The sequence below is a fragment of the Adiantum capillus-veneris genome, chromosome 26, assembly GCF_014529385.1.
Source record: "Adiantum capillus-veneris isolate H3 chromosome 26, ASM1452938v2, whole genome shotgun sequence".
NCBI lineage: Eukaryota > Viridiplantae > Streptophyta > Polypodiopsida > Polypodiales > Pteridaceae > Adiantum > Adiantum capillus-veneris.
In genome coordinates this window covers 34,140,991-34,213,079 of record NC_140956.1, presented here as the reverse complement: position 1 = coordinate 34,213,079, position 72,089 = coordinate 34,140,991, and the positions used below count along the sequence as shown (strand labels likewise).

General features: G+C 41.8%; 1 protein-coding gene and 1 pseudogene across 1 annotated transcript; one reads left to right on the top strand and one right to left on the bottom strand.

The window, feature by feature from the left end:
- Nucleotides 1-314: 314 nt before the first annotated feature.
- LOC147423233 (calmodulin-like protein 2) lies at nt 315-1,560 on the bottom strand. The gene is made up of 3 exons (XM_086501461.1): nt 1,495-1,560; nt 797-1,290; nt 315-572 (listed from the first exon to the last, which is right to left on the bottom strand). The coding sequence occupies exons 1-3, from the start codon at nt 1,558-1,560 to the stop codon at nt 410-412; spliced, it is 723 nt and encodes a 240-aa protein (XP_086357587.1). The 3' UTR covers nt 315-409.
- A 44,570-nt stretch (nt 1,561-46,130) lies between these two features.
- Nucleotides 46,131-48,356, top strand: LOC147423232 (uncharacterized; annotated as a pseudogene).
- The last annotated feature ends 23,733 nt before the right edge of the window (nt 48,357-72,089 follow it).

Here is a 72,089-nt window from a genome sequence, read left to right as displayed (position 1 = left end):
TTGTTCATAATTTGCTACAAGAAGATTGGTTCACGTAATAGTACAAGAATTGGATGTCTCAAGTGATCCAATAAATTTGACATAGCTTTACAATAGGAAAACATTAATTTTCTGGGGAAGAATTTTCAAATTGATGTCTCCAAGTATGAAAATTCTCCTTTAAGGGGGAATGATGTTAGGACAAGGTCTTAGGCAAGGTCGAGTGGTGTGTTAAGTATATGGGTCTCCTAAAGATAGCGTAAGGAGTCTATTAAAGGAAAGGAGGTGGCTGGCTAGAGAATAGACATGTTAGTTAAAAAGCCCTTCTAATGGCTTTTTAAGATTGGGGAGACCTAATCTCGAGAGAATATAGAAATATTGTCATTTCTGCATGGTACATTTTTGTATGATGAGGTCACTAATTATAGAGTCAAAAACCAGAAACTGGGAACAGAGAAGCGTTCTCCAGGTCGAACAGCTTCTTGAAATCAAGGAAGTCCACCTGGCAATCACCATTCTCGTCCACCCTGGCAATCATCTCAACGCAAGCGTCCAGCTCGCGGCCGGTTTTAGTAAGATATCGGAGTGCTTGCCTTCGTAGCAAGCCGCTCCTTCCCGATTCCCAATCACATCAGGTGGGCCACAGCCGATTGACCAAAAAAGTAGTCAACGCGTTGCATACGCGGAGACGAACTCGCCACATGCGCCCTCAGAGCGTAGTATCCCCCAAAAAAACTGCGTGACCGGTTGTGCCGGTCACCTCCACCTACACGGGGGCAAGCACCCTGAAAGTTAACCATTGCCCTCGCGGCCCTACGGGAAGCCCAGAGAGCAGAGCACACACTGCAGTTCGCTGGGCGAGATGAAGCCGTTGCCATCCTTGTCGAACACGTGGAAGGCAGCCAGGAGATCTTGGTCCACTTCAGCATTGGCAGAGGTGGACGAGTTTTCCCCCACTCTAGAATTGCTGCTGCAAACGGAGTCGAAGAGCAGACAGAACTCCTGCTGGTCGACGTGGCCTTCGCATTTAATGGTGGCAAGGCGTGCCAGTAGGGATTGAATAGAGTCTTCGGTTTGGGGGGTTATCCCCAGTCTGCGGAAGATTCCAGAGATTTCCTGGGTGCTGACGCGCCTGTCGCGGTTTCGGTCGAAGGTGCTGAACACACGAGGGAGGACGTCGTATCGCTGAAAATGATTCCTCTGATCATCGAGAGACGAAAGAGGACGATGAGAAGCGGCGGCTTGCATCCATGTCGCGACATCAGAGACCGCTTTCTTGTTTGCCTTGCTGCTCAAGCGGGCCAACAGTACCTGCTCTAAGAAGTCATGACATGGCAAGGCACTTCGGTAGCTTTAGAAGAACCCGCAAAGTGTTGCGCAGGCTAATCTGCGTCTCGCCTCATTCTCCATCTTCACAAGATTCTACCTATTCGCTGTTTTCTGAAATCGTTAGCACAATATACCTACGTGAAAAGAAATTCACCAATTAGTGAGATCCCCCCCCCCCCCCCAAACCAGACCTACAGAAAGTCTCCCTTCACTCTGCGATCGATCACTTGCTCCGGGGACAATGACCACCATCTGTTGTCCCCATCGGGCTCCTCCACACTGCACGTCGCCTAGCCCTCTACCTAAAGATAAAGAGAGCCCTCTACGTAGAGATAGAGAGAGCTCATGTGCGCGCACACACACATCTTTGAGAGCCCTTTGGAGTGTGCACACACACATAGAGAGAGAGAGAGAGAGAGAGGTGCCCTGTCCCGATCTCTAATTGAGGAGAAGAAGAAGAAGAGGAGAATTTTAAAGTAGTAGGAAACTATCTCTTGAGATCTATCCGACGAGGAGAGTTGAAGTCAAGACTCGTTATTCAAGAGGGAAATGGCATAACCAATCTCCCACACTACACTTGGGTGATAGAAAGGTTATACCATTTTTCTCTTCTTATTATCACACACGCACACAGACACACCACAAGTTTAGAATTTTAACGTCCTAGGAAACTATCCCAGGAGACTTTAAGATCTATCCGAAGAGAGAGAGAGAGAGAGAGAGAGAGAGAATCTCCGAAGGCTTCGACCTTCAAACCTTAGAACTGACTCCTTGCAAATTCTTTTGACCCCATGTAGCGATGAAGGGTTAGCGATGGCAAAGGGGTAGCAATGGTGCAGTGGTGCTGCTGAGGAAAAGAGCTGCGTTTGAGTAGGAGCAGTTGTGGGGTTGTAGTAGGGTGGGTGGACTCGGAGTTGTTTGGTCATGGGAGTCGAGTGCCACTCTGGTTTCAGTGGAAGACAAGCCTACATTGTCAGCAGGTCTTGATGGATCTCGGGGTCCAGAGTCTGCTGCGACAACGAACTGGGTGTGCATTCGGATCTAGCACTGAACGGGCTTGGTAGGGCACCTTGGGCAGTTCCAAAGTGCATTGGAGGTGGTAGCATAGTTGTGCTAATTAGTGAGCCTTGGAAGCGGGCTATTTATTAGAGATGATAAGAGGACCTGGATTAGAAGCGTAGTTTGTAGGTGCTCTCTTTGGGAGGATTCTGCACTCATTAAGCCTCTCTCCCTAAGAAAAGTGACCTTGGGGTGGGAGAAGCTTCCGGGACTTCTGGCTCGGGTTGCACTCGCTAGGTAGGATCGCAAGATGGAGAATTTGGTAAAACCATCGTATGCAGAGGCAGTGGCCGGAGGTGAAGGACCCACCAAGGGGCAACAACTCGAGGCCTGACCGTTGGGTGCTAATGGAGGTGAAAAGGAAAGCGGAAAAGCTCAGCAGGACAGCCACCTCAAGAGGTCTCTTGAGGAGGCCAGGAGAGGCTCGTCTAACTTCGTCCCATCAATAGGAGAGATGGCCTTTCAAGCTTTGAAGAAAAGCCTTCCATAGGTGGTCAAAGTGGATAATGTGTGCATGGTGTCGGTCCCACCGGCGCTAATTAAGAAACGGCTTGTTGTGGTGGCCACTTCGTCATTGGTTTTTGGCTTTATGGGCAGAGTGCCATCCGAGATCGAGCTCATTAGATGGATCTCAAGCCCAACGACTCTCAACCATGGTGGAATGATCGACTGTTCAATATCTGACCAAAGGGTTTTTCACTGTTCGATTCAACGTAGGACACGTGCTCGATGTGGGTTGACTTTGTCAATCTACCAATCTTGCTTTGCGATAATCTCAGAGACCTTGCGAGCACTATGTATGAAAAGATTTTGGCACCCCTCTGGACGTTCCTAAGCTTGGCAGAAGCGGTATAGGGGAAATAGCGCGAAAGTGCAACAAAGCGTCTCTTGCCATGGAATGGGGGGAGAAGTTCAAGTATTAAAAAGGTTCCTCTCACCAATGGTCCCCCTGGCTTTCTAAATTGGGAAGGGGCTCTCTAAATTCTTTGTGGAGGGAAGTTGCTCGACAGGTCAACAACAAAGGAATTTCTAAATTTTCTCACCTTTAGGATGACAAAAACCTTTTCTAGAAGGAAGTGAATTTATTAGTGCAACATCATAATTTGGCCCTCTATGAAAGACTTCTGATTAATGAACTCTTGGAAGTACAGTCAACATCACCATCTCCCATCTTTAGGGTGGAGCTAGACTCGAAAGCCTGGCATTGGCCGAAAGAGTGTTTTCGCTCCCCAAGACCCACGATACATATTGTGACTAACTTACAAAGCAGACTAGTTTGCCCCTCAACAAAATATGGAAGAAAAATTGGTCAGAAAAGTGATGGATAAGAAGCGTTAATGCTATATGGGAGACCAAATGGCTAGATTACATGAAGCATTTTGTCTGGAAGGTGTTGTGGGAAGCCATCTCAATTGGGATTGAGGTTCGCGATAGAGGGATTGGCACTGACACTTGCTCTGGTTGCATGGCCACTTTTGAGCTATGACCCTCTACATTTGTTTAGCAATGCCGGACCTTGATAAGATTGCTCACCAAAGTATGAAAATTGGTACGGAAGACTTGGAAGATTAGTTTTTTTATCGATGACCTGATTCTGGGATGGCGAAGATATCATAGCCAAGTTGTTCTGGTGTGCACCCAAATCACCAAATTTTGCTACCTCAATCAAGTTTGAAAATCAAGAAACCTTTAATTATTTGAAGAAAAATTGGTGATGTCCCAATTTGATGATATAGTGCATCGTACCACCGAGCTCATCCATGTTGTGGGAGCTAAAAGAGGGGCAGTTGGTAGAGATAAAGAATGGCATCATGCACTAAGCTATTTAGGTTTACCATAGCATGTTTTGGATTTTGTTGGGGTTGGACTCATACACTACGGAATTGTTGACACCGCAAGGCACATGCTATGCTTGAGGGCAATTGTATTCTTTTCAAGATAATATAATTTCTCCTCTCACAATTGTGAGTATGACAGGAAAAAAAAAGACATTCACAGAATAGAAAAATACCTTGACAAGGGTAACTGGATGCCATTTTTTTTTCCATACTCACAATTGTGAGTTGAGAGAATCTATATTAACTCAAAAAGAATACAATTTCCCTCAAGCACTACATGTGCCTTGAGGGGGCTTGGGTTCCAGTAGAGGCTTGCACAGAAAAAAACAGGATACCAAAATAGAGATGATACACCTACCCTTGTGAGTGTTCTAAGCAGCACAATGCATGAATCCATTCTTCATCCTTATCAGCTGGCCCTCTTCTTGCTCCTACAACATGTATATCATCAAAATGAGCTACAACCAGCTTGTCCTAAAAAACTCAAAGGTTCCTAGACTTCCAGACCTGGTTCAGGTAACAAAATCTCATAATTTTTTTTCACAACAAAAAGTCATGGCTATGGAATCCACGCCCTCCCAAGATCATGTCATCCGTAAAGAAGATGATCTTCCAAGTCTTTCGAACCCATTTGCAAACCCTAATGGCCAGTCCCAGCGAAGTAGGGCACTTGCTGAATGTATGAAGGGGTCTTAAGAGGCTAACCTGCAACCATATCAAGTGTCATAGACGATCCCTCTAGCATGCACCTTAATCCTAGTAGGCAAGGGTCCTCAAAGCACCAACATTGGAAATCTGCTGCTTTCCATGATAAAGAAGCTTGTAGACTACCTATGCATCCCAGTACAGTTCAGCTGTTGGAACGAGTTCCGGAATGGATACTCAATGCTGATGAGAAAGTGGTAAACCTGCACTGGCAAAGACAGTCTACTGCAGATTGTCAGTCTTTAGCTCTAGAACTGGAACTTCTGCTGGGTAACAAACCAACTTACCGCTACATGAAGGACGTTAGGATCCAACTTAAGGATGTTATGGTACAACTGCAAAGTGCCAGAGGTGTTCTGGACCAGAGAGTGAAAGCCATCCTGGAGGACCAGACAGCCACTACAGAGGACCTCAAACGTGAATGTCAATGGGAGCACAGGCAACTGCTCTCCGAACTCTATTCCAGTTAGTAAGAATTACTAGAAAGATGATGCAACAAGAAAACTAGGCAGTCCTGAATTTCCTGGAATTTGTGCCCGATTCTCCAATTCTCTTGTATGCTGTTCCAACAAGAGAAACTGAGTTGCCAAGATTCTTTCCAGCGCTGTATCCTCAACATCAAGAACCAGTTGATCGACTCACATATTTCAAAATAACTGATGAGCTTCGGGATTGGTATGAGCGATCAACTGTGGAATGGAAAACTTGGCAGACATTGCTCAATGATGCTCTTCAAATCAATGACATCCAGGCAATGAAGGAAGAGCTACACCGGATTCAGCTGTGTATGGGCCAGTGGAAGATTCAGGTCAGAGGATTGACTAGGATTACTAATCAGTTACTACAGCTCACTGTCAAATCTTCCAAACTACCTGAGAAAGACATTGTAGCAAAGCCGGGTCTGGCACCGCAGTACAAGGAGATGGCTGAGATTCTTTTCGAAGCTCGCATCAAAACAAATCAGCCTCTTCCAGAAGGATGGATCCATACTGCTTCGCATTGTCATAAACTGGCCAGAACCAGACTGAGCAAGGGCAGGCGTACACTCTATGATTCTGACACAAAAACCTATCATTCTCTCACACCTTATGAGGTAGAGATGACCACAGACCGGCGGGATCAGCTTGAGCAGGAGGCCATTTACCGACTGATTCAGAAGGAGAATGCTGATGCTGGAACTTCTCAGGCACCAACCCGGTCAAAGAGCAAAGGCAAAAGGAAGACGGTCCAATGGAAGGATACTGGGTAGTTCTATCTCAGAATTCAGGGGTGAATTTTCTTCTCAGCAGGCAGGGAGAGGTGACAGCTCCACCTTGGCCTTTTCAGCTGCCTCTTGCAATCTGTGATCTTTCTAGAGCTCTGCATCCTTCACCATCTTCTCAATGTCAGACTCTGACAATACATCAGAACCAGACAATGGATTTTTCAGTCTCACATCAGAATCAGACAGGAGAATTTTTCAAAAATTTTAGAATCTTGCCAAAATTCAAGAAAGAAGGGAAGGATGTAGACGGTTGGATACCCACCATGTGGGAACGTGTTCTTAGAAGATGGGCAGCGAATCACTTAGTAATTACTAGAGTAATTACTACAGTAAACCCAAAGTATATAAATAGGGCCCATTACATTGATATCGGGTTGGCAATTGTAATCACTTGTATTAGCGCTTTGGGCTATAATTGCACTTGAGCATCAGTGGCAATATTATTGGCTATACTTTTTCTCTGTAATCATATTCGTTGTAATCTCAATCATGGTATATATTTCAGTGATACTTACTTCTCAACAGTCTTCTGAATCTGAATCTGAATCTGAACTTTATTCCAGTCTACAAGTCTGACTCTTATTTCAGTATCCACAATTCAGTCTAGTCTCTGATTTCTGTCTAGTCTGCTGTCTGAAATCTTTCCACACTAGTAGCTGAAATCCTTCAACACTAGAATTAGCTGTCTCAAGAGATCAGCTCCAATTCCAAAGGTGCTTGAGAAGCTTCCCATGCATGGGGGGGTAAGGTGCTTGAGTCAAAAAGAGACCCTACAAACTTAATGAGGAAGGTGGTTGAGAAGCTTCGTATGCATGAAAGCCCCAAAGTTAGGGGAATCTTTGACTTAACCTTCCACTCACCCAAAGGGCACCCCTTTTCTCAAAGGGCACATGGGACACATGTCAGACTCTCCCTATGCTTAACCACATGGTGTCCTTGAATGCTATTGGCTGGGCTAAAGAGGGTTCCAATGAGCTTCTAGTTCCATCCAAAAAATATCTAGATATTTTCAAGCTCTCTCTATCTCTCTCTAAGGGGTAAGGAGAAAACTTGTTCAAACACTACCCATGTACTTGAATGCATGCTGCATGTGATTGGCTAGGGGGGAGAGGGGTCCAAGGAGCTTGAAACATGTGTAAAATCTACAACTCGCCCCAAGCAAGCAAGGGGGGTGCTAGGGGAATATTCTCACTTGGTGAAAGTTGAGGAACTCCACGTCCTCCAAGCTTGTGAGAAGTGAGAGCCTACACCAACACTCTTGGCTATGGAATGCAAATCCGACCAAAAGCCATGATTTAATGCTTAAGCTTGCCATCTTCTCCATCTTCATTACTATGCTACTATGTATGCTAGCAAGAAGAGTGATGATAAGTGAGAAACTATTCCTTTCTCATCTGGAATGTTTCTTCTTCCTCTTCCCTATCCTCATTCCCTGCTAGATCTCTCCACTTTCGAAGGTGTTTGAGGCCTTAGGACTGAGGCTTGGGATAGTTAATTCTTTCTACAAAGTGTACGTTATGCTTGTGATGCATGAAGCTTTCCATCTTCATTGCATCACCAAGAAACACAAAGATTGTATTGTACCAAGTCTCTCTTGATGGGAGAAACATAATACAAATGCCTATTGGGGGGGGACCGGCTTCGTATGAATCCAGTCCTCAATTGTTGTCATGTTCTCTAAACTCTCTCTCTTGCAAAATTATTATTCATGCCAAGTTAACTAAGTACCATGTTTATGTTGCTACCATCAATTAAGCTCACCCGCTATGCTCACAAAAGTAATCTCACAAAAGTGCTTTATCTAATTTCCTAATTCCGCTACTCTCAAAGTTCATAGGCCATTTCCATTACATTGGTATGAGAGCATTTGGTTTCTCTTTTCTTGATTGAGAAGAGAGGTCCTTAAGTAGCCTATTAATGGTTGCTTTTGTTAATTATATTAGGGTAGGTGGGAGTTGGATCTATTATCAATTTTGTTGAGCGCACTATGTGGGATATGGTGCACACCTCAGGAGATTTGGTCTTAATAATGGAGTCTTTTTAGACTTGCATATGGCTTTACCATTATTGAGCCATAAGAAGTCCAAAAGGAGCTATCCCTCGGCAACTTCGCCGTGGGTGTAGATACTAAGTGCCTATTTTCAAAGGCTAAGAGAAGTAGCAACTAAGGTTTTGAATTGACAAAGAATAAACTAAGTAAAAACTTAAGTTTAATTTACATGGCTGACAATAACCAAGAGAGTAGAATGAACATTGATAACTTTGATTTTGCACATGAAGGTGCTAATGATGATGCCCCCATGTTTGTTAATTATCTTGTCACTAGGTTGCAACAAGCTATGGGCAACCCCTGTTTGCAAGCCTAAGATACTCAACAACTTTGTGCTTATTGGATTTGGTTTCCTCTCCAAGAGGAGAGAGAGCTTAGGAGGCCTCTTGATGAGACCCCCAAAAGAAGACTCTCTCCCATACGAGAGAAGGAATTCAAAGATCAAGAAAGTACTGAATCACTAAGTTCCTCCGAAGATGTGGCTCCACGAAGAAGGCAGAATAAACGATCGCCAACTCCTCCCAAGAGGAAATGGTTAACCCATAGTCCTTCTCCTCGTCACTTCAAAAATGAAGAGAGGAAGCAAAGGAAGAAAAGGGCAAGAAAGAGGTCACCCTCTTCTCCTTCCTCTTCACCTTCCTCCTCTTCTGACAAAAGCAATAGTTATTCTCCTAGAGAATACAAGAGGGGAGGACATTGCAAATCTTACCCTGCACGGCGAAGGTCACCAAAGCTAAAGAAGTTTAAAGAGGGAGGAAAGAGTATCTCTTTTCTCACTTATGATGGCACCTTTGGTGCTACCGACAAAGTATTGGACTTCATCCAACAATTTCATGCGACCTTTGGAGACGAGGGCTTCACAGACTCCTCCAAGCTACGCCATGTAGCTATGCACTTCCAAAAATTGGCTTGGCATTGGTGGGCTAGCCTTCGTGGCAATGGCAAAACCCCAAAGACATGGAAAACTCTACGAGTTTCCATCATGAAGCAATTCCTTGCAAGTGATGCAAAGGTCAAAGTGCTTACCAAATGGTGAATTTTAAAGCTTCTCTCTCATGAGTCTATCCACAAATATGTGGACAAGTTTTGGGATTTACATCTCAAGGCTACTATCTTCAAAAGATAGACTTTGCTAAGTAAAAGCAACAATTCTGTGCGGGATTACCCAAAGAGATGTCCGAGTATGTCAACTCTCAACGGCCTGGTTTTATCACCAAAGTAATCCACCACACCATGGTTGCTTCGTGCATCAATTTCCAACAAGGGGCTAGACAGAATGTCAAGCCCATGGAAAATAAAGACAAAAGTGATGCCAAGGGGAAAACCAATGCCCAAAATTATTACCAAGGCTATTCCAACAACAACAGCAGGGGGTCCAAGGAGAAGGGAGTTTACTAAGGTAAATATAAACTCTCTCCTAAAAAGCTAGAATATTTTCATAAGGACCACAAATGTTTTAAGTGTGGGGAGCAAGGCCATGGTTATAGTCCTTGCCCCAAGAGAATTGCCCGGAATGAGACTCCTAGAGCCTCTATGTTTGAAGCTCTAAAAGAGGATGCTCATTGCCAAGGATTTCTCCTTTCCTATGCTTGGGGAAATATGCAAGAGCATGATGCCTTTATTTTGTTTGACCCTGTTTCAACTCACAACTTCATATCCACAGAGTTGACCACCAAGCTAGGCATACAAGCCCACAAGATGGGAGATACATTGAAATCTGATGGAGATATCAAGGGACAAGACCTCTCAATTACTCCCTTAATTGGAAAATTGAGGCTTCATGTCCAAAGCTATGTGGACAAAAAGGATTTCTTCATCTCCCCTCTCAAACATGAGAATGTTAATACTTGGGGCACCATGGTTTAACTGCATGGCTTCCAACATGAATTTCCTTGAAAGGATAATCTACTTCACCTACAGGGAAAAGAGCATGTACATAGATGCTAATGAGTTGGAGAACACCATATCCTTGCAATAAAGGGAATCAAGAGGAATTAGAGTTGTCTAATTTCCTAAATGGATCCCAAGATGTTTTCATTGATGACATCCCTAGTGAGATACCTCTAAAATGAGGGATGATGACCATGCAATTGAGCTCCTACCAGGAAGCTCACTACCTAACAAGCCTCCTTATTGATTTTCAAAAGCTCAACAAGAGGAGATCATGAGGAAAGTGCATGAATTGGTGGAAAAAGGGATGGTGAGGTCTAGCTCCTCTCCATTTTGTTCACCATTTCTTTTAGTGCAAAAGAAAGACGACACATATCACATGTGTGTCGACTATAGAGCACTAAATAAGATTACTATCAAAAATAGATTTCCCGTGCCGTGGATAGAAGATCTATTTGATAATTTACAAAATTTTGGCCTGACAAATGCTCCATACGCATCTCTAAGGATGGCATCCGTATGGACCCAACAAAGTTAGAGATAATAAGACGATGGCCTAACCCAAGGAATCTACCGGGGGTACGAAGCTTTATAGGTATGTGTGCATACTATAGATGCTTCATTAAAAAACAAATCTCGCTAATTGCAGGTCTATTACATGACTTAACAAAACAAGAACGTTAAGTATTCATGGACTGCAAAAGTGCAAGAAGCTTTTGAGAAGCTTAAGGAGAAGTTTATCTCTCAATGTGTGCTCACACTATTAGATCTCTCAATGACATTTGAGGTCCAATGTGATGCTTGTGGTGATTGCCTCAAATGAGGTGGAAAATTTTTCTTTTGTAATTTAAATTTCATATTACTCACGTTGTTGGCAAGCACAATCAAGTGGTTGGTGAACTTTCACAATGACCAAGGGTAAATGTGGTGTCTATAACACCTCACAATGATCTATCTTTTATGATAGATGAGTATGCTACTGACCAAAACTTTAAGTATGTAATTACAGCCTTTGCATTAAGATAAAAAAAACCATTCACCTTGAAGGATGGTTATCTTCCAAACGGCAATAGGCTATGTGTTACTCACCCATACAATAAGAAAGTTATGTATGAATCGCATACTTCTCCTTATGCAGGGAAAAAAGGGAATCCATAATCTACTCTTCAAGGAGTAGAAATGTATATCTGTTGGTCTACCATGAAAAGTAAACATAGAAGAGTATGTTTCAAAATGCGTGGTATACCAAAAGTTGAGATTTGATCGAGGGAAGCAACTTGGATTGTTTCAGTCGCCGACAAGCTTAACAAGAAAACACACTCTATGCCTATCAAAGAGACTATCAACGCACATCAAAATGGCAACCCTCTCTAGATCTCAAATTTTCAAGCCTCGTGGATTTCCAACACCCATAGTGTCATACAGAGTGCTTGAGAAGCTTCCCATGCATGGGGGGTAAGGTGCTTGAATAAAAAAGAGACCCTACAAACTTAATGAGGACAGTGCTTGAGAAGTTTCCCATGCATGGGGGGGGTAAGGTACTTGAGTCAAAAGAAGACCCTACAAATTTAATGAGGAAGGTGCTTGAGAAGCTTCTTATGCATGAAAGTCCCAAAGTTAGGGGAATCTTTGACTTAACCTTCCACTCACCCAAAGGGCACCCCTTTTCTCAAAGGGCACATGGGACACATGTCAGACTCTCCCTATGCTTAACCACATGGTGTCCTTGAATGCTATTGGTTGGGCTAAAGAGGGGTCCAATGAGCTTCTAGTTCCATCCAATAAATATCTAGATATTTTCAAGCTCTCTCTCTCTAAGGGGTAAGGAGGACACTTGTCCAAATACTACCCATGTACTTGAATGCATGTTGCACGTGATTCGCTAGGGGGGAGAGGGGTCCAAGGAGCTTGAAACATGTGTAGAAGCTACAAATTGCCCCAAGCAAGCAAGGGGGGTGCTGGGGGGATATACACCACACACACACACACACACACACACACACACACACACACACTCATTTTGAGGATTCATTCTCACTTGGTGAAGTTGAGGAACTCCAGCTCCTTCTCCAAGCTTGTGAGAAGTGAGAGCCTACACCAACACTCTTGGCTATGGAATGCAAATCCAACCAAGAGCCATGCTTCAATGCTTAAGCTTGCCATATTCTCCATCTTCAGTACTATGCTATTATGTATGCTAGCAAGAAGAGTGATGATAAGTGAAGAACTATTTCTTTTTCCTATGGAATGTTTCTTCTTTTTCCCTATCCTCATTGCTTGCTAGCTCTCTCCACCTTCGAAGGTGTTTGAGGCCTTGGGACCGAGGCTTGGGATAGTTAATGCTTTCTACAAAGTTTATGTTATGCTTGTGATGCATGAATCTTTCCATATTCATTGCATCACCAAGGTCACAAGGAACACAAAGATTGTATTGTACCAAGTCTCCCTTGATGGGAGAAACTATAATACAAATGCCTATTGGAGGGGGGACCAGCTCCGTATGAATCCGGTCCTCAATTGTTGTCATGTTCTCTAAACTCTCTCTCTTGCAAAAGTATTGTTCATGCCAAGTTAACTAAGTACCATGTTTATGTTGCTACCATCAATTAAGTTCACCCGCTATGTTCACAAAAATAATCTCACAAAAGTTCTTTATCTTATTTCCTAATTCCACTACTCGCAAAGTTCATAGGCCATTTCCATTACATTGGTATGAGAGCATTTGGTTTCTCTTTTCTTGCTTAAGAAGAGAGGTCCTTAAGTAGCCTATTAATGGTTGTTGTTAATTATATTAGGGTAAGTGGGACTGGGATCTATTATCGGTTTTGTTGAGCGCACTATGTGGGATATGGTGCACACCTCGAGAGATTTGGTCTTAATAATTTCACCCGCTATGCTCACAAAAGTGTTTTATCTAATTTCCTAATTCCGCTACTCTCAAAGTTCATAGGCCATTCCCATTACAGTTTGTGTCGCTACTTATCAATTTCCACGAGGTGCTATTAAACCCTCAATATTGCTCTTGGATTGTGATCCTTCATCCTTACCATCGATCACAATCCATCTATTCTCATAAGGATATTACATTCCCTTTAAATCTTAGGTGTTTTGGCTAAGGTTGAGTCACATAGGTTACCTCCTTGGGTTGTATGGCCATGGTCAATGTGCATAAGCCTTTGTACGCAGAGGCATTGATGGGGGCTCAAGGAAAATTAAAAGACTCATCTTCCAATGAGGCAGATAAAGGCCATGAAGTAATCTTAGCCCAACATAATGGGGACAACCCGAGTAGCTTATCGGAACAAAGTAAGGAGGAACTTAAAGGCAAAAAGGTATAGATCGAAAAAGAATTGGCCTACATTATGAAGGTGCTATCGTTGGAGGAAGCACAAGCCCCCTCAGGACCTATGGATGATGTTGAGGGAGATAGGGCATATCAAGCTTTTAAGAAATCTCTCCCGCAAAGAGTAGAGGATGTCTCGAGGGAGTCACTAAAAAATATGTACAATAGCACATGATTTCAACAGAAGGGTTAATTTTTGTTACAAAATTACAAAAAATATGCATACATAAGGGTGTTTGAAATTAAAAATTTTCATATACATAAAAAAATGTAAAATAAGGGGTTTTACAAATACCTCTTGAATACACGTGCTATACAAAATATCTATCTAGTGATCTCCCCCCCCCCCCCCGAGGAGGATGTTATCACTGTTGTGCGTCCCTCCTACACTGATCAAGAGACAACTTGTTGAGACAGCTAAGCCTGGTATTTGGATTCATGGGTAGAGTGCTTGCTAAAGTCAAGCTTGTCAATTGGTGTCCAACGTGCTCAATCACGATGGCTCTCTTTTGAAAACTCAATATTTAGCAAAAGGTTTCTTTTTAATGCAATTTAAGGACGAGTTTGTAGTGGCAAAAGTTTTGGTCAAGAGCCCATTGTTTCTCAACCAAGCATCGATTTTTGTGCTCCCATGGGACCCCTCTTTTGAATTCCTTGCTCCTTTCCATGATATGTGCCTGGTGGAGTCTTGGTGTCGGTGGGATTTTTCAACCTCCCATTGTGGTTGAGGAGTAACTGGAAAGACCTAGTAGTAGTCCTTGGTACACCCTTGTTTGTACCGTCAAGCAAGATAGCAGGTATCGTTGCGAACAAGGTGGGTATTTGGTGGGATCTTAGAAAGCCTCAGCCCAAGAATCTAGTTGTAAATGTGAGGGTAGTTCTTAAGGCCATTCTGTTGAACTTTGACACCTTCTTTGGTGCTTCCTTTAAGTGTAACAAATTTGGGCACTTAGCTAGGTTGTGTCTTTCTATCTTGGCCTCGGCTCCAAACCCGATAATCGATGAAAAAGTAATATGCCAACAATGCTCCATATGGGATAATGAAAAGGAAGTAGAAGAAGTGAGTTAGAAACGAGCAAGAAAACCTTATAGAATGCGAAGTAATTCACCAAATAAAATCAAAGCAATGAAAATGCCACCCCTATGTATCACTTTTCACCCGCTGCCAAAAAAAAATTGCCTTCTCAGTGGTTAAAAAGATCCTCTTGTCACCTACATTTGATAAGAAAGACGAAGGATGGCATCAAATCTTCAACATATCATGCAAATGGTTCAAGTTCTAGGCATGGACAGCTAGGCAAACAAAAGTAGTCTTGACAGATATACTCAAAACCCCCTTCCTCTATGATAATATCATTGAGACCTTTTGGATGCCAACCCGGAAAACCTCATGGTAATAGAAAGGGAAAGTACTGATGGAGGAGGATGGCAAGAAAGAGGGCACAAAGGAAGAGTTCCTTGAGGTGGAAGAGTTCGTACCCCTCTCTCAATAATGGAAGATTTTATCCTCCATTCCTGGAACGTGAAAGGGTCTTAAAAACGACAAGAAGATCTCATTCTTTTAGGAGGAGGTCAGAAAAGGTAAGGAAGTCAACTTTTGGGCAATTCAAGAGCATTGCATTGATACTACAAGCAAAAGAAAGCAATCAGTTGGAAAGGAGCTTGTCTTTTACAGAGAAGGTGATGACGCGTATAGTGGTGTCCTATCTATTGTGGAAATGGATATGGAGCCAAAGGTGCTGTTCAATCATCCGTCTAGGATAGCTTTAGGAGTAAAGATCAAGTGGGCTCTTTAGTATTTTACAGTCATCAACATTTATGGTCCTTTCTTGGTGATGGAAAGAGAAAAGCTATGGGAAAACCTGAAAGGTATCCAAGTTGAAGAGGACTAGTTCTCGATGGGAGACTTTAATATGGTGGAAAAGAGAAAGGACAGAATAGGATCATCAAACATGTTGGTTGGATCCTAAAAATCTAATCGGCTAACCCTATGCAAGAAATTGGTGCTAAAGGACATGTGGGAGGTGGGCCCTTGAAGTAGCAAACCAGGATTCACGTACACCATAAGTTTTTAATATGCCTGCCTGACTCTTAGTTGGATTAGTGATGTTGCTCTGATCAAGCCAATTGGTTGCCCTCATGGTTTGATATGAAGGTGGTGACTGCACAGTGTGTGTCAGATCACCTACCATTAAGCTTAAAATTAATAAAAAAACAAAGAAGAAGGTCATTGCCCCTGAGGGTATAAGAAGTTGCTAACAACAGGGTTTCATCTCTTTAAAGACCCGCTATTCAAAAGCCTGAACTTGAAAGTGATGAACCAGCTCCGCAAAGATGTGGATGCATTGAGCCCAAGGGCCTAGGATATGTTTGCCAAGAATATTCAAAAAGCAATCAAAATAGTTGGTCCTAGAAGTAAGAAATACCACAAGGAGCGCTTGAAGCATCAAGTGCTAAAGAAGTGGAGCTTCTAACCATTAAAAAGAACAAAGGGTCGGCATCTAAAGAACATCATAGAAGGTGGTTAGAAGCTCAGTATGAACTGACTGAGCATCAACTTAAGGAGGTGAGGAACGCCAAAATATTGTCCAAAGAAACTTTCCTCCTTTCGGAAGAGGCTAATCAAGCTTACTTCTTAGGACCCGCAAAGTCAAGAGAAATCGGGGCCTTATCCATTCAGTTACCAACGGGGGAGGAGGTGTGATGAATGACCCTAATGAGATGGACTAATGCTAGACCAATTAAGATAGATCATAGGTCAGATGGACTGATGAGATGGACTAATGCTAGACCAATTAAGATAGATCACAGGTCAGCCTAAGACCCGCTCTTTGGATGTGAATGAAGCCACAACTACTATCCTAGGAATTAAAAAAAAAAGGTTTCTAGAACGGACGTCAACCTTTTGGGGAGGGCGTTCATCAAAGAAGATGGTTCTCGAGTGTTGCATGCCCTAGGCAGAGAAAAGTCCCCTAGGTGGGATGGTATGACTATTGCGTTTTTCAAGGAATTTTGGGATGGTCTTAAGACCCCAATCACTCATTTGGATAAAAAATCCCTAGTCGATGGACGTCATTAAATATCTCAAAATCAAACCAACCCAAATGATTTTCTCATATTAAATAGATCATTTAATGTGGGATAATAAACGGGAACAAGGGTTAGAATATATATAGTTCTTACGGATCTATCTCAACACGGGGCCAATGGTAAAGGGGCCCAAATGAGAGATGGTCTCTCAAAGAGCAAGGTTAACTAATCGAGCTTAAAAGACTTTGGGTTAGCTTGTTATGTTATGTTTGTGATGCATGAAGCTTTCCATCTTCATTGCATCACGTAGGTCACAAGGAACACAAAGATTGTATTGTACCAAGTCTCTCTTGATGGGAGAAACTATAATACAAATGCCTATTGGAGGGGGGACCGGATCCATATGAATCTGGTCCTCAACTATTGTCATGTTCTCTAAACTCTCTCTCTCTCTTGCAAAAGTATTGTTCATACCAAGTTAACTAAGTACCATGTTTATGTTGCTACCATCAATTAAGTTCACTTGCTATGCTTACAAAGTAATCTCTCAAAAGTGATTCACCTAATTTCCTAATTCTGCTACTCTCAAAGTTCATAGGCCATTTCCATTACATTGGTATCAGAGCATTCGGTTTCTCTTTTCTTGCTTAAGAAGAGAGGTCCTTAAGTAGCCTATTAATGGTTGTTTTTGTTAATTATATTAGGGTAAGTGGGTATGGGATTTATTATCGGTTTTTTTGAGCCCACTATGTGGAATATGGTGCACACCTCGAGAGCTTTGGTCTTGATAATGGAGTCTATTTAGACTTGCCTACGGCTTTATCATTATTGAGCCATAAGAAGTCTGAAAGGAGCTATCCCTCAGCAACTTCGCTATGTTAGACTCACTCCACTACTCTCTATAATTAACCAATTTGAGCAGTGGGTGTAGATACTTAAGTGACTATTTTCAAAGGCTAAGAGGAGTAGCAACTAAGGTTTTGAATTGCCAAAGCATACACTAAGTAAACATATAAGTTTAATTAACATGGCTGACAATAACCGAGAGAGTAGAATGAACATTGATAACTTTGATTTTGCACATCAAGGTGCCAATGATGATGCCCCTATGTTTGTTAATTATCTTGTCACTAGGTTGCAACAAGCTATGGGCAACCCCACTTTGCAAGCCGAAGATACTCAACAACTTCATGCTTAAGGGATTTCGTTTCCTCTCCAAGAGGAGAGAGAGCTTACAAGGCCTCTTGAAGCGACCCCCAAACAAAACTCTCTCCCATACAAGAAGAGGAATCCAAAGATCAAGAAAGCAATGAATCCCTAAATTCCTCCGAAGATGTGGCTCCACGAAGAAGGCGGACTAAAAGATCGCCAACTCCTCCCAAGAGGAAACGGTTAACCCATAGTCCTTGTCCTCGTCACTCCAAAAGGGAAGAGAGGAAACCAAGGAAGAAAAGGGCAAGAAAGAGGTCACCCTCATCTCCTTCTTCTTCACCTTTGTCCTCTACCAATGAAAGCTATGGCTATTCTCTTAGAGAATATAAGAGGGGAAGACATCGCAAATCTTACCCTGCATGGCAAAGGTCACAAAAGCTCAAGAAGTTCAAAGAGGGAGGAAAGAATATATCTCTTCTCACTATGATGGCACCTTTGGTGCTACCGACAAAGTATTGTCCTTAATCCAGCAATTTGATGCGGCCTTTGGAGACGAGGGCTTTACGGAGTCCTCCAAGCTACACCATGTAGCTATGCACTTCCAAAAATCGGCTTGTCATTGGTGGGCTAGCCTTCATGGCAATGGCGAAGCCCCAAAGACATGGAAAACTCTACGAGTTTCCATCATGAAGCAATTCCTTGCAAGCGATGCAAAGGACAAAGTGCTCACCGAATGGTGGAGTTTAAGGCTTCTCTCTCATGAGTCTATCCACAAATATGTGGACAAGTTTTGGGATTTACATCTCAAGGCTAGGGTCTTTCAAAAGATAGACTTTGCTGAGCAAAAACAACAATTCTGTGGGGGATTACCTGAAGATGGCCGAGTATGTCAACTCTCAATGGCCTGACTCTATCCGCGAAGTAATCCACCATACCATGGTTGCTTCACGCATCAATTTCCAACAAGGGGCTAGACGGAATGTCAAACCCATGGAAAATAAAGACAAAAGTGATGCAAAGGGAAAAATTAATGCCCACGGCCATTCCAACAACAACAACAACAATTGGTCCAAGGAGAAAGGAATTTACAAAGGTAAAAATAAACTCTGTCCTGAAGAGCTTGAAACTTTTCACAAGGATCACAAATGTTTTAAGTGTGGGGAGCAAGGACATGGCTATCATTCTTGCCCGAAAAGAAATTCTCGCAATGAGACTCCTAGAGCTTCCACTATCGAAGCTCCAAAAGAGAATACTCCTTGCAAAGGATCACCTCTCTCCTACGCTTGGGGAAAGGTAAGGGAGCATGTTGCCTTCATCTTGTTTGACCCTAGTTCTACTCTCAACTTCATATCAATGGAGTTGGCCACCAAGTTGGGCATTCAAGCTTTTGAGATGGGAGATGTTGTAACTGCTGATGCCGCTTTCAAGGGACAGCAAGCCTCCGTTACTCCCTTGATTGGGAAGTTGAGGCTTCATGTCCAAAGCTATGTCGACAAAGAAGACTTCTCTTTCTCTCCTCTCCAACATGAGGATGCTATCCTAGGGGTGCCATTGTTCAACCGCATGGCTGCCATCATGAAGTTCCCTAAAAGGAGAATCTACTTCACGTAAAGAGAAAGAATATGTATATAGATGCAAATGAGTCCGGTCGTACTATACCACTTGTAAATCCTCTCGCCCTTGATAAATCAATGAAAAGCTCAGTTTTTGGGTACATGATTTTTGTCAAAGAATCCCTAAAAGATCCTAATGTTTCATTAAAGGTGAATGGTAGGAATCAAGAAGAGTTAGACTTGTCTAACTTTCTAAAAGGATTCCAAGAGGTGTTCATCGATGATATCCCTATGGACTTACCTCCAAAACGAGGGGATGATGACCATCAAATTGAGCTCCTATCAAGAAGCTAACCGCCTAACAAACCTCCCTATCAAGTTTCACAAGCTCAACAAGAGGAGATCATGAGGCAAGTACAAGAATTGGCAGAAAAAGGAATGGTGAGGCCTAGCTCCTCTCCCTTTTGCTCTCCAGTCCTTTTAGTGCAAAAGAAAGATGGTACATACCGCATGTGTGTGGACTATCGCGCACTAAACCATATCACTATCAAAAACAGATTTCGCATACCTCGGGTAGAAGACCTGTTTGATAAGCTACAAGGATCTATCTATTTCAGTAGGATTGACCTTAAAAGTGGCTACCATCAAATAAGGATAGCGAATGAAGATATCCTAAAGACTGCATTTCGTACAATGTTTGGCCTCTATGAATATCTAGTCATGCCTTTTGGCTTGACTAATGCACCAACTACATTCAATCGATTAATGGAGAAAATTTTTAAACCCTACCGCAAATTCACTGGAGTGTTCTTTAATGATATCATCATCTACTCCATTTCCTTGGAGGAACACAAGCAACATCTCCAAGTGATTCATCAAGCATTAACGGAGAATAAGCTTTTTCTCAATCAAAAGAAAAGCGAATTTTTCCTTCAAGAGATTCAATACTTAGGTCATATTATCTCTCGAGATGGTATCCGTATGGATCGAACAAAGTTGGAGGTAATAACACCATGGCCTAATCCAAGGATTCTACATGAGCTAAGAAGCTTTATTGGTATGTGTGCATACTATAGATGCTTCATAGAAAAATTCTCTCAAATAGCAAGACCATTACATGGCTTAACAAAGAAAAACGTTAAGTATTCATGGACTGCTAAGGAGGAAAGTGCTTTTGACAAGCTCAAAGAGAAGCTTATCTCCCAACCAGTCCTTATGCTTCTGGATCTCTCAAATCCATTTGAGGTCCAATGTGATGCTTGTGGTGATTGCCTTGGAGTAGTCTTGCTTCAAGAAGGGCATGATAGCATATGAGAGCCGAAGGCTCAACACGGATGAACGGGTCTTAGGCATTTATGAGAAAGAGCGGTTATTTGTTCTACATGCCCTAGACACATGGAAGCACCATCTATTGGGACTCCATTCATTTTACAAAGAGACCATCAAAGTCTCAAGTACTTCATGACGCAAACAAAGCTTTCCGACAAACAAATGAGGTGGGCAAATTTTCTTTCACAATTTAATTTCCACATTGCTCACATTGCTGGTAAGCACAATCAAGTGGCTGATGCACTTTCACGACGACCAAAAGTTAATGTTGTGTCAATAGCAACCCACAATGATCTATAATCTATGATAGATGAGTATGCTACTGACCTTGAATTTAAAGACATAATGTCAGCCCTTTCTTTGTGGAAGAAAGAGGAACCATACACCTTGCAGGATGGTTATCTTCTCTATGGCAATAGGCTATGTGTTACCCACTACCTTCGTGAGAAAGTCATGTATGAATCCCATGCTCCTCCCTATGCGGGGCATAGAGGCATTCAACCTACTCTTTGATGAGTAGAGACGGACTTTTATTGGCCTACCATGAAAGTGGACATACAAGAGTATGTTTCAAAATGTGTGGTATGCCAAAAGACCAAGTATGATAGAGGGAAGCAACTTGGTCTACTCGAGCCATTGCCAATTCCTAATTCACCATGGGAGAGTATATCCATGGATTTTATCTTTGGATTACCCAAATCTATCCATGGGAATACGGGAATATGGACAATAGTCGACAGGTTTAGCAAGCAAGCACACTTTATCCCTATCAAGAAGACTATTAAGGCACACCAAATGGCAACTCTCTTCATATCACACATTTTCAAACACCATGGATTGCCAACATCCATCGTGTCAGATAGAGATCCTAGAATGACCAGTAATTTTTGGAAAGGTCTCTTTAAAAATCTAGGTACAAGATTGAATTTCTCTTCGGCCTATCACCTACAAACGGATGGACAATGTGAGATAGCCAATCTTATGATTCTTGATCTACTAAAGACCTATGTTACAAAAGTAGATCAACGCTCACAATGGGAAAAGTACTTACCTCTTGTAGAGTATGTGTATAATAATACTATCCCAACTTCCATGGGAAAGGCACCTTTTGAAATCATAGAAGGAAGACCTAAAAGTCCCTTGCTACTTAAAGTACATGGGAAGATCTTCGGTGCTGCTGATGAGTATAGCTGTGACCTGCAAGCATCTTTTCAAAAGATTAAGGAGGCTATATCCATCTCCCAACTAAGGCAAAAATCTGTTGTTGCTGACAAGCACAAAAGGGCCTTAACATTCAAAGAAAATGATTGGGTCTTACTTAAGTTTCCTAAGGCTCGATTGAGGCAAACGACAGGCAAAAATCCTACGGGCCATCAAAAGTATTATGCTAAACTAGCAAAAAGACACTATGGTCCTTTTCAAATTTTGAATCCAATAAATGAGGTGGCTTATCAACTCAAGTTGCCTAACCATTGGCTCATACAAAATGCTTTTCATGTGATCCTACTCAAGCCCTACACAGGAGAGCTTCAAAATGAACCAATTATTGAAGACCCTCCCGAAATCGAAGATCAAGAAGAGGTACTACAACCCGAAGCTATCCTTTGGCATGAAGACAAGGTACTACGACATGGTAAGATTATCCGACGGTATCTTATTAAGTTCAAAAATTATCCTTTTGAAGATGCTAGATGGATGCAAGGAATCCAGCTTAAGGATAGTATGAACCTTGTCAACGCTTACAATGCCACATTAGAGTAAGCAAATATACATGTTTCTTTTAATGATCAATGTTTTGTCTTATAAGACGAATTTTCTCTTTATTGTGCACAAAGTGAAGTAGTATGCATACTAAGAATCATGTTTGGGATGACGACGTCTCTCAAACACCATGTAGAATTTGTCACTCTACTTGAGAAGATGAAAAGAGACTAAAGTGCAGACATGCTTGCGGCAGCTATATCTCCCAAGCACCAAATGGATTAGTCATCCATCTTGGAATGATGTCGTAGGGTCAAAAGGCATCCTCTACCTGCTAAGAAAAATTGACTAATGACCATGACGTTATCTCTTTCACCTCATAGTCGAGGATGACTATGATTTCAAGAGAGAGGTAATGTCATTAAATATCTAATATCTAACAAATTCAAATGGTTTTCTCATATTAAACTGATGATTTAATGTGGGATAATAAACGAGAACAAGGATTAGAATATAGACATGTGCTTACGGATCTATCTCAACACGGGGCAAATGGTAAAGGGACCCAAATGAGAGATGGTCTATCAAAGAGCAAGGTTAAATAATGGAGCTTAAAAGACCTTAGGGTTAGCTTCATTAAAGACCTCCAATGGTTAGTGTTAAAATTCCTTTGACCTTAAGCAAGCTAGGGCTGAGCTTGAGGTGGGAACCCGACCTAAACTTTTCTTCGACCTTAAGCAAGCTAGGGTTGTGCTTGAGGTGGGAACTCGACCTAAACTTGTCTTTGACCTTAAGCAAGCTAAGGTTGTGCTTGAGGTGGGAACGTCCCGACCTAAACTTGCCTTTGACCTTAGGAAAGCTAGGACTGAGCTTGAGATTGGAACTCCACCTAGGTGCTTATCATGCTTGATGACTAAGGTACTTGTGTACTTGTCATACTTAATGATGAAGTTTCTTGAGAAGCTTCCTATGCATGGGGGGTAAGATGATTGAGTCAAAAAGAGACCCTACACACTTAATGAGTAAGTTGCTTGAGAAGCTTCCTATGCATGGGGGGTAAGATGTTTGAGTAAAAAAGAGACCCTACACACTTGATGGGGTTTCCCTCTAGCCCCCCTATTGTTCACCAGCAGTTCTCATCCATTGGTGACATTGCTTGAAGACAATGTTGCTGGGGTGGGGCGCCGGGGGGGGGGGGGGGGGGTTCAAGGGTTGTCTCTTCCTAATAAAGACCAGCTCCTTGCAAAGCTGTTTGCGGATGATCCCCTCTTCTTTCTAAAAGCTTGCCTTCAAGTGATCAGGAAGGCTCTGGAGAGTATGAAAACCTATGCAATCACTTCACGGTCAATGAAGTGTAGTATTGAAAAATCAAGATTGATTTCTCTTTCAAAAAACAACTCATTCAGTCCATCAATTTGGTATGTGGAGATTGTATCAAAAGGGAAGGTATTTAGGCACCTAGGGCCCTTTTGGGGTTGAGCATTTCCCATAAGCAAAGATTCCTTTGGGATTTGGATAAGGTATGGAGCAAGATGTGGGAGTATGTACTTATTCCCTTCTCAAGCAAAGTGAAAGTGGTCAATTCTTTTATGCTCCACTACATAGCCTTCAATGGGCTGCTTCTAAAGTTAGCCAAATGCAACTAGAAAGAGTTTTTGAAACCAGCCAAAAGATTCGTATGGAGAAAAAACACTCAAGATTCAATGCCATGGAAATGGGTGGGATGAGATTCAGCTGCAAGACTTGTTGAGCAAGGTGGCATCAAGATCCTCAACCCTAGTATCCACACAGAGTCCCAATGTGCCAAGTTTGCAGTAGCACTCACAAAGAAAGGCCAAGCATTGGGTTGTTATGGCTTTGGCAATGACGAAAAATGCCAAATTGTGCCTAAAAGAGGTGGGTAGTGGAAAGGGCTTGAGATACACGACAAGGTGCTTGCCCTTCGATGGTCCAACCTAGAACTTGGGGACACAACAGGCAAGATGGTTTGAAAATTCAATAGACTCGCAACAGACACCTTGGAATTGGGGGAGGTAACAAGGTATTTTTACAACTCTATATTGCAGTGGTGCCCATGGTTGTCTAAAGCTGGAAGCGTCCTTTTGAATTCATTTTGGAGGGAGATAGTCAAAAATATTACAATAAAGGACTGCAGAGTCTAGGCCATCTTTGGGACAAAAACAATGGGAAAGGAACAAACCAACTGGCCTCCTAGTTCCACCTCAATGGGACTGAACGACTACTAGCCAATCAACTGGCTTGATGGATGTTTGCTACCTACTTGCGATTTTAAATTTGAGTGAAAGGCATGGCAGTGGCCCTCGAACATGCATTTTCTTAAACCGCAAACAAGGGACATATACAAATCCATTATGGCATTGAAGGACTAGTTCCCCCCCCTAAACAATGGCAGGAGAGTCGAGGTAGGTGGCAATCACAAAGAACATATGGGGCCCACCTTGGCTGCTAGAGATTAAGGTCTTTCTTTGGAAGGTATTATGGGAATACTTACCTACTAGAGTAAAGGTCCTCACCAGAGGGATTGGTTCTGATAGATGCTCGCAGTGTAAAAAGGCTAGTGAGGTCCTCACACAATTATTCAAGGATTGCTAGCCGGCGATCTGCAGCCTAGCAGGGTAAGTATGCAAATGGATCTAAAAGACCCAAATTACTAGATTTTGCTACCAGAACCAGGTCTGGAAGTTTAGGAAACCCATGATATTTGAGGCCAAACTAGCGGTAGCTCGTTTTGATGATATTGTGTGTAAGAGCACTGAGCTCATCCATGGTGTTGGAGCAAGAAGAGGGTCAGTGGGCAAGGATGAAGAATGGATTCATGCATTGAACTGCTTAGAACACTCAAGAGGGTAGGTCTATCACCATTGGTTTTGTATCCTCTTTGTTTGTGTACAAGCCTCTGTTGGAACCATAGCTCCGCCAAGGCACATGTTGTGCTTGAGGACACTTGTATTCTTTTCGAGTTCATATAATTTTTTTCAACTCACAATTGTGAGTATGGAAAAAAGAAAAATTAATATTAGACATTTGTGGAATTTGTGTCCCAATTTAAAAAAACAATAATGCTCTATGAATCCATGATAACTTTTTTTGAAGGAAAGATAGTAAAGAAAAATCGCTTGACTTCATAATTGGGAGTCATGCTCACTCCTTGGGACTAAGTGGCACGGGCATGGGAGGGTGGGATCTACGGCTGGAGGATTGTGGGCCATAGATCTGGAATGCGAGTACCCTAGATTACTTTTGTAAAAAGTAATCTAGGGTACCCGAGTTTTGAAAGTAATCTAGGGTACCCATTTTTGCGGGCGTGGGTCTTGAACCCGTGTCCTCACCCATGAGAGGCGCATACCCTAACCACTACGCCATGCACGCGTTGTGAAACGTGGGGGCCCTAATTTACTTAAAATGTGTATGCACAAGGGCGACAGCCAGAAGTAATCTAGGGTACCCTAAATTACTTTCGGCGCCGCCACTGGGATCTACGGCCCACAATACCCCGGCCTTAGATACCACCCTCCCATGCCCGTGCCATTTAGTCTTGAGGATGCTCACTTAATGTTTCTATAAATTTATACAATGGTTGCCCACATAAAGTACACACATAATATGGCATGGGTAAATGCCATCTTTTTTTTTTTGCAAAACTCACATAATGTGAGTTAGATTATATTATAAAAGCAAAAAATTGACCATATACAGACCATGCACAAACCATGCCATGGCCCCCTCAGCAACGAAACCACCCATATTACAAAGACATCCTCTCAGGGGCTTGACGGAAAATTTCCCTCCTGATCGAAGGGGGGGACTACTTCCACCCCACACAATGCAAAAATATAGGGCAATGAGACTCCCTAGGGAGAAGAGCAAAGATCCCAGAGGGTCCCTCCCTCGGGAGCACCTCTAACTGTTTGCAATGCAAGTCCCTCCCACGAAGAAAGCAGAGACGCCATGGCCGTCTTCCCCGCAGTATAGGCAACCTTCTCTGTCTCCTACAAGAACCACCTAGAGACCTCCCTACCTAGTGCACGTGTGGGAGGGTAGACATAAGAGACTTGTAGAGCTAGGATTCACTACAAGGGGTTTCCAACATGGGGAAAATATTATTGATTTCCAATAGACTTATTGGACACGGCCTTAATATTAACAAGGTTAAAGGCACGTCCTTCAGCCAAGTAGTGTTTTTTTTCAAAAACACAATTTGTTATAAGCCATTTCTTTTTCAAAACTCACACTGTGAGTGATTAAAATAAAAGCGAAAATGAATTACATTAAAGTCCTTGCTCAAACCGAGCCAAGGCGTCCAACCAGAGTTACTAAGGAGTCCAATAAGTCAGGCTTTTTACAAGGTCTGGTCTTGTGGTACCTCCTGTCAGCTCAGTGGGAAAAATGGTGTTTTGTCTCCCTTGTTGTGGCTTTGTCAGACTTCATGGCTCTGTCCGAGTATGGTTGTGGGTCTCAGGTGTTCTCGATCGATGGTGGTTTTAGGCAGCCTAGCCTTGGTCACCATTGAAGATGATGGCAGTGCTTGGCAACCAAGGTGCTGATGTTGGTCTCAATCGGCTAATTCGGTTTTGACGGCTCGTGGCTCCTGGATGTTTGGTCATGTCAGACTGTAGTCATTTTTGTTTGTTGGCCTTTTAGGGCACTGTTTGCTCTGTAAGAGAGGGTCAAGAGTGGTGGGAACCTAAATGTCCCCTCTATATGTACATCATATCATGTGCGTATTCTACACACTCTGGGGTTCTATTTTTGTGCTCTCTCTTTCTCTCTCAACATAGTATCAAAGCAAGCCATTTTTGTTTTTGATTTTTCTCCTGATTGAAAACAGTTTTGCAGAAACAATCGTAGAGAGGTCCTGGAATTGATGTGGTATACAACTTTGCAGAAGAAACTTTTTTAAAATTTTGCACCGATTTTGAGTTATCGTTCGCGGATTGCGTACATGTCTGAAAAGCAACTTCCACTTTTTGTTTTCAATTTTTCTCCTTATTGAAAACGATTTTGCAGAAACACCCTGTGAGCTGCACCAAAATCGATGTGGTCTACAACTTTGCAGAATAAATATTTTTCCAAATTTTGCATGAATTTTGAGTTATTGTTCGCGGACTGCGTACATGTTTAAAAAACAACTTTCACTTTTTGTTTTCGATTTTACTCTTAATTGAAAATGACTTTGTAGAAACACCTCGCGGAAGGCACCGGAATCGATGTGATCTACAACTTTGCAAAAAAAACTTTTTTCAAATTCTGCATCAACTTTGTGTTATCGTGTGCAGATTGCGTACGTGTCTGAAAAGCAACTTTCACTTTTTGTTTTTGATTTTCCTCCTAATTGAAAACGATTTTGGAAAAAAGGTTCGTGCAAGCCACTAGAATGGATGTGGTTTACCAATTTGCAGAAGAGACTTTCTCTAAATTCTGCAGCGATTTTGGATTAGCGTTCTCAGACTGCGAACACGTCTGAAAAGCAAATTTTGCTTTTTGCTCTTGATTTTCCTGCTAATTGAAAATTTATCGATTATATTTTTCTCTTCATCAATCATATATTTTTTATTGACGTAATTCTATTGTAGAAGACAGTTACAAATTGAATCGGTGTTATAGATATATGTTCTCAAAAGTCTATACTATTTCAAGCTGTCTAATACGTTTTGAGACATTTACTGATGATTTTTTCTTGGATACCTATATTTCCAGATATCAAATATCTATAGATATGTTCATGGATATCTGTCATGAATATTGTTCCGATTTCAGTCGAGCCGTTGATGATCATCCAAATTCCGTCGAGCTATTGATTGTATATGATCTTTTGTTATATGATATATTCGTTCATTGATTCTGGTATAATTATTCTTCTAGAAATATAGTTTATGTCGTTTGATTGATAATCTCTTGTTGATACCATAGTGATTTTGATGGTACCATGATGATGTTTTGTTAGTACTTTGGTCATGGTGATTTTTGTTGATACCATGATGATATTTCGTTGATACCATGGTTATTTTCGGTGATACCATGATGTTGTTTCATTGATACCATGGTTATTCTCGGTGATACCATGATGTTGTTTCGTTGATACCATGGTTATTCTCGGTGATACCATGATGTGGTTTCATTGATACAATGATTATTCTTGGTGATACCATGATGCTTTTCGTTGATACCATGATGATTTATTTATTTATTTTTGATACAATGATGATGTTTTCTTAATACTTTGATGATATTCATTGACATCACTACGTTGATAAATGTCGTTTTATATAGTATATACACATGTCATTTGCATCACGTAATCATGCATCTTATACTTTTACGTTCATACTTTATGTACACATATGTTGTCGTGCATATATATGTTGTCAAAAGAGTGGCATCGCGAACCATCTCTATGGCATTGTGAACGTACTTATTTCACTAACGATGCTACAAAATTTCATGACTATGCTTTTTGAGTCTATGATCTATGTAGGATTAATCAAAGAATTGACTTCATGAAGAAAAACTTGGTGATAATAAAAGATTTTATGAAGACATGTTTGGTGATGCCATATTGATGACAAGCTACATAGCAGATTCACGGAGACACTTTTGATCACGAGCTAATCGATAGCCTTTACACCTCTTTATTGAACCTTTGTATTCATTATTGTATTTGATAGGATAGGAGTAATGTAACTCCTCATAAAACATTCATTGTAAAAGGAGTGATGTAGCTCTTCATCAAATATTCATTGTAAAAGGAGTGATGTAGCTCCTCATGAACATTTGTACATTCAATGATTTTTATAATATAGCAGTGGGTGTATATAGAGCTGTGGGTTTTTCCCTTGATCCTCCAAGGGTTTTTTCATCCACAGTTAGAGACCCTTATTTGAGCGGGGGTGTTGAGCTTACATGTGAAGCTACTCAATATATGGCTTCTCTATATATAGCACCCAGGTCCCCTCTATATGTACATCATCTCATGTGTGTATTCTGCACACTTTGGGGTTCTATTTCTGTGATCTCTCTTTCTCTCTCAACAATATGAAACTCCTCCACAGAAGGTTTTGGAGAAAATTCAGGAAGAGGAGAACCTAGTACCAATAAGGAAACCATTGGGAATCTAGAGGAACCCGTCAAATCTTGTCTTAGCAATGATAAGACTACCCCTAGTTACTGTTTCACTGCTACTCCCCATAAAAGAGCCTCATCTCGAGTAGTTCAAAAGATTTTTCTCATCTCCAACAATTAAAAAGAAAAATAAAGATGGAAAAATATTTCTAGCATATCTTGCAATTGGTTCAAATCCCAGGCGCGGGCAATTAGGCAATTGAAGGAAGCCCTGCGAGATGTTCTCAAATACCCCATTCTCTATGATAATATCTTTGAGGTTTTTTGGGAAGCCAACTCGGAAAATCTCATGGCTACTCAAGCAAACAGGAATGGCCCAATCGTGGGGGACAATAGTAAAGAGGGCACGGAGGATGAGTCTTTAGAGGCGGAGGAGTTTGTACCCCTATCTCAGTAATGGAAGAGTTTGTTCTCCAATCATGGGACTTAAAGTTGCTTAAAACCCCAAAGAAGAGCTCCCTCTTTTGAGAGGAAGTCAGAAAAGGTAATGAAATCTACTTATGGGCTATGTAGGAGCATCATCTTGATGCGACAAACAAAACAAAACAAGAAATTGGCAAGAAGATGGTCTTCTACGGAGAAGGCATAGATGTATTCAATGGCATCCTCGCTGTGGTGGATAGGGATTTAGAGCTTGTGGTGGTTTTCAATCACCCCTCTGGGAGAGGAGTAAAGATCACGTGGGTAGGTTAGCATATTACCATCATCAATGTATATGGACCCTGCTCAGGGAAGGAAAGGGAAAAGTTGTGGGAGCACTTGAAATAATGCCAGGTCAAAAGGAAATGGCTCCTGGTGAGAGACTTTAATATGGTGGAGAAGAGAAAGGATAGAACATGATCATCTGACATGCTAGCTGGGACCAAAATATCCAAATGGCTCTGGTTATGTGAGAAATGGACGCTAGTTGACATGTGGGAGGTGGGCCCCTAGAGTAGCACGCATGTGCTCACTTTACATCATTTTGCAATATGCAGGCATGGTATCTCAACTGGATAGGTGTTATTGCTCTCATCAAGCCAATTGGTTGTCCCCCTCTTTAGAAATAAAGATGATCACCTTGCTTCTTACGACAAGGGAGCACCTATTCAAAGACCCTCTCTACAAAAGCCTAGCTTGAAAGCAGCTAACAAGCTACGTAAAGATGTGGATTTAGCAAGCCTTAGGGATTTGGATACTTTCGTCAATAATATACAAAAGCCAATCAAAATTTTGGGACCTAGAGGGAAGAAGTACAAAGAGGAGCACTAGAAACAGCTCACTGACGAAGTTGACGTATTAACCTCCAAAAAATAAAAAGGGTCTGCCTTGGAAGCTGAGCATAAAAGATGGCTCGAAGCTAAAGAGGACTTGAACGATTGCCAACTTGAGGGGGTGAAAAAGGCCAAAATATTATCTAGAGAAACATCTATAGAGCCCTCAAAGTCAAGAGAAATCGGGGCCTTGTCCACTCGCTAGAAGGAAATAGTACTAAGGAACCAGAAGAAATGGCTCAATTGATGCTCAAACACCTGCAATATATTATAGGCCAGTTCAAGGTCTGCGCCCTTGAAATAGACAAAGCCAGATCTACTCTCCTTAGGAGTTTTAAAAAAACTATTTCCATATCTAAAGCCAACATGCTCGAGAATGCATTCACTAAGGAGGAATGCTCTATCGCAATGCAAGGTTTGGACAAAGAGAAGTCCCGAGGGTGGGACGGATTGACTTTTGAGTTCATCAAAGAATGTTGGGACTATCTCAAGTACCTTGTCATGGGAATGGCTAACCAAGCCTTTGTAGATGGAGTCAAGGACATAAGCATGAGAGGGGCCTCATTAAACCTATCCCCAAACAAGCTTGTTGCTCCCAGCTAAAACATTGGTGCCCCATAACTATGATGTATATTGCTTATAAGACTATTGCCAAAATGGTAGCCCTCAAAGTCTCTCCTTTGTTGGACAAAGTCATTACCCCCCACCAACATGGTTTTATCAAAGGAAGGTTGATCTACGATAATATCCTGTCAGCAATGGTTGGCATAGAATATGATGCTTTCTCTAAGAAAGAGTGCAACCTGTTGGATTTGGATAAAGCTTATGACACAATTACATGGTCTCTCATTGAGGATGTCATGAAAACACTAGGCTTTGGTCCGCGGATGTGCCCATTGGTAAGCACCCTTAATGCTGGTAGTCAGTATGAACTCCTATTTAATGAGAGAATTGTAGGTGGATTTGAGGTCCAAAGATCAATCAAGCTGGGTTTTTGACTTGCCATTATAATGTTTGCCATTGGATCCCATCCGGTAATGAAATTACTTGAAGACAGTGCTATGAGAGGGAAATTCAAGGGCTCGGTCTGCCAAATAATGACCAACTTTTTGTAAAGCTATTTGTGGATGACTCCCTCCTTTTCCTCAAAGCATGCCTTTAGGGTTTTGAGGAAGGATTTGGAGATTGTTCAAACATATGTCATAGCATCAGGATCAAAGTGCAATATTGAAAATTCTAGATTGATATCCCTATCCAAGAACGGTTAAGGGAAGATTTTTCAGCACCCGGTACCCCTTTGGGGGTGGGTGTAACTCACAAACAAATATTTTCATGGGTCATGGAGAAGATAAGGATCAAAATGCGAAGGTGAGAGTATGTGCTTCTCTTGTTCCCTAGAAGGGTGAAGAAAGTGATTAATTCATTTCTACTCCCTTATATAGCCTTCAATGTTCTGATACTCGCGCTAGACAAATGTAAATGGAAAGAGTTATTAAAACTGGTGAAAATATTTTTATGGAAGAAAAACACTAAAGACTCATTGTCATGGTAGTGAGTTAGTTGGGAGATGGTAGCGATACATGTAGAGGCAATCTCGAGGTCATGAACCCTAGTACTCATGTGGAGGCCCATTGTGCCAAGCTTGTGGTAGCACTCACTAAGCAAGACCAAACATGGGCTAATATGACAAAGGCCATGATGGACAGGGCCAAGCTTTACTCACAAGAGGTGGCCAATGGAAAGGGCTTGCAGTGTATGATAAGCGGATGGCCCCTCGGTGGGCTGACCTTAAACTTTGGTACATATCTGGCGAGCTTATTTAGAAATGCAAAAGAGCAACGGAGGCTTTGGAATGGGGAGAGCTAGCAAGGTATTTTCACAAGTCTATAACTCACAGGTCCCCTTGGATCTCAAAGGTGGGAAGCATCATCTTGAGCCCATTTTGGAGAGAAGCTGCCAGAAAGATAAATAATAAAGACATTGATGGCTGGGCCAATTTTGGGATTACAACAACAATCTTTGGAAAGACCATATGGCTAGCCAGTTTGATCTTACAAGAATGAAAGATTGATGATCAATAGAGCGCTCGAACGACTGGACATTTGTTGTCTACCTAGTTGCGAGTCAGTGTTCGAGTGGAAAGCATGGCAATGGCCTAAAAATAGACATTTCATGAAATCACATACAAAGGATGTGTATCACACCCTTATGGATTCAACGGATTGGTTCTCCCCATTGAACAAGCAGTGGGGGAAGCATTAGCTAGAGTCAAGATGGGAGGCAATTGTGACAAACATCTAATGGCCACGCAAGATGAAGGTCTTCGTATGGAAGGTTCTATGGGGAGCCCTTCCGACTGGAGTGAAGGTTCTTATCAGAGGGATTGGTTCTGACAACTGCTTGCAATGCAGGACATCTAGTAAAGACCGCCCTCACCTATTCAAGGAGTGCTCGACAACACATGGCCTAGCAGGGAAGATTTGAAAATGGGTGCAAAAGACTTGGAAGATAGGATTCTTCTTGGGAGAGAAAGTGTATAAGAACCAAACGCGACTTAGTGCGATTAAAATTGTTATATTTTGTTATTTTAATGAGTTTTGGAAGGCTAGAAACTGTTAGATCTTTGAGAACACCATGGAACCAGCTAGGTTCACAGAGATAATTCAAGAAAGCGAAAGCCTCCTTTTCAGCAAGGACTTGAAGCCTCATTCTTTCTTTCTCAATCTTTTGATCTTCTCTTGCTTTGAAAATCTCTTCCTTCTTTGAATTTTTGGCTTTCATGCTCTCTATACATTGGTTTGAAGTAAGAACCATGCTATTTGTGTAGTCCACAGATGCTTCTTGGGATGCTTGCCACACAAAGACCTCTGTTATCAACACTCAAATAAAATCTACAATTGTGGTGCATGGTTGAATGACATGTGCCCTTGGTGATGGCTGTTTGTCAATGGTGTTGTCCTCATTGCTAGGGAAGGCACTAGGATGCATTACTTGTTCAAAATTATTAGCTTGCATACTTGCTTCATTAATAATGCCGGTGGTATGTTCTTGGGGTTGGCTTGTCATGAGGTTTAATACATGAATGACTTCACCCTCCGTTGTATCATCCAAGGGTGCACATGACTTGAGATGGGTTCTCATCCAATTATGTTGTCTCTTCCCGTATGTTGATGTGATTACATGGCATGCCCTCAAAATTTGACTGCACTTGAGTCGTATGGCCAAATACCTGTAGGTGAGAATCCTACCTTAATATTTTCCTCTGTCAAAGATGTCCTCAAACCCTTGTCTGCAATTGCTACTAGCTCACCCTTGCTTGCTTGTGTGCTTGTTGTTCTTTGTTGCCATATGGCACTCTCATTTTGAAAATCTACCTTCAAAGACCTGAACACAGAGACATCGATTGGTTGTAGCTTGTGAGATGTGTGAGGAGGAAAAGTAATGATGTCGATCCCAACCTCATGTGCTCTTCCAGCAACCTCTAGTGATACATGTCTACCATGCCCATCAAGGATGAGCAAATGTCGGCTCTCAAAATCTATGTCACCTATGAGTGCCCTCTTAAAATGCTCCAACCAAGCTTGAAACAACTCTCATGTCATCCATGATTTCTTTTGCATGGCCATGGCTAGCCCTCTTCACATTCTTCAATGTAATTTGCATTGATTTGACTACCTTTGAAAATGTAGTAGCCTGGGATTGAGTCGCCGGCCTCATTTACACAACATAAGACTATCATCCATTCACGTGAGTCACATGTAATACCATAAACTGCTTTTGTGCCTTTTCATGCAAGGATATTGAGTCCCTTATCTCTTGATCCTTGAGAATGTGTCTCATCTGAGTTCCATATATTAGAGGCCAGATAAGTGTATTTAGTATACAACATTGCCAAGTTATCATGCAATGTCTTGACGATCTCTGGCCTAAATAGGAGAGATCTTGATTGTTCCAATCCCTCTAAAACCCGGAATACTAGGTTAGGATGTTGCTTGTGAAACCCTTCCCACCAACTTCCTCTTGGAATTTCATTCGTGAAGATCGTATGTCTGGTATTCCATATTTCAACCACTTTCAACCTGACGTTGATAGACACTCCATGACCTGATTCCAACTTGAGAAATATCCACTTCAATAAAAATTTATCCTCTTTTGATGTGAGCATGGTGGATGTCCCCTTCTTCTTTGATTGCATCTTTCCCTCTTCCCAAGAGGCTATGGCTGATTTGTTGATACCAAATTGAATTGAGCACTTTCTAACAAATGACCTTGGTCGTGCACCATAAGAGCCTTTTCTACGTATTCTTCATTCCATGACAATGTAGATCGCCTTGCAATTTTCTTCCTTTGTTGAAGAGGTCTTTCCTCACTTGGGGTGGGAGGGTCTTGTGCCATATCTATTTGTGGGTCTAGATAATAACTCTTGAGTATCTGAGCATCAAAGTGGGACTCTGTCTAGGTATTTGTGGCAAGGAAGCTCTAATAATGAAACTATGAACATACCAAAACATGTAAGGCAATATAAATATGTCCTCGTTGAGAAGTCTTGGTGGCATAAGGCCATAGAGTATTTCTGCATTGAGTTTTATCAAACATTGATTCAGAGAATAAATCACGTTCGATTGATTCAATCATGTAGCTTTAAAGCGATTGGTTGGTCTTCTTTTTATTTATTACTACGAAAGATGAAAATGTTGTGCTTGTGCTGATATGAACAAATTTGGTTGCTTTTAATTTTGTAGATGATGCATCTCAGTGAAGTTTTCATGATTGCTGATTTTGGTATGCTTGATTTATGTGTTGGTATTTCCCTTGATGATAGTGAAGAGTGCTCCAATTTTCAAGAGAGGAGGCGTCAGTCTTGTGACATGACCAACAAAGGCTTCATGACTTTTAAGGCAGTGTTGCACCTATTGATGGACTTGTGTCCATGCGTGCATGTTGTACTTTGTTTGGTGGGATGTGCACTTTTCAAACAAATGTTTATTTACTATATAAGTGTTCCTCTATGGGGGGGGGGGGGGGGGGGGGGGGGGTCCTTTTTTCAGGACACTTACCCTAGACAATGACCTTTGAAACACATCCAATCCATAATCCAGCCAAAAACAATGGATTGGTGCAATCATTCATATTATTTTAGATACATCTAATTGGTTCCTTGACACATTCATGGGCATTGAAATCCAATCCATGGGTTAAAACACCAAAAACTTGAACTCGAACACAAGGGTCCAAATCATTTGTGGAGAGCTTCATTTTTTCCCTCTTTTCCACTCACAAGCCTCTCCTTGGATGCTCATTGCGAAAATTGTTGCCTGACTAGAAATCCGGTGTCGTGGCCAATGTGGTTGCCACCACATGTGCCATGCTGATCTCCTCTGTCAATTCTTTAGCACCGTTATCTTTGTCCAACTTACCTTTCCTTTTGTCCTCTTGTGAGTTCCTGCTTTTGCCTTTGGCTTCATATTTTTGAGCCAAACAAAGAATCTTCTCGCATTTATAACAAATATTCTTACATTCTTGAGCCAAACAAAGTGTCTTCTCGCATTTATAACAACGATTCTTGAACCTTGTGGGTACCAAGGCACCTAACTGAGCACTAGTTGAATCTCTTTCCATAGCTTTGAGTCGGTTTTAGATCATTGGAGGCCACCTTGGTGACATGCTATGGAAAAATAATTTCCTTCTCGAAAGCTTTTTTTTTCCATACTCACAATTGTGAGTTGAGAGAATTTATATTAACTCGAAATGAATACAAGTGCCCTCAAGCATGATTCCCCCATGTTTGTCAATTATCTTGTTACTAGGTTGCAACAAGCTATGGGCAACCCCACTTTTCTAGCCAAAGTTACACAACAAATTTGCGCTTATGGGGTTTCCCTTCCTCTCCAAGAGGAGAGAGAGCTTATGAGGCCTCTTGAAGATACCCCCAAAAGAAGAATCTCTCCCATACAAGAGGAGGAATCCAAAGAGCAAGAAATCAATGAAACTTTAAGTTCCTTTGAAAATGTGGCTCCATGAAGAGGGTGGTCTAGACGATCGCCCACTCCTCCCAATAGGAAAAGATCAACACAGAGTCCTTATTCTTGTCATTCCAAAAGGGAAGAGAGGAAACAAAGGAAGAAAAGGGCTAGAAAGAGGCCACCCTCTTCTCCTTCTTCTTCACCTTCCTCCTCTTTCGACAAAAGTTATGGCTATTCTCCTAGAGAATACAGGAGGGAGGGACATCGCAAATCCTACCTTGCATGGCGAAGGTCACAGAAGCTAAATAAGTTCAAAGAGGGAGGAAAGAGTATCTCTTTTCTCACCTATGATGACACCTTTGGTGCTACCGACAAAGTGTTGTCCTTCATCCAGCAGTTTGATGCGGCCTTTGGAGACGAGGGCTTAACGGAGTCCTCCAAGCTACACCATGTAGCTATGCGCTTCTAGAAATTAGCTCCTTAATGGTGGGCTAGCCTTTGTGGCAACGGTGAAGCCCCAAAGACATGGAAAACTCTGCGAGTTTCCATCATGAAGCAATTCCTTGCAAGTGATGCGAAGTACAAAGTGCTCACCGAATGGTGCAGCTTGAAGCTTCTCTCTCATGAGTCTATCCACAAATATGTAGACAAGTTTTGGGATTTACATCTCAAGGCTATTGTCTCTCTCTCTCTCAAGCATAAACACACACCTATGAGCACACGAAGGAGAAGGAGATAGATATGGAGCAAGAGCACTTCTTAGCTTACACCTTAGAGAATGAGGATTTTTAGGCAAATTGACCTTTTATAAGAGTTTGGCCCATTCATACATGGACGCCCATAGTGGCCGATCGTTGCAAAAGTACTGTAAAAATAAGATAAGTGGTGCACCTCTCATCGGCGATCACCTACACACCTATTGGATCGACAAGCCCGGTCCATGACTCAATCAAATAAACAAGATTTGATGAATGGAACAAGACCTTCAGACTCCTTTGACTAACATGCTAGGGTGAAGAAGTGAACTCCTCCCTTTCCTTGGTGTGGCTCCCTTGTCAGCCGATGTAGTTATGTCCCGTTATAGTTGTCATGGCTCATCACGAGCATGAAAGAATATTGTATAATATAATCCACTCACATTTGTGAGTTTTGCCAAAAAAAGAAAAGGGATGACCATTCTTAGGTTTTGGTTATATTTTGGAATGTTTTCTCATATGATGGTGAATAGCGAGTAGAAAAGTTCTTAAGGAAAAAACCTATGGGGTGTCTTTTAGCACTTGGCTAAGCAATATGAAATGTGACTTACATATGGATGAAAAAAATACACACTTGTAACATTTTACATAAAGTTTATAGGGTGGATGATCTTGTAGGGGCAAGCACTGGCCCGGAGTCAAGGTGGGAGATAGTTGTAAGGAATATATGCCGCCCCCCTTGGCCGCATAAGATGAAGGTGTTCATATGGAAGGTTCTATGGGGAGCCATGCCAATTGGGATGAAGGTGTTAATTAGGGGGATTGTATCGGATATATGTCCACAATGCAGATTGGCTAGTGAAGACCTTACTCATCTATTCAAGGAGTGTCTGGTGATTTGTGGCTTAGCTTTGGTAAAATCTGCAAATGGGTCTAGAAAACTTGGAAAATAGGATTATTCAAGAACATTGACCTTTTTTTGGGAGCGAATGTGTTTAAGATTCAAACACTTCTCATCATCACGCAAATTGTGAGAAATTACTATTTTCATCAAGTCTGGAAGGCAAGGAACATTCATATATTTGAGAGCACATTGGAAACAACTAAGTTTACAAAGATTATCCAAGAAATAAGGGAGGCAATCATTGACAACAGGAGACAGATTAACTCAGATGAGTGGAATAAGGCCTTAGACATCGCTGTGATTGACTCTCTTGTGTAAACACATGACCTCATCTCTTGCCATGGGGTGGCTCCCCCTTCAACCGATATAATCATGACCATGGAAAACTGTCATGGCTCGGCACGGGCACAACACGAACTTGCTATTTTCTTCCTTTATTAAATATAACTTACGCACTAGTAGGTCTTCCCAATTTCGGAAAAAGGAAAAATCCTTGTATTAGTTCAGGTTGGTTGAGGTACAATTTTAAATGTCTTTGATGATGACTTTTAGAATGTGTATCACTAAGGACTTGGAAGGTCAAGCTTGGTTTATGGGGAGTATAAACAAATGCTTTCCATGTTTGACTAGCATGCGGTATTTGTTGTCACAGTGATTGAAGCCTCTCTCTCTCTCTCTCTCTCTCTCTCTCTCTCTCTCTCTCTCTCTCTCTCTCTGGGTGAGGACTGCCCTTGGGGAGGCTTTGAGCCATAGCCCCACCCCCTTAACAAGCGTGACTTAGTCCATAGATTTCCGCCCCCGATTGTGTATTCCACCCTCGACTCTATTCTCTCCTTGCAAATGTGTACTCGAATGTGATTGACTCTACTATTCAGCCCTTTTTCACCCCTCGACCAAAATTGCCCTTTGGGGCACTCCTCGAGCAACAACCATGGCCACCTGGGCCTCATCCCGAAGCAAGCCAACCTTTTCCAGGGTCGTGGAAACACCCCCCAAAATGGACAGCATCAGTAACATCCGCTCTCAGAATGAAATCAAAAGACTCCGCAAGGAGAACGACGAACTGAAACAAAGGCTCATCGCCATCGAGAGCCGGCTTACTGTAGTGGAGAATCGCAAGAAGGAGGAAATGGAACAGATGGAAACAAAGTTCAACAAAACAAAGGAAGAAGTAGCAACCACCCTCACAAAGGTGGTTAAAAATCAAGTACAGGAGGTCATCCTCCACAAGGTTGAAGACCGTGTGGCATCCACGCTATGCAAACAACAACGACAAGAGGATATCGCCCTCAATGTTTGCATCGACAGGCTCTCAAGTGATTGGAAAGGGGAGGGAGACCTCAAATTCCACGAGGCCTTTGCCCGTATCCAAACAACAACCCACATGATACACTGGGACCCAACAACAATCACCTCCTTACACACGAATATCGCACCAGCCATGCGATCCTCACTTTCAAAACCAAGGCGGACCAAATCAAACTCCTTGAGCAATCCAGGCTTCTCAAGGACACTAAAATCTGGTTTACAGAAGACGTAAACAGAAGAAGGTAGAACTAGAAAAGGTACAAGAAGCACGCAGAACAGGAAAATTGGTAGTTTATAGATAGGATTAGCAATCAATCTCAAACCTCCTTGAATTCTGCAATAGTGAAATGGTATTATTTCACGTTTAGAAATTTTAACTTTTGAATGTACATTGTGATTATATAATGCAAATACTTTCAATGTTATGCCATAGTTATGTATCAAAAAAATTAAAAGGTGCCCTTAATTCAAAGATTCCACTCAAAAACAAGAAAAAAAAAGCGCTAATCTATAGCACATAATGACAAGCAATGAGGATGTACATAGATTTGCAACAATATTACCTAAGAAAGATGAATACAACATTGCACGCGAGCGAGCGAGCGAGCGAGAGAGAGCGAGAGCGAGCGAGAGAGAGAGAGAGAGAGAGAGAGAGAGAGAGAGAGAGAGAGACACTAAAGAGAACTTAGAAGAAAACGCTAAAAAAAAATGAAAGAGCAAAAAACACCTATTTATATGGACACTAGAGGTCTTTTGACTTTCCATCTTCATTTGTCTTTTGACTTTCCATCTTTATCTGTTTTTTCATTTCCTAAACTCACCCTTCACTTATGCACTTGATATGTTTTGAAAGATATCTTCTGAGATTGGGAAGACCAAATGTATCATTGATATTATTTAACATTTTATTCAATTCAAGGCTACATAAGTGGTTCATATTTGAAGGAATTCTCAAACTATAACATATACCAATTGTTTTGAATACGAAGTATTGTAAATAATATCATATTGTCATTATGATAAAGGATTGTGAAATTGATTCATCATGGTGATTTGCGTGATTAGGATAAATGAAAATGTGAGCAACATCTTCATAGTAGGTTGGCATCTTTCTAAGACGTTTGAATTGCCAAAAGCTTCACTTACATGTCCTGCAAAGTTCATTGTGTAGGGATGCTTCACGGGATCCTCTCTCTCTCTCTCTCTCTCTCTCTCTCTCTCTCTCTCTCTCACACACACACACACACACACACACACACACCAAATTTATTGTTTTAGAATGCCAGTGTGAGCCTTCACCTTGCTGTTTGTGAAGATATTATGGGCTTGGTTTCAATCAATAACATACACTATGTCATTGATTAATTTGTTTGATTGATTAAGATTTCGCAAAATTATTTTTTATTTATTTTTTGCAAAACTCACAATTGTGAGTGGATAGTATTAAGAACATCAGAAATATACACCAGCCTCGAGCTCAGACCGAGCCTTGAGGGTCAAAGGATTACAAGTTTCTGCTTTGACAGAGAAACCACAACTACTCCTAGGCTTTACTTATTACAAGGTGTCATCATGACATGTATTGTTCTAGACCAGTCCTCTGAGGCTTGTTTGCCTCTGATCCTGTGGATTGTCACTTTGCTCTCTTGTATGATTTCACAAAATCTTGCCACAGCCAGATCCCCCTCAAACACGTGGCGGTTCCTTGCTTGCCAAATATCGTGAAAGAAGTAGTACCTGATTATTTGAGTGCAGACAAGAAGAGCAGGGCTTCCCAACCTGTTACTACCAAAGAACATATCGGTCTTGATTGGCTGGCATCCCATGAAAAGGTGGACTAGGTCTTCACTAGCTATTCTGCACCCCGAGCTTACTAGTTTACAGGGTGATGAAAGAGCTTGATAAGGTGGTGATGCCAATTTGTGAATCCAACTTTGAATGGGCCACTTGGAGATGGCCCGGGAGTAGCCTCTTTTGGAAACCACATTCTAAAGGCTTTTACCAAAATTAAGTAATTTCTTACCATTAGTATAGTTTATGATCTCTCTTTTATCTTGAGGCATGTTGGGTGTTGTGTGGAGAGAGAGAGAGAGAGAGAGAGAGAGAGAGAGAGAGAGAGAATTATTTGCATTGCATAAAGATTTTATATTCGCACATGTTACAATTTTATATTTTGTTGATATCTCAAATCTTGAGGCTTCAATTAATGTTTGATAAGGAATAAAAAAAGAAACCCATTTTGATCTTATTTAATTATCTTGTAAGGCTTTGGCCTCTCAACCTACGTTGTGGGTTCAATTCCCCCGTTGGGTCACCTCTAGAGGGACACCTTGTGCTCACTTGTTGTTCACTTTGCTAGGGCTCTTGCCCTTGGACACTCGAGTGCATCCTCCTCTTGCGGTGAGTCACCCGAGGAGGAGGTTCTTAGCTAGTTGCTACGAGTTCTCTCCGTTGTTCCCGCACATGGTGCATCAATTAGGTGGCCACGGTGATGTGTACGTGTGGCTCTTGCCTGATGGTTCGCGACCCTTGCCCGACCATGTTTCATGGCTATGGCTAATATTTGGAAGGGATAAGCACCTCCTATCGTGGGCCCCTCATCTATAAGTTTCACGGTAAGACAAGGGATCAATGGCTAGATCTAATCGGCCGTTGATCCATCTCAATGCGGGAAAAAAAATAGGGACTCCTGCATTGCCTGTGACTCTCAAACCCACGACGTCCCACTCCACAAACCCGTGCCCTATCCACCTGCGCTTACGTGCGTTGTTGTGCCTACGGCGATCCTGGAGATATAAAACCTTGCCCCCTCCCCTGCTGCGTCGATCCGACGGTCCAAATCGTTCGTGCTACTGATAAGGATCCCCTGTCGTTTATCCCGTGTCTCTCACCCCGTGCCACTTATAAATGATAAGGCTGATTTTTTGTGCCTGTATCAGCCTCTTTCATAGAGACAAATGCCTGCAATGTGGAGATGTAGGTGATACCATATGGAGAGAGTCCCACATCGTCATCTTGTGTACATACATATGCCTTCAAGATGCACGCGTATGTGATTGCATCTGGAAAGAGTCCCTTGCTTCAGATCCGTTGGAAACAGCCAAGATCTTTCTCTCCGTGCTCCTGTTTCGTGTGTCTTGCAATCAATGCACTCCAAGAGGCAGCATCAGGGATATGAAGATCCTCAAGAACGTTTTGTGCTTTCTTAAGTGCACCACATTCAGCATACGTATCGACCAAGGCATTGCTAAGAACGACAATGTTTTGAAACAATCCTTGCTGAAGTGTCCCACATTTGGCATGCATATCCACCAAGACAGTGCCTAGCACGCCATCTCTTTTCGAGAGAAATTTTCATAGAGCCACATGCCTGCAAGATGCAATTGTAGGTGATAGCATCAGGCGAAAGGTTGGAGAAAGGCCCCCGCTTTTCATGTGCTAAAAAAAGTCCAGACCTTGCTAGCCCGGTCATTATTGGGTATACCCTACAATCAATGCGTTCCAATAGACGACATCCCGCACAGGAGCATGCCATCTCTTGAAGAGAGCCTCTTGAATAGAGACACATGCCTGCAAGATGCACACATAGGTGATAGCATCTAGAGAAGGTCCTCGCTTCGCACCTATTCAAAACAGCCCGTAGCTTCCTGGCTTGGCTATTGTCGGGCATATCTTGCAACAATGCATTTCAAAAGACAACATCCCGCACAGGATCACCACATTTGGCGTACATATCAACCAAGGCATTGCCAAGAACAACATTTTTTTTGCAGCCCATGATTAACAACATTAGAGTGAATATTGTCACGTGGGTTAACGAGAGGGCAGCATTGGGTTTTTGCCTTCTACGCTAACGAAGTAATAATATGCGTCCGTCGAAGGTGATAGGGTGTCCGTGAGGGTTAACATGCCCCCCTTCCTGATGTAGATTCCATCCTTGGAAGCTATTGAGATGAATCCCGTTTGTCGAGGTGGAAGAGCATCCAAGATTGAATATCCTTTTCCTTCTTCAATTACTGCAAACTCAACCAAAATTGGCACAGTAACTGCATTCTCATATACAATTAAAAAGCATATGTAGTTGTAGGCAAACAAATTGATTGGTAACAAAATATTAAACAATTTGTCAGCAATAAACATTAAACTGTAATATAATCAAATTCATAAACAACTATAAAAGTCAAAAACCAAACAAGTCTGGGGTTGCTAATATAACGATCGAAAGGCACTAAAGGTCAACTATTAATACCATGGGCAAACTTCTCAATTTTCTTTGGTCAATTAAGTTGTTTAATCCGAGAGCCAAGTATTTCATGTCCGAGGGCTGACTAGAGGCTATACCTAGAGGACCTTGTAGCTAGGCTACGGTAAAATAAATTGCTCATGAAATTATCGCCTGACTTATTTCCTGAAGTCTTCTCACATTGATTCAATTTTGATGTGTGTGCTTATTTTGTATACCTTGGGTTTTTTGCTTTTCAAGAAAAAGCACCCACACTGGGAACCTCTAGGGCTCTAGTACCATAGGCAATACATGTGAGTGAAGCAGTCTCATACACTTGCACGCACAGTGTCCATTCACTTTGTTTGTGATCATAGCATTTTCTCATTAAGAAAGGAAGGCTCTCCCTTCCATAAGAACAAAAGGAACCTTGAGCACAGTTCAGAGCACTCATCTTGAGCAAAGCGCAAACAATCATTCCGCTGCACCTTACATTGGTATCAGAGCTTTGGAAGTGCTCTGTATTACTCAAGGAAAGAACCACAAGAACCACATGATTTTTTTGTTTGTTGAGGTCCCACGAACCCAAGTTTACTTGGGCGTGTCGATTCCTAATCGTGTTTTGCTGAAGAGTGACAGGGATCCCAAGAAAGAAGAGCTTGTCCAGCCTCCCCTTGTGTCTCTTTTCACTCATTGAGAGCGGACCGTGCACTTAGCGGCCGGCCAATCGATGTGAGGTGGAAAAAAGCAACCTTGGTGTGAGTGCAAGGCCGCCAAGGGGTGCGCATGCAGAAAAGATTAGAACTCGGATGAAGAGAAGATCCTTCTCAAACGCGATTTGCAAGCGAAAGAAAACCTCAAGAACCTCAAGATCCTCAAGAACCCAAGAACCCAAGAACCGAAGACCCTCAAGCACCCAAGTTCCTCGTGAACTTAAGAACCCAAGACCCCCAAGAACCCAAGTTCCTCGTGAACTTAAGAACCCAAGACCCCAAGAACCACAAGAACCCACGACTTCAGTGGATGGTCATCACTCGAAGCGGAATGGATACTTCGCTTGGAGGTGATGAGCATGAAAGAGGCGAAGAAGAATTTTCCCCACCGGGAGGTTTTTCCGACCCTCCCCCTTCACCATCTACGACACCGATTGCACTAAATCCTATGGAGGCTTTCTACAAGAGGATGATGGACAAGAAGTTAGAAGAGAATAGCAGCCATAGAGCACCAATACCAAGAACGAATGGCAACCATAGCGCGTGCGAGCAAGCGAGCCTGCTTGGAAGCCAAAGCAAGACAAGAAGAATATGACCGCGAGACCAAAGCAAGAATGCAAGAGATGTTGCGATTCTTTTCTCAAATGCAAGTACAGATTCAACAGGATCAAGAAAAGGAGACTCTCTCCATCTCGTCCTCTCCAAAGAATGACACACAAGATTTGCATGATTGTGTAAAGCATGCTGATGATTTGATTGACAATGATTTGCATGATGATTTGAATGATAATGATAAGCATGATGATTTGGATGCCAATGATTTGCATAATGATTTGGATGACAATGACAAGCATGATGATTTGCATGATCAAGATGTGATTTCTCACAAGCATGATGAGTTGCATAAAGATGATGTGATTGTTGACAAGGATGATGTGTTAGTGGATGCTTTTTCTAGCAAAGCTAATCTCGTTGTAGATTCGATCAATCAAGAAGAACCGATCTTGGCTTTCGAGTCGAGGTCCAAAGAACCCCCACAGGACGATTCAATCAGTCAGGAAGAACAGATCTCGGCTCTCGAGCCTAGGTTTCAAGAACCTTCACAGGAAGTATTATTTGTTCGCATGATTGATACGCACGCATTGTTCGAGTGTTTCATTCGTGATCGTTTCCTGTATTTTAGTCAGCATCTTTATGTGATCCCTTTTCCTAGGCATGACATATTGTATGTTGCATAGTTACAGGGGACGGGCCCTAGGGCCGGGGACGGCCGTAACCGGGCCGGGGACGGCCAGGGACGCCTTGGGATGGTTGGAAGAGGTTCCCGACGGGCGGGTCGCAGGGGGACGGGGACCGATCGGACGGGGACGGAGTGAACGACCGGGAACGGCAATTTTCATTAAACGGATATTTGTAGCCCAACTGCCATATTTTGGGGGGGCTTGGCCCTTGGGAGGCTATAAAAGCCCCCTTGGGCCTCTTAATACTTATTCCCTGAAGGCTCAAGCTCTCCTCTCTAGTCATAGCCTCATTGCTCAAGGCTCAAGCATGACTACGCGCCGTGGCCCTTGTGCTCTACACGCAACCCTTGAGTCTCCACTCTCTCCCTCTTCTACCCACTTTGAAGCTCTCCTCTACGCTCTCTCCACACAAGATCTCCTCTAACTCCTCTAACTTCTAAGCTCTACTCTCTCAAGTCTCTCCACCATCATGTCATCTCAAGCCAACTCCACTTCTCAAGCCGGTTCTTCTCGAAGGAGGCCCGCTGTGCAAACTTGGTCATGGTGGGATGAAGTCGACTTTAGCACGCATGGCAAAGGTGGCGATGCAAGACCATGGACATGCAAGCTATGCCCATACAAGAGAACGGGTGGTTCAAACAAAGTGCGAGCCCATCTTCTTCATGAACCCGGTCACGAGGTGAAGTTTTGCCCTCATGTAGCTCCCGAGAAGAGGTTGGATCTTCTTGAGAAGCTCACGGTGTATGAGGTTGCGGAAGCGGCCAAGAGGGGCCGTTTTGTTGCCGTTGATCCCTCCGCCATGGCGACACCGCGAGAGCAAAGGGAAGACAACCTTGACGAATCTCTTGAAGCTTCAAGAGCCATGCATCTACACCGTCCTCTTCTGTTCCGCATCGCCAAAGCACTCTCAACAAAAATTGGAAATCTAAATTGAAGGAAGAGGTGGATAGGTCGGTTGCCCGATTCTTCTTCCACGACCACATTACCTTCCATGCTTCGCGGTGAGTTTCCCTTGGCATATGCACACTGCAATCTTCCATTTTGTATTCATAATGGGTTATAACTTCTCAACTCTAGACTCTCCATACTAACACAACATGCTCTATTTTGTGTGGATAGGTTTCCATACTTTCAAACCATGGTTACGAAAATAGGGGAATATGGCTTCTCTTATGTGCCACCTTCATCAGAGAGGCTTCGCACCACCCTCCTTGACAAAGAGAAGCTTGCCGTGGAGCAAGCGGCCCAAGCAACAAAGGATTTGTGGGAGACCAATGGCGTCTCTCTCCTTGTAGATGGATGGAGCGACACCCGCAAGCCGTCCATCCACGGGGTGGTGGCTTACTCTCGGGGGGAGATGTACTTTGTGAAGTCACATGATGCATCCGATAGTGGAAAGGCTACCGAGATGCTTGCTGTGGAGTGGACAAGCACCATAGAGATCACCGGCCCGGAGAATGTCCTTTGTATGGTTGCAGATGGAGAGGTGTCAAATAGGGCAGACGGAGCTATCATTGAGGGCATGTATCCCAACATCCATGTCACATTTTGCATGGCGCATTGCCTCAATAACCTCCTCAAGGACATAGGGAACTTGTCATGGATTTCACCCACCATTGGTGACGCCTCTCGAATTGTCTCCTTTGTGCTCAACCATCAAAAAGTGCGCTATGAATTCTCAAAGAGGAGCCACTTGTCCTTGCTCAAATATTCAGAGACAAGATTTGCATTCAATTGGCTTATGCTAGGCCGCTTGTCTACATGTGGCGGAGCCTTAAGGGGCCTCTTTCTCAATGATGAGTTCCAGGCCATGCCGGAGTCTACATCAGCAATAGGATTGAAATGCCGAGAATGGGCCAACGACGCCGCTTGGTGGGAGGAGGTGAAGACTCTTGACGCCATGGTCAAGCCTATTCTACACCTACTTCGAGTGGTGGATGGCTTGCAACCATGCATTGGCAAAGTCTACAAAGCCATGGATCGGATGATAGAGGCACTTGAGAAGCTTATGCCTGACTCTGTTCAGTATGCGGAGATTCATGGCTTGTGTGAGTCGAGGTGGAATGGATACTAATCTCCACTTCATGCGGCAGCTTATGTGCTTGACCCTGAGTTTCAAGGAAGGCGTCAAGAGACCGACAAGGTGGTGAGCAAAGGATGGTGGCTTGCATTAGAGCGCCTTGAGCCTAGCAGTGACATTAGGCGCAAGATTAGAGACGAGCTACTTAACTACAGGCAAAAGAAGGGCTCCTATGGATGTGTAGATGCACAGCTTGATCGCAACAAGATTGGCTCGGTTTTTTTGTGGGAGGACTATGGAGGAGATGGCCCACATTTGCAGCGCTTGGTTGTTCGTGTCCTTAGCCAAGCATGTACCACTAGTTGCTTGGAGCAACTATGGAGTGTGTACAGCTGAATTGCCTCTAAGAAGAGGAATCGCCTTGGGGTTCAGAGGGCTAATGATTTGGTGTTTGTGAGCGCTAACTTGCACATGCTTGCCAAGAGCATCACACACAAGGCAGATCCCTTCACTGAGTGGGAGATGACACAAGAGAATCCATTTATGGCCGATACTCTTTTGGAGGAGCTAGAGGAGGACTTCTAGCCTCAATGTGAGCCTCCCGAGCTCTCATACGTCGCTGACGACCTCGACTACGACGACGATATGGAGATTCAACAGGCGAGCACTTCTTGAGTTTGATGATCATTGATCACTCGACTCTCGAGTCTAGACTCTTGAGTCTACGACTCTACCTACTACATAGCCCTTTGTACTTTTTGTTATCCTTGAGGCCTCAGGCTTGTCTTAAGTCCTTTAGGCTTTTTGACTCTTGAGCCCTTGTGGCATGCACTTCTCATTTTGTATCCATCGATCGTCGATGTTTTATTAGCACATTTCCGCCTATATGACTCGTGTTCTTTGGTCTATTTAGTGTAAATTTATGGTCAAAGTGATGCTCTATGTGTGTGGCATGTGTGTAGGTCAAAAAATGCCAAAAAAACACTCTTTTTTTTTTTGCCGTTCCGACCCCCGTCCCTGTTTCCTGACTTTTGCCGTCTCGTCCCCGTTCCCGACCCCGTTCCTGACTCCAACCCGCTGTCCCATGTAACTATGGTATGTTGAGCACGTTTCTCTCATGGATGAGCACGAATGTATGCGGATTTTTCATGAAAAGCTGAAAAGTATGTATGTAAGGAAGTCACATTCCAGGTCTCTTCCTTGGCATGACATAGTTTCCGAACGAGCACATGAAAGTGTGAGCACCAAGCATGGGCATTTCCATTATGAATTGCCAAAGTAGATTGCTTTAGATCATAAGAGAAAGATTCGATCTCATTGTTTGCATCTGTTTGATGAATGGGTTGTCACTCCGTCGCTATGTTTATCTACTTGCATACACAGTCTTTAGCGAAGACGAGATTTTTTCCACTCGCTTTACATGGAATAGGTATGTTCATGGTTTTGTGTTGGGGATGGTTTCAGGAATTTTCAACCATGGAGATTCTTGAAGAAGGAAGAAGCATGATTCTAGACGCAGTTGAAGCATCGAAGGAGCCACAGAAGACTTTGTGTCGCTTTCGGCGCGGCCCAAAGAAGAAGTCATTGTAGACCTTTATGAAGTTCAAGTACCGCACGACCCACACATCAGAGTGGGCCGACGAAGAGTCCCTTCCAGGATTCCGGATGCTATTGGCAATCTCTCTCGACGCCATACAGTTCAGTACCAGTACCTCACTTTGAAAAGGAGGGGATGTCACATGACACATCCAACCCTATGTGTCCGTGGACAAGCTACAACATGATGAGGGTTCAATCAGTCCAGTCAGTCTAGATTAGAAGTGATCTGGCACTTTTGTGAGTCTATTCGTAGACCGTGCATGCCCAGTCGCTTAGTATAGATGCATATCCTCTAGTGCACACAGTATGATCATCAGTATACCCATCAAAATTAGTATTCCCATCAGAATCCATTAGAATCAGTTAGGGAATTTTTCCAGTGCATTTAGCCTATTTTCCCTATTTTTGGTATTTTTCACTTATTATTTTAAAGTGACTTCCCAATAAAAGTAGGTAGGGCAATTTTGATAAGTTAATATATAAGCAAACCCAAGTTAGCACTCTTGGGCAGATGAGCAAGGAGCACAACAGGCCCCCAAGCAGCAGGTGTTCCCCGTCTCTCAACAAGACCCTCTCCAAGCCTCCCTTGGTGAGACCTCCCCCCTTCGGCCAGCGTTTTTGCTAGCGCCACCTCTCACAGAAGACTGGCGTTTTTCCCAAGCAAAGCTCGCCGACAGAAACCAGCCCTAGCGTTTTCCCCCATGATCACCAGCAGAACCAGATGCATTAGCATTTTTGGATTTCATCAATAGCACATCAGAACAGCCAGCGTTTTCATTAATGCTCAGCAATCAGCCAGCGTTTTTGGTTTTCGACCAATGTCGCATCAGAAGGTTAGCGTTTTCAGCCCTATTGGACAGCATTGTAGAAGATCCCCCATTTTCAGCCAAAGAAACGCAGCCAAAACAGTCATTCTCAGCCACCGAAACAATCCAGAAATTCAGCAGAAAGAAGACCACAGATTTCATCCCTAAAGTTGTCGTCATCACCGTCGTCATCGTCGACATAGCCTAGACTTGCATCAGTCACTTGCATTCATTTGTACCAGATTGTGCAATCAATAGTAGACCACTCTCGCCGATAAGAGTGGGGCCTTCGGAGCAGGGTTTTACGTCTCTGGTGTCGTATCTCTCTTCTCTCTCTATCTCTCAGTCTCATACACTTGCACGCACAGTGTCCATTAACTTTGTTTGTGATCATAGCATTTTCTCATTAAGAACGGAAGGCTCTCCCTTCCATAAGAACAAAAGGAACCTTGAGCACAGTTCGGAGCACTCATCTTGAGCAAAGCGCAAACAATCATTCCGCTGCACCTTACATCATGCTTAAGATAAGCATTATTGATATGCAAAAGCCTCTTCTTGGGCATGCGATCATTGGCATGAAAAGAGCCAAAATGAAGCTTCAAGCATACAGGAAAATGATATGAAAGACACATAGCATAATAAATCCTTAACTTGCATACAAATTCATCATACTGTTACATGTGAAAAAGATACCAACGATCTAGCCGAGCGCGATACATAGAGTGAGCATTATGTTGAAAAGTGAATCTTGGTTCAGTCGCATGCAATAGGGGCCACAAATCAATCCCACTAGCTAGGATTTCTCTTCCAGCTTAAGATTTTACATTGTGGCACTTTTGATTTTTTTTGTTTGTTCGTTTCAGCATTTAATTTTGTAACTTTGGGGGGTCATATAACATTGTTACACTCCCCACTCTCATCACACTAGTAAACTCCCTTTATAATACCTTAGCTAAAGGTCAATAGGGACTAAGCCCACTAGAAAGCCCTAGTATATTGCACATAATGCTGCCTAGATCGGATTAAGAACCTAAAGTAACCAACGATTACTAGGAACGTATTCCCCATGGTATTAAAAGAAGATCTCTAACTCCTGACTTGGTCAAACTAGCATAGTTAGACTACTTGATTCTAAAACCTAGACAAGGGATTGTGATAGAAAATCATATACAATTTAATGTTTAATCTAAGCAAATGTGCGGAATATTGTGCTACTAATCACATTTAAAGCAGACAATCATGGATGCAAAAACAAAGACAAGGGGTAATGCTAATGATCAAGAAACACCTGTTTGTGTTGATGATCGCGCTTGATTTGAAGAGTGAACGAGAGAAAGATTCCATGAAGGTCCAAATCCTAACAATAGTACCACGTTCCTGTACACACTAAAAAACACAAAGAATACCTCTAGGAGGCACATCAGTGGGAAGATGCACCAACCCTTATTGAACACAATCAAACAACATAAGGAACCCTAATCTAATTATCTGCACTCCCCATACAGAGTCAAGGGAATAGGATATTGTAGAGGTTGGGAGGTAACCCTAAGGCTAAACCCCTATCCTTGTCATCATCAAGAATAACAAGTTCATCATCCGTTGTCGTGTTGTGACATGTACATAGTGGGAACACATGCTACAAGAGTTATCTTGTAACTTTTTAGATACATAATTATATTTCCTATAATGTACATATGCATATTTAAGTAGAATAATATGCTTTCTATCTCATCCTATTATTTATCTCAAGGGTAACCTATTGTTACTTTACCATCAAAAAATAATATGGGAAAAGCATCAATAGCTCCGCCTCAATAAATTGGAGCAAAAACTTATTGATTCTTTATTTCTACTATCTCATTATCATCTCACACCCTAGCTAGATCCTATATCTAGGGTAAACTCCAATATATATATATATATATATTCTATGTATTTTTCATGTTTTTCTTATATTTAGTTTTAAATAGCTACTAGGAGGGAATCAAATCCTAGTGGGACACTAGGTGGCATGATTTCAAAGATACAGTTAATTTAATGCATTATTGCAAGCATGATTACAAAAATTTGTCAAGGAGCAATGTCATGCTTTCATATGGCATGAGGTGTCCTTTGGAATCAAATGAAAGTCTAAGCTAAGGGGACCACAGGAAGACTTTTGCAGCCAGAAATCGACCCTATTTTGATGATTTTTTTACACAAGGTTCCAATCCGAATTAGAAAAAGATTTCAAAATGAAAGTCGTATCTAATGAGCTGAGTTTTTTGCCCATATTTTTACTTTTTTATTTGGAGCCACGGTTGAGGAGATATGATCAAAATATTGGACCCCAGTCTGCCCACATCATGCAGGGACAACTCATTTCAAGCTTTTCCAGTTTTTGTTCACATTGGATCTTCTCTTCTTGTGTAAACCCTTGGGGGTTCCCTTCACCTATAAAAGGGGACCTCTTCTTCCTTGAAAACCACTCAAGCATTCAAGCCATTGATGAGAGGAATTCATTAGGGAGGGAGTAGTAATGCCAAATTGTACTTAGCCATTAACATAAGCCTAAGCCTACACTTTCTCCTAGAGGAAGACTAGCCATTCTTGCACGCTATCCTTGGAAGATAAACTCTAATCAAAGAAGGTCTTGGACTTGGCATATCAATCAAAGTTGACTTCTCGCCTCTTCTTCTCTCTCCATCAATAATAGTGTTGAAGGGTTTGTCAAGTAAGATGTGTTCTACATTGATGTTTTCTCGATTTCTTGTTGTTTTCTTTTTCATGTCTAATGCAATATATATATATATATCTAATCTCATCTCCTTAACCAAACCTATCTCTCTCACTCTTAGTAATTCATCCACTCTACAAATTTTAGGTTCTCCTTGCTACAGGTACATCTCTCCCCGCAGTATCCTTATTGCCTATGGGCAAGAATAGGGCTTGGGAGGGAAACTCTCTTCTCTTCTCTTCCCTTCTCTTCTCTCATATCTACAATTTGCACATACTAGAGTTATCCTAGATGAATATTCCACATGATGATAATTTCTATCGCTTTCACTCTGTAGAATCTATTAGAATTAACGTATGGATTAGCTGTAAAATACACTTTCAACAACGTATAGTGTTTCTCTTTGGCCCAGGAAGGCTCAATGAAATACTTCTATCACCGGATCCCATCATACTACCTCTCATAGAGTATAACTTTTCTTTTGACGTAGGAGTAGTTATCTTGCTATGAACCAAGAGGATTTGTACACACAATTAATCCCAATCACTAGACAAAATATATATATTATGGTAAGCACAAAACTACAATTCCAAAGAACAATTCGTAGCCTATTTGGTCAGCCAAGATTAAATGACATTAACTCATTTATTAACCCTTTTATATTACCCATGATACGATATGACCATAGCCTTGATGTTTTCATCTTTGTGTTGTTTTGACATTCTCTTTTGTGTTCTTTCTTTGTGTGTGTGAGTGCAAGAGAGAAAGAGTGGAGCTTCTTTGATTGCACTTCCTTCCAAACCCTATTCTTCATGGCATCTATGGTTTAACTCCTTCATATAGTTTTTTTTATAGTTCTCTCACAAACTCTCACAGCCATAAGCCCGATGCTTTCCTAGCAAGACCGTAAATTTCTCGACATATTTTTGGTGTACCCGATGCGAAAGTGCCAGGGTGAGAGTTTTTGGGTAGCCATGGATGATCATGTTGACCAACAGGGTATGCATTTTGACCCAGCAACAATGCAAATGTTTCAAGCATTTGCAATGTTCATGCAACAACAACATATCACTGAAAGAAGAGATATTTCAGCACAACGAAGGCCATACAAGTGGTCGTCAACAGAATGGATCAACTCAATGGCAAAGATGTGATCAAATACTTACCCGAGTATGTGAAGGAGATGTAGCTGCATCGCATGTCAGAAGGTGAGATGATTCAAAGCTTTGAGCTAGTTGTTGCTCCAAAAAATAGGGAACATGTTAGGAGAATTAAAGATGGGCATGGGAGAAACTAGGAAGAACTCAAAGTAGCTTTGAAGGAGAAATATGTCATGGAGGACCTTGAGAGAGTGACCAAAAGGACATTCTTAGAATAGGTCTCAATCCAAAGCAAGGACTATCAATAACATATCTACTTAGGGAATTTGAGCGGCGCTATGCACAACTCACCAGGACAGAAAGGGCCACACTAGATGCAGAGAAGACAGATCTTTTCTTACAAGCTGCAGGTAAAGAGTTTTAAGAAAATTTGGAGCTTCTTCTTGAAGATAAAGATGCTAAGCAAGGACTAAAGACCGACTGGAATGAAGTTGAAGGTGTTGTCTCACTATTTACCAAACGACAAAGAAGAAGGAACAGGATGGTAGTAAACACTACAAGTCCTTCCACCTCAACTTTTGACAAAATGGTAAAGCCTACTTTTATCGCTCCTAAGTTTGATGAGTCCATGCTAGATGAGCTTGTGAAGGGAATGCGTGACTTGAAGGTGAAGCTTGCAAATCTTGAAGAAAAAGGCCAACCATCAGGGCCACTTCCTAGGCAAAGACAACACCCCAAAGAAGGGTTTGTTAATAGATGTATTTGGTGTGCTAGTACAGGCCATGCAAGAAGCGATTGTGATGATTTTAGTGATGCTTTGATAAAAGATGTTGTCTTTTTTAAGGATGGTAGAATCCACTTAAGAGAGACAGGTCTACCCTTGAGAACTAACTTTGGGAAGGGGGGAATGCAAACCTTAGTTGAAGATATGGCAACTAACCATGCCACCTCTTCAATTGAGGCAGCTACTTATGGAGTAAAAATTGAGCATCTTAGTGATGAAGAGGTGAGTGACCATCATGGTCAAATTTGGCCAAATGTCATGCAATTAGCTAAAAAGGGAAAGCTTACAAAAGAGATTCTACATGAAGCAAGTGATTGCATACGTTTAGAAACAGGATGGAATGATCCAGTGGACTCATTGTCAGTGCATGCCTACATTAATAAATTCCAACAAAATGAGGCTATTGTAGAAGAGAAGCGCAGACGTGATAATGATGATGAAGGACCATCAAAAAGAGCTTCTAGAAGTGAGGGAAGAAGCGACTCAATGCCTTCTCAAACATCCTTGCACAAGGAGCATCTCCACCTGAAGTACTCATGGAGGAGTCTACAATAGGAAAGAAGAAAGAGCCAACAAAATGTAAGACAAAAGGCCCAACTTATAAACTAAATCTGATATTGAGGTTGCTACAAATTTAAAGAAAGTCTTGGAGGAAAGGATTTTCAATAGCAAGATTGAGTTCACTCTCGGAGAAGTCCTTGGGATTGCAAAGCCTGAATTCCACGAGGAGATCATTGACATCATCAAGAGAAAGAGGCAAACTCTTGCTGAGGTTTCTTGTCCACAGGTTGATGGAGAAACCTGGAAGATACAAGGGATGCAGTTGCAAAATAAGGAGGATGATGGAGGTGTGGTAGGATGCTACCAATCTAGTGGGACAGTAAAGCAAATGCATTTCTCAAATGATGATTATGAAGATGAAGCTATTCCTAGGAGCTACTATTCACGAAGTCATTGGGCAAGAGCTACTATAGAAACTTTGGTCAAGGTAGGTGATCTTGAAGAACCATTTGTTGCCTTGATTGACCATGGTTCAAAAATAAACAAAATGTCAAAGAGTCTCTACAACAAATGCAAATGGCCGATGGACACAGATCATGGTTGGATGGTAAAAGTGGCAAACAATTCATCCGGTCAATTGTATGTTGCATGTCCAAGTGTGAAGGTGACAATAGGTGATGTAAAGATTGATCAAAACTTCTTTGTACAGGATACACCTTCATATCATCTCATTCTTGGACAGCCCTACATTCTGGGAGTTCGAATGGAAACAAAGGTAATGGACGATGGTTCAACATATCTAGGATACACAGCAAAGGTGGTAAACGTGCTATCCAATTTCTTATAGTTTGTGTAAACCATGAAAGAAATCGTGACAACCTCAAAGAACATCCTCTACCAAAGGTGAGCAAAGAGTTTCATGACCATAGGGAAATGATGGGTTTTGGCCAAGTACCATTGTAAAGCGGGATTGCAGTGGTATAGAAAGAAAAAGGGTCCCGCGTGATCCAAAAATAGGTGAAACTTTCTCAATGGGCTCCTTGGTAACAAGGAATGGATCGGTATGTTTTACAAAACTTGAAGATTTGAAGAGATATGAGAGGCAATATGTACATAATGTACAAATGGGCATGAAAGAGAGTGGGTTGCTAGAGCCTAGTGAAAATGTTTTGGGTTTGTGTGAACAAGTTTCTTTTGTAGATACTATGGGTGAGCTTGATGCTATAATGGGGTCTAATTTGCATCTTGAAAATGAAGTTGTGGAAGTTTGATCTATGGAAATGTATCAAGTAATAGAAGCTTTTAAAGAAAACCAAACAGTTGGCCCAGAAGTCCATGTTGAAACTAAATACAAGAGTGTAGCAAAGAAGGTGAAACCAGTAGCTTCACCCTTACCACCCAACAACAGGGAAACGATTGAGCAAGCTTCTTTGCAACCAAGTTTAAGGAATCCTAAAAAGATCGGTCAAACCTTCACAAAGGAGTCTTTTCAAGAGTTGCAGATTGGTTGCGAGGAGTTTCTAACACAGGAGGAGACAAAGTGCTTCAAAGAAATTCTTTCAAAGCATGGTAATGCTTTTTCATTTGAGCCACATGAGATAGGATGTGTTGATCCTTTTATTGTAGCTCCTACGGTAATTTTCACAATACCTCATGTGCCTTGGAATCTACGGCCTATTCCGGTTCCAAAGGCTCATTTGCCAAAGTTAGTAGAGCTATTGAATGAGAAGATCAAAATGGAAATTTTGGAGCCTTCTTGTGCTCCATACTCAAATAGATGGTTCATAGTTCCAAAGAAGAATGGTGCTCTACGCTTCATTCAGGATATGCAACCAGTGAACAAGGTGACAATTAGAAATGTAGGTACAGGTCCGATTGTGGATGAGTTTGCAGAGGCATTTGCAGGGAGGCAATCTACTTGATGGGAGATCTGTACTCAGGGTATGATCAATTTTAGCTTGCAATCGAAAGCAGAGACTTGACAACCATGAGGACACCTTCGGGTTTGGTAAGGATGTGTACCTTGCCACAGTGAACAACCGACTCGGTTGCACATATGATGAATGGGATGAATAAGGTCTTACATGACTTTAATCCTCAAATCACAATGCCTTTCATTGATGATTTGCCTATCAAAGGATGTGAAGAAAGTGAGAAAGATGAAGCTTTGGATCTCAGGGGATGTTGCAGGTTTGTGGTAAATCACATAAATGATTGTGATAAAATTTTGTCTAGGTTGGAGGAAGTGAATCTTACTTTGTCATGGAAAAAGTCTATGTTTGGTGTCAATGAAGTGCTCATTATAGGGCACATGTGCGGGCCATATGTTAAAAAACCTTGTACAACAAAGGTAGATGCCATCCAAAAAATCAAAGAAACGTGCACTAGAATCACTGAGGTTAGAAGGTTCATGGGAGCATGTGTCTTTTATGTTATTTGGATTCCACATTATGCACATGTAGCTGATCCTCTTTATCAACTGCTTAGAAAGAATCAAAAGTTTAAATGGACAGAAGCACATGTAAAAGCCATGAGAAAGCTAAAGGAACTGCTCCAGTCAGCACTAGCTTTGAGAAAGGTAGACTATGAGTGTCAAAGGCCAGTAATTGTGATAGTAGACACCAGTTCTACAGGGATTGGATGGACAATAGGGCAGGATGACAAAGAAGGACACAGGTATGTGGTGAGATTTGGAGCAAAGGTACTAAGTGCTCACCAAACAAACTATCCACATATAAAGAGAGAGTTATGGGGTATGGTTACAGCCTTGAAAAATGAAAAAGAGTACCTAATTGGTGCATGTGTGGTTGTAGAAATAGATTGTCTACCACTTCTTGGGATGATTACAAGCTGCTCAACTCTAGACATTGCTATGTTGTGGTTGATTGCCTACATTAAGCCCTTAAGTCCCGAGTTTAAGAATATTGCAGGTAAAGACAATACAGTGGTAGATATGCTATCAAGGGCAAGGTATGAAGATGAGTCACAAATGATTGACGAGGGAGACGATGTAGGCACAAAGTTCTATTCTATCTCTCATGTCAAAGGTAACAATATCTGCATGACTAATTCACTTGAATTGTTCTTAAAAGATCTTTATGAAGGTGATTGGCTTCTTATTGGAAGCTACTTAAGTACTCTAACAAAACAGGAGGATTGGTCTGAACAAGAATTCAAGAGGATACACAGGAAAGCATATGGGTACTTTTTGACTCTCACACACACACACACACACACATACACAAATAGCTTACACACTACGCCGAGAAATCGTTTGAAGGGTTATCTCCCAAACCTTATTATCCACAAAAGTATAAGTGAGTATATACAAAGAGTTAGGCGGGTGGCTGACCATATCCGTATAAGAGGCCACTTGGGCTTTAATCCCAACAACCTCCCACTTAAATTCCAATGTGGCACTTTAAGTAACCGTAAATCTATGAACATAAATGTACAAAGATTTACATGGCTGCCATCTATCTAATGCCCAATAACTCACGACAATGCAGAAAGCCCTCTCCTGGAAGTCCCTTTGTGAGTAGATTAGGAGGATTGTCCTTGGTGTGGATCTTCATCAATTGTATCTGCTTGTCTTCAATTACTTCCCTAATGAAGTGATATTTCACATCAATATGCTTAGTCTTCGAATGGAACACTGGATTCTTTGCCAATTGTATAGCAGTTTGACTATCACAATATAACTCTAGCATATCTACTTTGATTCCCAAGTCTGCTACCAATCTACCAAGCCAAATAGCTTCTTGTGGCATGCCTCATTTGTTGCAACATACTCAGCTTCTGTAGTAGAGTGCGTAATACAATCTTATAGTCGAGATCGCCATGATATGGCACCTCCAGCCAATGTAAAGACATACCCTGATGTGGATCTCCTCTTATCCAAGTCTCCTGCATAATCTGAGTCAGTGTATCCTGTGACCCTCAAATCCTGACTACCATAGCATATGCGCATACTCTTTCTATGTTTTAAGTATCTCATGATACCTTTCACTGCCTCCCAATGTTGCTTGTCGGGATTTGACATATATCTGCTAACCACTCCCACTGCAAATTCAATATCCGGACGTGTAGCAATCAATGCATACATCAAACTCCCACATGCAGACGCATATGGAACCGTATCCATTTCAACCTTTTCCACCTCAGACTGTGGGCAATCTTGGTTGCTTAGTTTCACATATCACGGAAACGGTGTCATCAATGCCTTTCCCCTGTCCATATGGAAACGTTGCAACACCTTGTCAATATACTCTTCCTGAGATAAGTAAAGCATTTTCTTTGACCTATCTCGTTGGATATGCATACCCAGTATATGACTTGCCTCACCCATGTCTTTCATGTCAAAAAACTTTTCCATTTTTGACTTAAGAGCTGAAATTTCATCCCTGCATTTCCTGGCAATTAACATATCATCCACATAAAGGACCAAAATCAGAAAACTACCATCTTTAGCTCGCTTAGTGTAGAGGCAATGGTCCATATTGCTACGTTTGTAGCCTTGAGAGAGCATGAACGAGTAGAATTTATGATACCACTCCATTGATGACTATTTTAGACCATAAAGAGTCTTTTCTAACTGACACACCAAGTCTTCCTTTCCCTTCTCAACAAAACCTTCTCGCTGCTGCATATAAACATCTTCTTGAAGATCACCATGCAAGAACGCCGTCTTGACATCCCTCTGGTCAAGTTCCATGTCGTCTTTAGCAACCAACACAAGTACACACCACAAAGTAGTCATCTTGACAACCGGAGAAAAGATCTCATCAAAGTCAATACCCTGCTCTGCTGCTTAAATCCTTTAGCAAAACAAGCCGTGCCTCGTACTACTTGGGTTTATTATCATGAGGTGTAATTTTCTTCTTGTACACCCATTTGCATGGTAATGCCTTTTTACCTTTAGGCAACCAAGCCAACTTCCAAGTTTGATTCTTATGCAACGAGTCCATTTCTGATTGCATAGGCAACTACCATTTTTTCGAGTCAACCACTTGTAATGCCTCCTTGTAACAAGATGGTTCTCCGCAATCTGTGAGCATGACATAATTTAGAGATGGCACATAACGATCAAGTGGTTTGGAGACACGCTCAGAACGTCTCACCACAGCTGATTCTGCCTCTCTAGCCACTATAGGCTGTTCTTGAGCCTGACCATGCTGTCTTGATGTGCTAGCACTAGATCCATCTTCCCTGAAGACAACTCTTCTGATCTCCTCTGTCTTCTCTGGCTTAGCGTGAAACTTGGCTTCATTGAAATGCACATCATTACTACGAATAACTTTTCTGGACTCAGGATCCCAAAGTCGGTAACCCATCTCGCCCGATTCTCCGTAGCTAAGAAATATACACTTCTTGCTCTTTGGTTCTAACTTATTCCTGAACTCCTTAAGAATATGCCTATAAGCTTCACAACCAAAGACTCTGAGATGCTTATACAAAGGTGTCTTGCTTGTCCATAGAAAGAATCTCGGCCACTTTACTCTTATCCAGAACCCTACTAGGAGACCTGTTGATCAAATGGACTGTTGTAGCCACTGCTTCCGCCCAAAATCCATCAGGCAATTCAGCATTTGACAACATGCTTCTAACCTTCTCTTGTATGGTCCTATTTATATGTTCTGCAACTCCATTTTGTGAAGGATTGTATGGTGCAGTAAGTTCCTGCTTTATCCCTTTTACTTCACAAAAGTCTTGGAAAGCCTTGGAAACGTACTCTCCACCATTGTCTGTCCTTAAGCACTTCAGCTTATGACCACTTTGATTCTCCACAAGCTGCAAGAATGTCTTAAAGACCTTGAGCACCTCATCCTTGTGCTTCAAGAGGTAAAACCATACTTTCCAAGAATAGTCATCTATGAATGTACAAAAGTACGCTGTTCCCCCTAGTGACAAACTAGGCATTGGTCCGCATAGATCACTGTGCACAAGAGCTAACCGTTTGTCCCTACGATTCCTCTTTGATCTGTGCAGTTCCTGTGTTTGCTTACCATAAACACAATGCTCACAAAACTCAAAATCTTGAAATGAAAAACGAGGAAAATAACCATAATGAGAAATTATTTCCATTCCTCTTTTTGACATATGTCCCAGCCTACGATGCCACAGTGACACACTTGGCTGCTCAATCACATTAATTACATGGTTTTTAACCTCTGAAACATGTAAAGTGTAGAGAGTTCCTGAGTTGCTACCATGTGCTACAGTCATCGAACCTTTGGAGATCTTCCAAGCACTGTTCCCAAAAACTGTTGAGGTATGCTTTTCCATGCATGGGAACCCCCCATATTTTTTTCTCTTTTACCAAAAATATTTCCTATTATATAAGTTACTTTTGATTTTTTTTCTTCTCTTTTTCACAAATGTTTTAGCCTTTATTAAATAAATAAGACTTATGCTAATCAATCACGATGTAGCATAAATAAGCAAGCTTTCTTTGTTGATCTCTCTTTTGACCTTAAATATTAAATATATATATTCTAAACTACATTATATATTTTAGTATTTTCTAATATATTTTTCATGTATGTATATTATTCCACCCTACCAAATATTTTATTCACTAGTTTTCATTTTCAAACCTCAACCCCACTTTCAAATTTCAATAATACCTCCATATAGATGATTGGCAATCTTTTCAAAACTCTAGGTCATGTTTTCATACACATGAAGGAGCTTACACTTGAAGGCAAGAGAGAAGTCCACTCAAAGGGGACCACCAAAAGACCTTTGCAGCCACAAATAATACATTATTTGGCTGAATTTTTTAAGTAGAGAAGAACCTCAAATCTGAAGGAGCGTTCAACATGAAAGATGTAGCTCGTGATCTCAACTTTTAGCTCAATTGTTTTCAGAATTTTTGGAGTTATGAACGCGGAGCTATGATTTTTGTGGTGGACCCCAGTTTTCTCGTGTAATGGTGACACAGGCCATCCCCAATTTTCTTCCCTCTAGAATGGCTATGGTTCTACAAGTCTTCAAGCATGATTACAAGAGACAAGGATCTTTTAATGAGGTCTTGGCTAGTCTAGAGTGATTCTATCACCATTTTTGGAGGATCCATCCTCATCAACAATTATCCACCTTCGACAACCTCTCTTATAATTTTCTTACCTCTCTCTTCTCTCCCTAATAAGCTTATGTCTAGCCAAAGCTAGACTATTGTAAATATCTCCTATCCTCTACATCCTACCCACATTCTCTCTTCTTCTCTCTCTATTGACTCTAGTATTTTAAATAATGAGGAGACAAGATGGGAGCCACAGTCACATGCACCCCATTTTCCTAGTCACCAGAGTGGGACACTTACCTCAATTAGAAATATTGCTAAAACCTTCCCTCCTTCCCTATATAAGGAGGCCATGAGATCTCACTAAACACACACACACACACACACACACACCTATCCATACACACTCTTGTGCTACATGCTTGTAGCATGAACCCTAATCACATAATCACAACACCATCATCATCACCATCACCATGCACAAAAGATGAGCACCACACCTCCACACCACTTGTAATTAAGGGTTGAAGGCACAATTTCAAGAAGAAGAAGGGTGGACACACTCATGATATTCCTCGCCATCAACTCCCATCTCTCCATTATGCCTCCTACGATCTTGTTCCCTTCTCATTTTCCTGCCATACGCTACCTATTGTATTCACTGAAGGCAATGGAAAGAGTGAAAGAGGGCATCCTTTTATCATCAAAGCTTTGGCCAAGGCTTGCGAACGAAGAGTTGGTGAGTAGCCAAAATTGTTACCATATGCTTTATGGGCTGATCGTACAACACATAGCTTAGTAAATGGCTACATGCCTGCTGAGCTAATGTATGGTCAAAAGCCAGTGATGCCGATTGAAGATACAATTCCCACATGGAATGTACTACCTTGGCAAGAGGGGCTTAGTGGGGAAGATCTCCTTGCATTGCGCATAAGGCAACTAGAGAGAAGACATGGAGACATTGAAGCTGCAAAAGAACGACTCAAAAATGCAAGGTTGAAAAACAAGGATTACTTTGATAAGAGACATCGGCTCAAAATAAATTGACAAAGGTGACTGGGTTTTAGTGTATGATAGTAGCCTTGATAACCAACACACAGTCATGCGTAAGTTTTCAAAAAGATGGTTTGGACCGTATATTGTAAATCATGTGCATGAAAATGCTACTTATAGATTGTCTGAACTAGATGGTACAGAAGTAAAGATTCCCATTGCAGGAAAAAGGATCAAAATGCTTAAGAGAAGAGGAGACAATGATCCAGAAGATGTTGATGAGGAAGAAGAGAAAAACACAGGTGAAGATCAAAGTAAAGATGAAGCTTTGGAATCATCCAATGAAGAAGAAATCAAGGAAGATGTACAACAGGGTTAATATTACAAAGAGACAATGTGGCACATACCAGAGGATGTGCAGGTTTAGACGGGGTGGATGTCGTGCTGTGACATGTACATAGTGGGAACACATGCTACAAGAGTTAGCTTGTAACTTTTTAGATACATAATTATATTTCCTAGAATGTACATATGCATATTTAAGTATAATATTATGCTTTCCATCTCATCCTATTATTTATCTCAAGGGTAACCTATTCTTACTTTACCATCAAAAAATACTATAGGAAAAGCATCAATAGCTCCACCTCTTTAAATTGGAGCAAAAACTCATTGATTCTTTATTTCTACTATCTCATTATCATCTCACACCCTAGCTAGATCCTATATCTAGGGTAAACTCCAATATATATATATTCTATATATTTTTGATGTTTTTCTTATATTTCTTTTTAAATAGCTACTAGGAGAGAATCAAATCCTAGTGGGACACTAGGATTTGAAATCATGCCACCTAGTGGGACACTAGGTGGCATGATTTCAAAGATAAACTTATTTTAATGCATTATTGCAAGCATGATTACAAAAATTTGTCAAGGAGCAATGTCATGCTTTCATATGGCATGAGGTGTCCTTTGGAATCAAATGAAAGTCTAGGCTAAGGGGACCACAGGAAGACTTTTACTGCCAGAAATGGACCCTATTTTGATGATTTTTTTACACAAGGTTCCAATCCAAATTGGAAAAAGATTTCAAAATTAAAGTCGTAGATAATGAGTTGAATTTTTTGCCCATATTTTCTTTTTAATTTGGAGCCATGGTTGAGGAGATATGATCAAAATACTGTACCCTAGTCTGCCCACATCATGCAGGGACAGCTCATTTCAAGCTTTTCCAATTTCTGTTCACATTGGCTCTTCTCTTCTTGTGTAAACCCTTGGGGGTTCCCTTCACCTATAAAATGGGACCTCTTCTTCCTTGAAAACCACTCAAGCATTCAAGCCATTGATGAGAGGAATTCATGAGGGAGGGAGTAGTAATGCCAAATTGTACTTAGCCATTAATATAAGCCTAAAAGCCTACACTTTCTCCTAGAGGAAGACTAGCCATTCTTGCACTCTATCCTTGGAAGATAAACTCTAATAAAAGAAGGTCTTGGATTTGGCGTATCAATCAAAGTTGAATTCTCTCCTCTTCTTCTCTCTAAATCAATAATGGTGCTGAAGGGTTTGTCAAGTAAGATGTGTTCTACATTGATTTTTTCTTGATTTCTTGTTGTTTTTGTTTTTATCTCTAATCCAATATATATATATATATATCTAATCTCATCTCCTTAACCAAACCTATCTCTCTCACTCTTAGTAATTCATCCTCTCTAAAAATTTTAGGTTCTCCTTGCTACAGGTACATCTCTCCCCGCAGTATCCTTATTGCTTACGGGCAAGAATAGGGCTTGGGAGGGAAACTCTCTTCTCTTCTCTTCCCTTCTCTTCTCTCATATCTACATTTTGCAGATACTAGAGTTATCCTAGATGAATATTCCACATGATGATAATTTATATCGCTTTCACTCTGTAGAATCTATTAGAATTAACGTATGGATTAGCCGCGAAATACACTTTCAACAACGTATAGTGTTTCTCTTTGGCTCAGAAAGGCTCAATGAAATACTTCTATCACTGGATCCCATCATACTACCTCTCATAGACTATAACTTTTCTTTTGATGTAAGTGTAGTTATCTGGCTATGAACCAAGAGGATTTGTACACACAACTAATCCCAATCACTAGACAAAATATATATATTATGGTAAGCACAAAACTACAATTCCAAAGAACAATTCGTATCCTATTTGGTCAGCCAAGATTGAATGCCATTAACTCATCTATTAACGCTTTCATATTACCCGTGATATGATATGACCATAGCCTTGATGTTTTCATCTTTGTGTTGTTTTGACATTCTCTTTTTTGTTCTTTCTTTGTGTGTGTGAGTGCAAGAGAGAAAGAGTGGGGCTTCTTTGATTGGACTTCCTTCCAAACCCTAGTCTTCATGGCATCTATGGTTTAACTCCTTCATATAGTTTTTTTTTTTGAGTTCTCTCACAAACTCTCACAGCCATAAGTCCGGTGCTTTTCTGGAAAGACTGCAAATTTCTCGACACCGAGTGACATATGTGCCATCCATGTAATCATGTAACTCTTCCTTATCATTAGAGGCACGAATGTTCACTAAGAACATCACTAGACGTCTATAGTCATCTTGATCAATAGGGTAAGTTTGTGCAATCGGAGAGACGTCCTCTACTAAGTATGGATCATTCATGGTCAAGAGACGTATCAGCCATTCTAACTCCTTGAACTTCCTCTCATACGCTAGCATATCTACTAAATCCCACTCATATGCAAGCACCGGGTAGACTATGTGAAACACTTGTGCAAAGTAAAGAGGGTACCTCTCACCCAAGGTAGGAGAGGATGAGTCTATCATACTAGCCATAGCTGTACACACAGATAGATGATGGTTAGAGTGATAATATTATAAGGGTCGTGTCAAAAGGTCGTGTCCTTGTGCATAATGTGTTTTTATGATTTTGGGCCATGTACTAGAACTCGTAGGTTTCTAGATTTTTGTTTGGTGGTTCTTTACTCTTTTACTTTTTTTATTTTTGTTTTTTGTGAGTATAAGGCTTTATATATACATTCCCTAAGATTGGGAGATTGAGAGGCCAGGGAGGAAGGTTGAGAGGGGAGTGAGTGAATGATGAATGTCAGCAAATACTCCCCCCTTCCTTGGGTAGATCATACCTTTTGGAATGATGTTGTCACCTTTTGAAACCAATTGTTTCAAGTTTTCCTAGGTGAAGACTTTGACCAATAGTTTTCGACCGCCCCCTGCATTTCATCTAGTTGCAAGGGTGGTAAGGTACTCTGTCATGATTTTATTTGCAATGTTGTTGTAGGTGGTGAACTTACAATGGGAGGTGAAAACTCTTTCTTGTTTGTATGGATATGTACAATGGTAGGTGGAGGTTGTGTGGAAGACTCTATTTCCTTATAGGAACTACATGAAGAGCAAGAAGCGTCATTCATTTTTTCTATGGTTGAGCTGAGAAAAACAAGCCTTTCTCGCTTGGAAATTCATAATAGCTCCGGATCCAGTGTATAGTGTTTTGTGATTTTTCCTTTCCCACAATTTTCCATCGGCCTTGTCATTACAGGATTTGACACATGGATCAGGTGATAGGTAAGAACACGATTTACGTTTTGGCACCCTGATTTGATCATTTCCTTGATAGTATCCTTGGGCTTCCAATAGTCATTTAGGAATCCAACGCCACATTTTCTTACATTTTTGGGAGCGAGTGGAGAGTTTCTTAAAGGGCTCATGTTTTTTAGCATCAGCCATGGTCTCTAAAGAAGGTTTAGGGACCCGCTTGTATGTTTTCTTTCCTATATTAGGATGCGTCTTGTGTGTCTCAAGCTTTTTTTCAACTAAAGAAGTTGAAGCTTTAGAGAGTTGGGCTATAGGGACATATGGTACAACCTCCTGGACATGCATTGTTTTGGGTTTTATTTCCTCGGGGGGTAATATTTCAGGGACTATGGATTGAGTGACGGGGCTAAGAGTTGGTTTCTGCATTGTGACCCTCCCTGTCCCCCAATCAATAGTGCATTTGGTTTCTACCATCCACGTGTGTCCTAGGTTTATTTTACCTTTCATAGTTCCAACAAGAATGACCAAAAAGTCTTGAGCTACAATCCCGTTGTCATAAAACTAACAGAAGTGTGTCAGGTACCAGAAATTGCAGTTTTCTTCTTGTTGACACCCTTGACTTGGATCGTACTTTTAGATAAGGATTTCTTTCCCAACTGACACCACACTCCGTATGAAAACACATTATATTTAATACCCGTGTCTAACAAGGCTTTGGAAACTACTCCTTGGAATTCTACTGGTAGTGTGGTGTTTCCATCTTCCCCCTCGCAATATTCTCCAACCTTGTTTAATGGTACTGGCCTAGTGTTTAGTTGAGACTTGTCCAATTCTCTGATCCCTTCTTGGAGCTTCGAGGTGGGGTCTTTTACTCCAAATTTTTCTAATAATTTGCCTACAGTGGTCCACATGTTTGGTCGTAACCTCAGGAGTTTGGCTAATGTGATTGTGCATGCCACCCGGGTGGACAATAACTCAATCAACCCTTGTGAATCCATCACTCTGTTAGAAGAATGTCTTTGAGATGGGATTTCTCTCACCTCACACTTGGCTTCATACTCTCCTAGGTAAGAGGGTAGAGTTTTCAGCGAGTCTGGTTGGTTGTGCCTCGAACTAATTGATCCCTGGTCTCCCCCTTGTGAATGAATATCAAAGTTCATTTGTGATCTTGCCTCAAATTCTTCAATAGGAGGTAAGATCTCATTTTTCTCTTTTCTCGTGCTATCCATGTGGTAACTCCCCCTGTTAGCTTTGTTGGCATCACGGATTTGTTTCCACAGGTCATCTAGACCGTTACAATCCTTACCCATTTCTACCAATGTTTTAGGCTAGAACCCGTCACTTGCCTCATCTGTTGTATTTGGCACTATGATAGGCTCTCCCCTAGACTCAGAGGCATTCGTGAGTCTTTCCTTCGTTTCTACTTTTTTCTCTAAAGTTGGTTTGATAGGGGTTGGAGTTGGCACTTCATGCCAACTTGTAGGTTTACCAAGCGGGTTTTCTATCAAGGATTGAGCTGTTTCAATCATCTTTCGACACATTTCCAACCTTTGTTTTTCTATTTAGCATATGGATAAGTCATCCATCTTTGCTCTTGGGTTTGGTTGTTCTTGAGTGTGGCTTCGTAAGCTTTTAAAAGTGTGTCCAACTGCTCATTTACCTTTTCTGCCAACACTGATCCTCCTGCTTCTGCAATTTTGGGTTCTGCTATTTCCTTGGATGCTATGGTTGCCACAGTGTGTGAGCTTAGGCTAGCTAGATCCTCTAACCGCTCTAATCTATGCTTTGTGTGTTTTAACTCCTCGGATAGAGCTGTTTTCTCTCGTTCTCTCCTGGCTTTCATACGCGCCTTTCTAGCTTTCCAAGTGCTTCTCTAATTTTTCATTTCTGAACTTGGGGCATCCGTTGTTGGCTCTTCAATTATGGGTTCGTTTGTCATTCTTTGAGCTTGGGTTCGTGTCACTGCCTGAATAGGTATTATTGTCTCGTTTTCTGACCCTCCACTGGAAGGCACTGCTTCCAGCATGTTCAAGGTAGTTTTTTCTCCTTTGCTCGGGTTCTTAGGGAAATCAAGAATCAAATGAGTAACTCCACACTCGGTGCAATATGCGTTGACTCTAATGATTTCATCATGAGGACAGTCTCTTAGCCAATGGTCTCCCCCACACTTGTGGCAGGGTCCCTTAGGCTGTTGAGGTGCTCCTTGAGCTCCTCTTTGTTGGTATACATGTCTCTGCCCGCCCATGCCTCTGTTGGCTATGAACAACAATGCCTGTTCATCCAAGCTATATCTTACTTCTCCTGTTGTCTGTGTAGCGGTTGGTGGTCCTGCACTTCCTATCATGCTCCATGGTTCTGACGTTGAGGGTTCTTCCGGTGGATAATAAGCAAGATTTGCAGCATATCCATTGGGATCTTCGTAATATGCATGCATAGGCACCAAAGCCTTCTCTTATGGTTCGGTTACTGTTGGTGTGTATCTTATGCGGACTGGTCATAATCCTGGTAGGGTGGTTGCTACCCTAGCACTGGTTGTGGTCTTTCTACACCTACAGGTCTTGGTAGGTTGCCTACTTGATACTGAGGCATCGGTGGAAGTTGAGGAGATGCTACCTTAGCCTGAGGAGCGTAAGGTCGTTCTCTCACATACCCCTTGTTATAATAACATTCCTCTGTCCCATGATTTGTCCATTTTTATTCAATAGCACACCACTTGGGCTATTTAGCCTGAGGTTTGGCGTACATGTTAATCTTTTTTAGCACTTCCTCTACAAGCTACTCCTGGATTACAGCTACTTCTCCTTTCGGTGCCGTCTTAGCAAACTAGCTTCCATCGTCGTCAAGATCCTTGAATTCACCCTCTTTGTAGACTGCAGAATTGTCTACAAGGTAAAGAGCCTCCTTAGTTAACTCATTTAACGTTGTGCTCCTCTTCATATGTAAGTCCTTCTGGAGATCTTCTTTTCTTAGTCCTTGGATAAATATAAGCATAAGTCTAGACTGAACTTAACATATCTTTTTAGTCGTAGGGCAGAACTTAACATATCTTTTTAGTCGTAGGGCTGCCTTTCGCACAGATTCCCCATCTTTCTGTTTGAATTTATGGATTTGTGAGACTGTATTATGAGCTATCCCCCTTTGTGAGAATTCCTCATTAAACTCGTCAAACACCTCCTCCATAGACTCAAAGTCTCTACGCTCTACAAATTCAAACCAAGTAGCTGCATTCTCCTCTAAGGTTAGTCCAAACCTTGCAAATTGGGTAGGGAAGTCTAACACCTCTTCAGCTCTAATTACACGCACAAAGACTGCTACATGATCTCTAGGATCTCTATTTCCCGTGTATTTCTTGTTTACCCATTTTTGCACCTGAGAAGGTCTAATTCTACGATGGTCTACAAATCTCATCATTGGATCTCCTTGTCCCAATCTATATACCTCGTCTGGCCTTCTGTAGTGGCCGGGTTCCTCTCCCAATGGTGCTCCTAAGCCGTAATTTCTAACAGTTCTTGCAAGAGATGGTTCATCTCTATGAACTCGTTCTATGGGTGGTCTTCCAATATCTGTTGACCCTTGAGTTTTTGGCTTACTCTCACCCTGATACCGTGAATAGAGTGGTGGTTCTTGTAAATCCCTTAGCCCTCGTGCGGATGAATAACCATCTCTATTTCGGTCTTGTTATAATGTTGCACTCTGTCAAAGCCATGCCTGCAATGATGACTGGGTTGCTGTTTGATTTTGGTAGTTGCATGTCTGTTGTCGGGTAGAATGTGAGGTCGCGTCGTAATCTTCTGAAAAGGGATTTGTCGATTTGCTAGGGGTGTAGGTAGCTCTTGGCACTTCTTCTGGGCATATGTTGATGCTTCTGGAACTGTTGCCTTTTCTACCTCCTCTTGGAGAATACGTTTGTATTCTTGCCCGTACCTATCAATATCCTTTCCCATAGGAATTTCATAAGAGAATAAGTAAAGAACCTTGTCTTTGCTTAATTCGTTTGGGTAGGGTTCTTTGCAACGGAAGTAAGAGACTATTCCCTCGCTCTCATGCTTGTAAATTCCCACATTCTCATTATAGGTTAAGATCCTGGTTGTTTTCTTATCATACATAAAAAGCACTCCAGGTCGATCAATGTTTGGAGGTGGTTCTTGAGTTTCTGGAACCATTTTTTCTTTTTCCACATTATCTCCATATCTATTGTAATCCTCAGGGTTACTAACTATCAGATAGTGGTTCCCCTTTTCATCTCGGAATCTATCTCCATCATCATAGACTCGAATTATTTCTAGTCTCTGAGCAGGTCTTTCTTCAATACAAATATACTTGCGTCCTCGATAGTCAGAATAAACTAGGGCTCCCCTCGAGTTTGTTCCTTCTAAGAAGATTACAGTGAACTTGGAATCGTTCAAAGGATTTAGGGAGGTGCTTCCTCCTGGCATTGGTCCATCATAGGTGAAACCTCCTAGGTGTTGACTATCCATCATGAAGAAGGACTTGTCGGTGAAGTGTCAGTATCACTATCCTCCTCAATGATCGGTGCTAGTGGATCTAGCCTTGCCTGGGTTACACTCTCTTCGGCGGACACTAAGCTACCCTGATTACCTGCCACCTTTTGATCTCTAAGAATGTGTCTTCCTGATCTTAAATTCATCAAACTTAGCAATGCAACTTAACACAAATCCAACCACTCACCTGGCAAAGGATCAGTTTCCGCACAACTTCTTGCTTTGCTGTTGAATATACCTGTACACAAGCGTTTAATTTCGACAATCGAATCAAAGCATTTAATCGCTAGAGATGAATTTAGTAATGATTGGTATAACTGGAGAGTTAACCTCAACCACTACTGTATTTTATACACTTTTGATGTTCTGGATTAGGTCTGCTAATCTGGAATTGTACTTCCCTCGAATGTTGGTCAATTTACCTGGAAAGTTTTAGTTCCAGTCTTTGCTCCCTCAAAAGGTCAAACAAGGTCTAAATTCATTTCTGAAAGAAGTTCTGGAACTCTTAAGTCAATTGGAAAATCATTGTATGTCCTCAGTCAGTTTTTCACTTCCCTAAGCCCCAGTAGACATCCTACACGTAGGATGTCTACTACTCTATTTTGCCAGTTTTTTGCACTATAGACTCCCCTTGATGTGCTGAGTCCACAGCTGTTTCTACTTTTTGATTTGGACACCTATAAGCTGGTCAATTGGTCAGAAATCTGTTCCAGCAGCCTGATGTTGGTCTGGCCAGTCAAATCAACTCCAATTTGGACCAAAATTGACTAGGAGGCTTGCCTCAGGCTATACAACACCCTGCTATGCCTACAGTCAGTTTCTGGCTT

Excerpts from the sequence above, each read along its gene's own strand:
- LOC147423233 (XM_086501461.1), bottom strand. The coding sequence starts at position 1,560 with ATGGTGGTCATTGTCCCCGGAGCAAGTGATCGATCGCAGAGTGAAGGG. Across the intron at positions 1,291-1,494 it reads GGAGACTTTCTGTAGGTCTG|GTACTGTTGGCCCGCTTGAG; the intron begins GTTTGGGGGGGG and ends TTCTTAGAGCAG. Across the intron at positions 573-796 it reads CTCTGCTCTCTGGGCTTCCC|GCAAGCACTCCGATATCTTA; the intron begins GTAGGGCCGCGA and ends CTTGCTACGAAG.